The 60,948-nt window shown below is 52.3% G+C and overlaps 3 protein-coding genes across 8 annotated transcripts; all 3 read left to right on the top strand.

Moving 5' to 3' along the window:
- The first annotated feature begins 374 nt into the window (after nt 1-374).
- ZDHHC4 (zinc finger DHHC-type containing 4) lies at nt 375-13,241 on the top strand. 5 transcript variants are annotated; one of them, XM_010367748.1, is made up of 8 exons: nt 375-451; nt 1,489-1,642; nt 3,830-3,953; nt 4,885-4,958; nt 6,024-6,202; nt 7,270-7,395; nt 8,988-9,232; nt 12,879-13,241. In XM_010367748.1, the coding sequence occupies exons 3-8, from the start codon at nt 3,837-3,839 to the stop codon at nt 13,170-13,172; spliced, it is 1,035 nt and encodes a 344-aa protein (XP_010366050.1). In that variant the 5' UTR covers nt 375-451; nt 1,489-1,642; nt 3,830-3,836; the 3' UTR covers nt 13,173-13,241. The 5 variants fall into 5 exon arrangements, with proteins under 5 accessions (XP_010366050.1, XP_010366053.1, XP_010366051.1 ...); XM_010367749.2 differs by having other exon boundaries at nt 407-451; nt 1,489-1,668; XM_010367751.2 differs by lacking the exon at nt 3,830-3,953 and having other exon boundaries at nt 389-451.
- Nucleotides 13,242-13,809: 568 nt separating this feature from the next.
- Nucleotides 13,810-37,850, top strand: C6H7orf26 (chromosome 6 C7orf26 homolog). Its single transcript, XM_010367754.2, has 6 exons — nt 13,810-14,748; nt 15,892-16,113; nt 19,005-19,170; nt 26,738-27,265; nt 31,032-31,071; nt 37,089-37,850. Exons 1-6 carry the CDS (start codon nt 14,557-14,559, stop codon nt 37,288-37,290), a joined length of 1,350 nt encoding a protein of 449 aa, XP_010366056.2. The 5' UTR covers nt 13,810-14,556; the 3' UTR covers nt 37,291-37,850.
- Nucleotides 37,851-45,640: 7,790 nt separating this feature from the next.
- On the top strand, nt 45,641-55,514 carry ZNF853 (zinc finger protein 853). Of its 2 annotated transcripts, none has more exons than XM_030932208.1 (3): nt 45,641-46,207; nt 47,185-47,302; nt 52,263-55,514. In XM_030932208.1, exons 1-3 carry the CDS (start codon nt 46,196-46,198, stop codon nt 54,185-54,187), a joined length of 2,055 nt encoding a protein of 684 aa, XP_030788068.1. In that variant the 5' UTR covers nt 45,641-46,195; the 3' UTR covers nt 54,188-55,514. The 2 variants fall into 2 exon arrangements, with proteins under 2 accessions (XP_030788068.1, XP_030788069.1); XM_030932209.1 differs by having other exon boundaries at nt 45,644-46,207; nt 47,180-47,302.
- Nucleotides 55,515-60,948: the final 5,434 nt, after the last annotated feature.

Raw genomic sequence — 60,948 nt, 5'->3', positions numbered from 1 at the left:
GACAGAGTGAGGCTGTTTCTGAATCTCGAAGGAATACATAAGCAAATAAGAAAAAATATGATACAATACAATACAATTTCTGAATGAATGAATACAGAAGCAAATAAGAAAAAATACAATGCAATGCAATGCAATGCAATGCAATACAATACAATACAATACAATACAATACAATACAATACAATACAATACAATACAATACAATACAATACAATACAATACAATACAATACAATACAATCACACTTCCCAGCGGTTACACCCGGCCACGGAGGTCCCCAGGCTGGCTGCGAGGGCGCCGGGGAGGTCACTGTTAGTCCAGCCCTGCAACCAGCAGAGGCCCTCGCACACTTCCGCCGGAAGTCAGCCCCGCAGGGGCGTCGCGCTGATGTCACTAGCCCGCAGGAAGTCTTGTGTCGCGCCCGGGAGGCGCCAGAGCCCAGCGGCGGGGGGTAAGGCCGCCTCCGCGGGGCTGTGGGAAGCTTGGGCTGTCCCAGGACCGTCAGTCTCCTCCTCTGACCCTCCCTTACCCCTTGTGTGTGGGGCCGCCGTCCCACCGCCACCTCGCCCAAGTCCGGGGTCGCCCCGGTGTCCCCTCAGAGCCTGCTGCACTCCACGTCCCCCTACCAGGGCTCCAGCCCCCAGGGAAAGCTCCGGCCAGGTGCCTTGGATGCGGGTAGCTTCGGGAGGCCCTAATGGGGAGGGGCAGGGAGAGACCCGAGGCTACCGACTTGGCTTATTTCTTCTCAACTAGCTGTTTCTCTCAAAGTCTTTATTATTATTATATTTTGAGAAGGCTTTTGGCTCTTGTTTCCCAGGCTGGACACTGCAACCTCCGCCTCCCGGATTCAAGCAATTCTGCCTCAGCCTCCCTGGTAGCTGGGATTTTAGGCATGCGCCATCACGCCTGGCTAATTATTTTGGTATTTAGTACAGACGGAGTTCACCATGTTGGTCAGGCTGGTCTCGAACTCCTGACCTCAGGTGTTCCACCCGCCTCGGCCTCCCAAAGTGCTGAGATTACATGCATGAGCCACAGCGCCTAGCCTGTTTTATTATTTTTAGAGATGGGGTCCAGCTTTGTGGTGGCCTAGGCTGGAGGGTAGTGGCACGATAACAGCTCACTGTCAACCTTGACCTCTTGGGCTCAAGCGATCCTTCCACCTCAGCCTCCCAAGTAGCTGGGACCACAGGTGCGTGCCACCACGTCCCGCTGATTTTTAAATTTTTATGTAGAGACAGTGGTCTCACTATGTTGCCCAGGCTGGTCTCGAACTCTTAGCCTCAAGGGATCCTCCTGCCTTGGCCTCCCAAAGATTTGGGAGCCGGCCTGAGCAACTTAGTCTGGACCATTTCTCCCAAAGTCTTACCCATTTGTTCTGGGGGTGCTGAAAATCCCCTGCTTCCAAATCCTTTTCCACAACGTATTCTGCCTTTGACTGGTACTGTTGTTTTATTATGTGGGTGTCCGATTGATCTGTCCCTGCAGTCACATCCAGGCTCCTGGAAGAACAATGTCCAGCAGCTGCCGGTCGTGCCAGGCGCACACTGCACCCAAGAGGAAATGCTGTTTGAATTATCTGTGAATGTTGGGAGGAGGAATGCCAGAGCTGCCAACTGAAAATTATCCAACCAAAAGAAATGTAGGCTGGGCACCCTGAACCACCCTGTGAGAACTGCTGCTGTTTGTTTGCTCTCACCTATCATGTCATGAATAGTTTCTTGTTTATCTCACTTGGAATTCCAGCCCAGAATCATATCTGCTAAGGTCAAAAGTAACCAGTTCGGGTATCTTTTTGTGTGTGTTTTTGAGACAGGGCCTCATGCTGTCGCCCAAGCTTGAACTCCTGTCCTCAAGCAATCCTCCCACCTCAGCATCCTAAGTATTGTGGACCACAGTCATGTGCAACCACACCTGTCTAATTTTTGTATTTTTTGTAGAGATGGGGGTCTCGCTTTGTTGCCCAGGCTGGTCTTGAACTCCTGGGTTCAAGTGATCCTCCCGCCTCAGCCTTCCAAAGTGCTGGGATTGCAGGCATGAGCCCCTATGGCCGGCCAATTCCAGTACCTTTTTTTTTTTTTCTATTTTTTTTTTTAAACCACTACACTATGGAAAATAATTCCAGTATCCCCAGGCGCAGTGGCTCACGCCTGTAATCCCAGCACTTTGGGAGTCCGAGGCAGGAGGATCACAAGGTCAGGACATCGAGAACATCCTGGCCAACTCGGTGAAACCCCGTCTCTACTAAAAATACAAAAATTAGCCAGGTGTGGTGGCATGCGCCTGTAATCCCAGCTACTCGGGAGGCCGAGGCAGGAGAATCGCTTGAACCCGGGAGTCGGAGGTTGCAGTGAGCCAGGATTGCCACTACACCCCAGCCTGGTGACAGAACGAGACCCCATCTCAAAAAAAAAAAAAAAAAAAAAAAAAGAATTCTAGTATCCAGTGTCTCAGTGTCTTTCTTTTTCTTTTCCCTTTTTTTTTTTTTTTTTTTTGAGACAGAGTCTCACTCTGTCGCCCAAGCTGGAGTACAGTGGCATGATCTCAGCTCACTGCAACCTCCGCCTCCTGGGTTCAAGTGTTCAAGCGATTCTCCTGCCTCAGCCCCCTGAGTAGCTGGGATTACAGGCATGTGCCACATGCCTGGTTAATTTTTGTGTTTTTAGTATAGACGGGGGTTTCACCATGTTGGTGGCTGAAACCACCAGGCTGGTCTCAAACTCCTGACCTCATGATCCACCTGCCTTGGCCTCTGAAAGTGTTGGGATTACAGGTGTGAGCCACCATGCTCGGCCACAGTATCCAGTATTTTAACACAGGCCTGTGTGTTGACTCTGGTTCCAGAGGGTGATTCCTGAGAGCTGTGGCCAGTGTCCTGGAGGGATGCTTCTTAGGACAGGATGCCTGATTCTGGGTGCAGGGCTCCTGACTGCCTCTAGGAGATGCTTGTTCTCCAGGCATTGTCAGCAGATTCTTGGGGGGAAAATCCTGTATCTTTGTGAATATTTAAGGAAGTAAAAGAATGATTCGTGCCTGGGGGCAAGGAAGGTGGATGCAATTTCTTTCTTAGTTTATTTTGCATTTGCAGGTTGGAGATGCTTCAAAGGCAGGCCACAGTGTTAGAGTGTTAGATTCAAAATTTTTCTCTTGGGCCGGTGCAGTGGCTCACTCCTGTACTCCCAGCACTGTGGGAGGCTGAGGCAGGCGGATCACCTGAGGTCAGGAGTTCGAGACCAGCCTGGCCAACATGGTGAAACCTCGTCTCTACTAAAAATACAAAAATTAGCCAGGTATGGGGCACGTGCCTGTAATACCCCCTCTAGGGAGGCTGAGACAGGAGAATTGCTTGAACCCGGGAGGCGGAGGTTGCGGTGATCCAAGATTGCGCCACTGCACTCCAACCTGGGTAACAAGAGCCAAACTCCGTCTCCAGAAAAAAAAAAAATTTTTTTTAATTGAGGCAGGGTCTCACTATGTTGCCCAGGCTGGTCTCGAACTCTTGCGCTCAAGTGATCTGCCCACCTCTGCCTCCCAAAGTGCTGGGATTACAGGCACGGGCCACCACACCTGGCCCAGAATTTTTATCTTGATGGAGGGAGCTCAGGACCATTTGGGAGGCCCCAGTGAGAGGCAGCAGGCCTCTGTTGTGTGTGCCTGAGGATTGGTGAATTCTGCTTTGTTTGTTGGTTTTTCTGGTTTTTGCTTTGAGACGTCATTAAAGTCTAGATGAATTCTGTTTTGGTGGCCATTTGGGAGTTTATTTCTGAGAATGTGTGCCATGGAAGAAATCTCAGTAGCAGATAGTCACACTCTTCCTGTTCCTTTGTAGCCCCAGGATGGACTTTCTGGTCCTCTTCTTGTTCTACCTGGCTTCGGTGGTGATAGGTCTTGTTCTTATCTGCGTCTGCTCGAAAACCCATAGCTTGAAAGGCCTGGCCAGGGGAGGAGCACAGGTAAGGATGATCCTTGAATAGCACTGGAATTTGAATACTGTGCTAGTCTAAGAGACTCACCGGTTTTGCTACAGGACAAAAAGGAGATGCCAGGCCGGATGCAGTGGCTCACACCTGTAATCCCAGCTACTCAGAAGGCTGAGGCAGGAGGATCCCTTGAGCCAGGAGTTTGAAGTTGCAGTGAGCTATGATCACACCACTGCACTCCAGCCTGGACTACAGAGTGAAACCCTGTCTCAACAACCACAAAAAAGATGCCACTCAACGTCATTGATGGATTGATTTCACTGACGGCAGTTGTGGGACATTCCATAGCCTCTGTCTGTGTGTGTTTTTTGTTCCTGCTGAAAGTCCTCTTGCGGTGGTGCTTTGAGAGAAGAGGTTGCTGTTTTCCTCTGGATTAGATGCCTGTGATTGGGCATGGATGTGAGCAGGGTCCACCTGGGGGACTTGATGGGTGACTCTGGGGGATGTATGAGCAGAAAGCTCAGCATTGACTGGCCCCCCTCCTTCAGGGATCAAAGTGAGCAAAACGGGGCAAGCAGCCTATGGAAAGGCATTGACTTGGGAGGGACCTGGGCCAAGCCCAGTGATCTGGGTGTGGACGCTGGAACCTGGGATTGAATCCAGGCCGGGGAAGCAGCGGCCTTCACATTAACATTCCGCGACCCATCCCCTCTGCTCACCTCGCTTTCCCTGAAGACCCTGACAGGTGCCTTCTTCAGAGTCAGACTAGAAATGGAACTGGCCTGAAAGGAAGACCAGTAGAAATAATTCCCCTCTTTATTCTCTGCTAAATCACTTCTTTACCCATATATGGAAACCAAACTTCCTCTCACGCAGATTGCCAGCTGTATGTGGAGTGTCTGATTTGTTTGGGAGTGGAGAAGTGAGAAGTGAAATGGAGTCTTTCCCTTTCCTTTTGTTTCAGATATTTTGCTGTATAATTCCAGAATGTCTTCAGAGAGCCATGCACAGATTGCTTCACTACCTTTTCCACACGAGGTATTTCTATTTCAGAGTTTAAATATTCTCCTCTTTTCTGCTTTGATTATTAATTGTTGAGATCCTCCAGCTTCAGGAAGCTCCTCGTGGTTTCCAGCATGGTGAGGGAAAGAAGGCCAGAAAGAATCATGAGTCCTGAGTTGGGAGCCTCTACTCATAGTTCTGCCATTTGAGACAGAGGTTTTAACTTGTCTACTTTTTTTTTTTTTTTTTTTTTTTTTGAGACGAAGTCTTGCTCTGTGCCCCAGGCTTGAGTGTAGTGGTGCGATCTTGGCTCACTGCAAGCTCCGCTCCCCCCGTCCCCCGCCCCGGGTTCACGCCATTCTCCTGCCTCAGCCTCCCGAGTAGCTGGGACTACAGGCGCCCGCCACCATGCCCGGCTAATTTTCTTGTATTTTTAGTAGAGACGGGGTTTCACTGTGTTAGCCAGGATGGTCTTGATCTCCTGACCTCGTGATCCGCCCGTCTTGGCCTCCCAAAGTGCTGGGATTACAGGCTTGAGCCACCGCGCCCGGCCACTTGTCTACTTTTAAATAGTGATATTTAAAGATTGGGAAAATTGGCCGGGCACGGTGGCTCAAGCCTGTAATCCCAGCACTTTGGGAGGCCGAGACGGGTGGATCACGAGGTCAGGAGATCCAGACCATCCTGGCTAACACGGTGAAACCCCGTCTTTACTAAAAAAATACAAAAAAACTAGCCGGGCGATGTGGCGGGTGCCTGTAGTCCCAGTTACTCGGGAGGCTGAGGCAGGAGAATGGCGTAAACCCGGGAGGTGGAGCTTGCAGTGAGCTGAGATCGGCCACTGCCCTCCAGCCTGGGCGACAGAGCGAGACTCGTCTCAAAAAAAAAAAAAGAAAAAGAAGAAAAAAAAAAGATTGAGAAAATACTGACATGTATTTCTGTTAAATACATGCAGAATGTTTCACAGAGTTTTCTATGTAATTCTTATGATTATCTTCAAGCCCAAAGGAAGTGGTTGGCCCTTAGTTACTTTCTTTAGTGTCATACAATTTCTTCAAGGAGAAGCCCCCACGAACAAGCCACGTGCCTGTTTTCTTTCAGAAACCACACCTTCATTGTCCTGCACCTGGTCTTGCAAGGGATGGTTTATACTGAGTACACCTGGGAAGTATTTGGCTACTGTCAAGAGCTGGAGTTCTCCTTGTATTACCTTCTTCTGCCCTATCTGCTGCTACTTGTAAACCTGTTTTCTTTCACCCTGACTTGTGTAACCAATCCTGGTAAGTTGAGGCTCTTAGCATACAGCATGGTGACAGCTCCACTGTCTTACTAATAGCGCTGCAAACAGGGAGAGCCCCCCCCCCCCGCCCCGCCACGAGGACTTTGTAAAAGATTTGATGTGTAGCGTTTTCCTTATCTTTCAGTTTTGAGTGTTTTCTAATTTTTTTTCTTCTTCGACCCACAGGTTATTTAGAACCGCTTAAAATTTTTAGTTTATCTTTTTAATACTTTCACTTCATTTTGTCATATATAGAGCACGTGATTGGTATGATATTGTTCCTTTTTTTGTTTTTTAAGATGGAGTCATGCTTTGTCGCCCAGGCTGGAGTGTAGTGGCGCGATCTCGGCTTGCTGCAACCTCCGCCTCCCGGGTTCAAGCAATTCTTCTGCCTCAGACTCCCAAGTAGCTGGGACTACAGGTGTGCGCCACCTCACCTGGCCAATTTTTGTATTTTTAGTAGCGATGGGGTTTCACCATGTTGTCCAGGCTGGTCTCAAACTCCTGACCTCGTGATCCACCCACCTCAGCCTCCCAAAGTGCTGGGATTACAGGCCTAAGCCACCGCACTGGCGGAATTGTACACTTTAAATGGGCGAATTAGGTTTGTGAGTTATATCTCAATACAGCCATTATTAAAAATGAAGTGCACGGCTGGGCGTGATGGCTCATGCCTGTAATCCTAGCCTCTTTGGGAGGCCTAGGCGGGAGGATCACCTGAGGTCGGGAGTTCCAGACCAGCCTGGCCAAAATGGTGAAACCCCATCTGTATTAACAAATAAAAAACAAAAAATTAGCCAGGCATGCGTTAGCACATCTGTAATCCCAGCTACTACTTGGGAGGCTTATGTGGGAGAATCACCTGAACCTGGGAGTCAGAGGTTGCAGTGAGCCAAGATTGTGCCACTGCACTCCATCCTGGACGACAAACTGTCTCAAAAAAAAAAAAAAAAGAATTGCTTAAGATATTAAAGATAGTAGTTTCGGTTGTGTTTTATCAGGACGGGTTTTGTGACCATCCAGTCCACCATATTGCACGAAACTGACATATGCCCTTACTTTTCCCAGGCATTATAACAAAAGCAAATGAATTATTATTTCTTCATGTTTATGAATTTGATGAAGTGATGTTTCCAAAGAACGTGAGGTGCTCTACTTGTGATTTAAGGAAACCAGCTCGATCCAAGCACTGCAGTGAGTGTGGCTCTCGTGACTCCAGCGGCACCCCCAACAGCACATGTGTGGGCTTTGTCTGTGAGGGATTGTTTCCTGAATCTAAAAGCAGAGCTAGTTCACCCCCAGACGTGGTGTGGCCACTACTTGTAGAGTTAAGATAATGGTTTCTTTCAGATGAGTGAGGGTCAGGTCTTGTGTTCCTATGTAGTAGACAGTCCTCATCCCCGGGCATAACAGCCCTTCCCTCGCCACATGGGAGGACATGCTCCCCACAAGGTGTTTCCGTGGATGTTGTATTTGCAGATTTCAGTCCTGCAAAGCCTAGTCTTCTGGGGAGGGCCCAAGATTCTAGACCAGTGCTGTCTAACAAAAATAGAATGTGGCTGGGTGCAGCGGTTCATGCTAGGAATTCCAGTACTTTGGGAGGCAGGCAGATGTCTTGAACCTAGGAGGTCAAGACCAGCCTGGGTACCATGGGGAAACCCCACCTCTACAAAAAATACAAAAGTTGTAGTCCTGGCTTACTCAGGAGGCTGAGGCGGTAGGATCACTTGAGCCCAGGAGATCGAGGCTGTAGTAAGCTATGGTTAAACCACCACACTCCAGCCTCAGCAACACAGCAAGACCCTGTCTCAAAAAAAAAAAAAAAAAAGCCCTAAATAGAAATAGTTTTTTAAAATGTTTTCCAAAATGTAACTGTGCTTGGAGACAGTTTTAATCAGGATGTTATTTAACCTAACATATGTAAAATATCATTTTAACATGTAATCAATGTAAAAAATTCTTCATGAGGTAGTTTATATTCTCTTTTTCATACTAAGCCTTTGAAATTTGGTGTGTATTTTACATTTACAGCACATCTTGATTTGGACACTAAATTTTCATGTGGAAATATTTGTGTATTTAGATTTAATAAAATGTACAGTTGAAAAAGTAGACTCACAGGTGCAAGTTATATCCATACATTCTTAAAAGTTTTCCAATATCTGAAATTGGTACCAAAAAAATCATTTTCCTTTACCATCCATGTCTACGTTGACATAATGATTCATCTTAATCAGAAGAATTGACTTGACTTTAAAGCAGGAACATCAGTTTTAAAACATGTCTATCCCAGTCAAGTAAATTAACACCAACTCTTCTGTTGCCTCCATATTCACACTGAATTCAAAGGAGTATTGTAGTAAAAAACAACTGTAAATTTGTCAATATTGACAAAATGTCCTTTCCATTTTTTGGTTTGGTTTTTGAGATGGGGTCTCACTCTGTTAACCCAAGCTGGAGTGCTGTGGTGCGATCATAGCTCACTCTAGCCTTGACCTCCTGTGCTCAAATGATCCTCCCGCCTAGCCTCTGAGTAGCCGGGATCCCGGGTCCATGCCACCACCTCAGATTTTTCTATTAGCCAGATTGCAAGTGCTCAATACCCACATTTGGCTGGCAGCTCCTGTACTGGACACTGCACTTCCAAAAGCTTAGTTTGGAACTAAGCAGTGCCATTTCCCTCTGATTATGCATCCAGTGGTCAGACTGTGAAAATCTCAGCAGGTGTGCGGTGTCCTTGTCTCATCAAGCACCATCTCAGCACATGCCCCCTCGTTTCTGTGCAGGTGTGTGTAACTGGTGTGTGCACCGTTTCGACCATCACTGTGTTTGGGTGAACAACTGCATCGGGGCCTGGAACATCAGGTACTTCCTCATCTACCTCTTGACCTTGACGGCCTCGGCTGCCACTGTCGCCATTGTGAGCACCACTTTTCTGATCCACTTGGTGGTGATGTCAGATCTATACCAGGAGACTTACGTTGATGACCTCGGACACCTCCATGTTATGGACACAGTCTTCCTTATTCAGGTAATTATGCTGTAGGTTTCTGACTTCAAGTTTCAGAATTGCAAAAAGGACATTTATTTCCCCAGTAAAAGCATAAAGTTAGGTGGGGCGCGGTGGCTCACGCCTGTAATCCCAGCACTTTTGGAGGCCGAGGTGGGAGGATCGCATGAGGCCAGGAGTTCAGGACCAGCCTGGGCAACATCTAAATGTCCATCAACAGATGATTGAATAACTGGTCTCCTGTAGAGACCTTGTCTGTACAAAAAATACAAAAATGAGCCGGGGCCGGTGCAGTGGTTCATGCCTGTAATACTACCACTTTGAGAGGCCAGGGCAAGCAGATTGCCTGAGCTCAGGAGTTTGAGACCAGCCTGGATAACATGATGAAACCCCATCTCTACTAAAATACAAACAATTAGCTGGGTGTGGTGGCACATGCCCATAGTTCCAGCTACTCGGGAGGCTAAGGCACAAGAATCACTTGAACCCGGGAGGGAGAGGTTGCAGTGAGCCGAGATTGCACCACTGCACCCCAGCAAGACCCTGTCTCAGAAACTAACAAATGTGAAGTTTTTCCTTTTTCTAAACTGATATAAAATTCACATATTGGGCCAGCCACAGTGGCTCACAGCTGAAATCCCAGCACTTTGAGAGGCCAAGGTGGGCAGATCACCTGAGGTCAGGAGTTCAAGACCAGCCTGGCCAGCATGGTGAAACCTCGTCTCTACTAAAAATGCAAAAAAGTTAGCCGGGCATGGTGGCCACCACCTGTAATCCCAGCTACTCGGGAGGCTGAGGCAGGAGAATCACTTGAACCCAGGAGGCGGAGGTTGCAGTGAGCCGAGATCGCACCACTGTACTCCAGCCTGGCCAACAAGAGTGAAAGAGCGAAACTCCATCTCAAAAAAAAAAAAAAATTACCATATCATAAAATTCACCCTTTAAAGTATACCACAGTGGTATGAGTGTATTCACAGACCTGTGCAACCCTCACCACTGTCTAATTTCAGAACTTTTCATCATCCCCATTCCCTCCTGCACTAGACCCAGGTAATCACTAATCTACTTTCTGTCTTTTGGGATAGGCCTTTTCTGGACACTTCATGTAAATGGAATCGTGCAATATATGGTCTTTTCCCCGGCTTCTTTCTTGTGGCACAAGGTTTTCAGGGTTAATTCACGTAGCACGAATCTACTTTATTCCTTTTGTTTGTTTGGGACGGAGTCTCGCTCTTGTTGCCCAGACTAGAGTGCAATGGTGCGATCTCGGCTCACTGCAACCTCTACCTCTTGGATTGAAGAATTCTCCTGCCTCAGTCTCCTAAATAGCTGGGATTACAGGCACGAGCCACCACACCTGCCTAATTTTTGTATTTTTAGCAGAGAAGGGGTTTTACCACGTTGGCCAGGCTGGTCTTGAACTCCTGACCTTAAGCGATCCACCAACCTCAGCCTCCCAAAGTGCTGGGATTATAGGCGTGAGCCTCCATGCCCGGCCTTACTTCATTCTTTTTTATGGCTGAATAGTATTCCATTGTTTGGATAGACTGAATTTTAATTATTTGTTCATCAGTTCATGGACATTTCGGTGTTTTCACTTTTTGGCTGTTTTTGAATAATACTGCTGTGAACATTCATGTACAAGTTTTTTGTGTGGACATATGTTTTTATGTTTATAAAACATGTTTTATGTTTATGTTTTTATGTTTTATGTTTAAAAACATATGTTTTATGTTTATATTTCTCTTGGGTAAATTCCACCTAGAAGTGGAACTGCTGGGTCGTATAGTAACTTTTTTTTTTTTTTTTTTTTGAGACAGAGTCTCACTCTGTCACCTAGGCTGGAGTACAGTGGTACCAGCACAGCTCACTATGATCTGAAACTCCTGGGCTCAAGTGCTCCCACCTTGGCCTCCCAAAGTGCTGGGATTACAGGTGTGAGCCACCATGACTGGCCCAGAATAACTCTTGATTTGAGGCCTTTATATGATAATGACAGTTAATCTTTTGTTATACTGGTTTTTTGTTTGTGGATCTTTTGGATCTTGGGAATGGGGTTTTGGGTGTTTTTGGGTTTTTTGGTATAGAAAAGTTCAGACATTCTTTCTCATCACATCTCTTTTCTTTGTAACTTCAACTAGAAAGTCTCCTCCATCAGGAGTTTTGTTAAATGTTCTCTTTGCTTGTGACCTTCAAAAATATTAAACTTTCTAAATTCTTCATTTTGCTTATTACAAAAATAACTTACAAAACTTGAAGCAGCGCAGTTCCTATGGTCATACACCATTTACGGAGTCAGTTTCGTTTTTACCCAAACAAGATCACAGTGTAATCCTTGCATCTTGTCTTTCTCATTAGTCAATATATTAAATCTTTTCACAATCAGTACATAGAAATTGACATCATTTTTAATGGCTCCTTGTTTTCCCATTGTGTGACCATCCCAGAGTTTACCCTTCCTGATGGATGGACAGTTAACTTGTTTCTTGGCTGGGTGCAGTGGCTCACACCTGTAGTCCCAACAATTTGGAAGGCCAAGGCAGGAGGATCACTCAAGGCCAGGAGTTTGAAAGCAGCCTGGGCAACATAGCAAGACCCTGTTTCTATTGATTTTTTCTTTTTTCTTTTTATTTTTTGAGACGGAGTCTCACTCTGTTGCCCAGGCTGGAGTGCAGTGGCACTATCTCGGCTCACTGCAAGCTCCACTTCCCGGGTTCATGCCATTCTCCTGCCTCCGCCTCCCGAGTAGCTGGGACTATAGGTGCCCACCACCACCCCTGGCTATTTTTTTGTATTTTTAGTAGCGACAGGGTTTCACCATGTTGGCCAGGATGGTCTCCATCTCTTGACCTTGTGATCCACCTGCCTCGGCCTCCCAAAGTGCTGGGATTACAGGCGTGAGCCACCACACCCGGCCTTTTTATTTTTATTTTTTGAGATGGAGTCTTGCTCTGTCGCCTAGGCTGCAGTGCAGTAGCAAAATCTCAGCTCATTGCAACCTTCACCGCCTAGGTTCAAGCAATTCTTCTGCCTCAGCCTCCTGAGTAGCTGGGATTACAGGCATGCGCCACCACACCCGGCTAATTTTTGTATTTTTAGTAGAGAAGGGTTTCACCATGTTGGCCAGACTGGTGTCAAACTCCTGACCTCAAGTGATCTGCCCACCTTGGCCTCACAAAATGCTGGGATTGTAGGCATGAGCCACTGTGCCTGGCCCCTGTTTCTATTTATTAAGAAAAAGAAAAAAACTTTGGAAGAGGGGTTGATAAAATCAATGATACAATGAATATCCTTGTACATCTATTTTTGGGGTTGTATTGTTTTAAGAAAGACATTGATCTCTTTTGTCCATCCGGATTTTATTTTGATGAATGAAGTCTGCATTTATTTTATAAATAGCTAACTGGAATAGCTCATTTTCCTGGGTAAACTTTCCCTTTTCCTTCAGTGTGAACACTTCCTTCATCCCACAGGAAACTTGTATGTATGGGATTATTCCTGGGCTGCTTCTCAGTGCTGTTTATGTTCAGTTTGTCACTTTTGGACACAGGTAGGTGGACTGAGGAAGCAGCGCTGGTGGCTGTGGCAGGCCCAGGGTTGGCCGGTTTTCACTCTCTCGGATGTCACAGTCCAGCTGCCTAAATCACTGCCTTTTCTCTGCCCCTAGTACCTGTTCCTGACTTTTCCACGGATTGTCTTCATGCTGGGCTTTGTCGTGGTCCTGAGCTTCCTCCTGGGTGGCTACCTGTGCTTTGCCCTGTACCTGGCGGCCACCAACCAGACTACTAATGAGTGGTACAGAGGTGACTGGGCCTGGTGCCAGCGTTGTCCCCTTGTGGCCCGGCCTCCATCAGCAGAGCCCCAAGTCCACCGGAACATTCACTCCCACGGGCTTCGGAGCAACCTTCAAGAGATCTTTCTACCTGCCTTTCCATGTCATGGGAGGAAGAAACAAGAATGACAAGTGTGTGACTGCCTTTGAGCTGTAGTTCCCGTTTATTTACACATGTGGATCCTCGTTTTCCACGCATGGCTTGTTTGTTTTGATTTCTACTGTGTTTATAAATCACTACCAGTGGGCAAGGGAGAGAGGGGAAAATGGGTGTTGACTGAGGAATCCCCTTGCTTATCTTCTTTTGAAACCGGGCATCTCTGAAGTTTTGGTGTCAAGGGAATCAAGAGATGACTTCTCAGAGATTCCAGGTGACGTTGAGACATTGGTGCCTCTAAACTCTGTGCATGTGGACAGGAGGGGCTTGCAGCTGTGTCTCTGACCTGCCTGATGTGCAGGAGGGTCTCGACTCGGCGCCTGCACGTTGTGCCTGGCTGTGCTTTCTTTTATGCCCCCTCTATTCTCCTCTCTCCCCCAGGGGATTTTCATCTCAACAACAGTGTCCTCACCCAGGCCTGCCTTCTGGCCAGTATGGGCTTGTACACCAGGCACATTCCTGCATGCGAGGCCTCCGGCCAGCCCTCATCTGTCCACATTCAAGTCTTTTCTGACTAGTTTAAATATTGTGAAAGTGAACTGCCACCTATTTCAGAGGAGAGATGACTGCCAGAAATGAGGTCTTGGTGCGGAAGGTCTTTGGAGTGGGAGGGTTCTCAAGTGCAGGTGGCAGGTGTTCTGTACCTTGCTAGGCCAAGGAGTCCGCAGCCAGAAGAGGCGGGGAAATGGGAATCAGGGGCAGGGCTCCTTCCAGGCATCTTCCTCCGTAGCTCCCCAGCTGAGAACAGATGGAAACGTGAAGATTGGTAGCTGGGGCGGCCAGGGAACCCAAGTCCGCTGGCCCAAGCCAAAGCCTGGCACCACCCCCCCATCCTTGCTGGTGGAAAGCACGGTGAAATCAACCAGCGGCAGCTCTGAACGCAACGCAGAGTCCGCGAGGGAGCCTGGGCAAGTACAGAGCGGGCCCGCTCTGGCGGTTGGGCGGGCTCTGGGGGCGGGGCCGGGGGCGGGGTCCACCTGGGACCGCGGCACGCCCCTCACCGCTCGCGCCGCCAGGGGGCGCCCTCCCGAGAGCGCCCCTGGGCCGAGGCCTGCGTTTGGCCCCTGCGGGCCGCCGTCTCCGTGCCAGGCATTCGGCCGCCGTTCGGCTGCGCGGCGGCGGCGGCTCCCGCAGCTCTTAGCGGTGCCGCAGTCGGACTTTCGGGGGCCCGCTGGCCGGCGGCAGCGGCCATGGCACCCTGAGCAGGCAGGGAACAGGCAGCGGCAGGCGGGCAAGCGGGCTGGTGCCGCAGCCCAGGCCCGTGTCGCGCCTCTTTGTCTCCACGGGCAGCGGCTCAGCCCCGGGCCCCGGGCGGAAGTGAGAGGCGCTCGGCGTGGGGGCCGCGGCGGCCGCACCATGAACGACATCCGCCACTCGCTGCTGCGCCGCGACGCGCTCAGCGCCGCCAAGGAGGTGTTGTACCACCTGGACATCTACTTCAGCAGCCAGCTGCAGAGCGCGCCGCTGCCCATCGTGGATAAGGGCTCCGTGGAGCTGCTGGAGGAGTTCGTGTTCCAAGTGCCCAAGGAGCGCAGCGCGCAGCCCAAGGTGCGGCCCGAGACGGTCGGGTGCCCGGGCGCCGCAGGCAGGCAGGCGGGCCTTTTCCCCAGCGATGCAGGGCTGTGTCAAGCCGCGGGCGCCCCACGTCCAGGTGCCCCGCGCTCGGGCTTGGCCTCGCTCCTGCAGCAGCCCGCAAACCCCTCTTCGGGTCCTGCAGTGTTGCTCAGCTGCCTGTCTAGTCTGCGGGGCGTGTGACAGCCGAGTCTTGGTGTTAAAGGGACAAACTGGCGACTGCCCGCTCCCTAGAAGTCTGTTGGGCTGTTACCAAGAGGCTCATCCTGAGCCCTCCAGGAGGATGTATAATGATCTGTATAGCTTTCCTCTTACATCTTTTTCTTTTTTCTCTCTCTCCTTTTTTTTCTCTCTCTCTCTCCTTTTTATTTTATTTTATTTTATTTTGCTGGAGTGCAGTGGTGCAATCACAGCTCACTACAACCTTGAATTCCTGGGCTCAAGTAATCCTCCCGCCTTATCCTTCTCAGTAGCTGGGACTACAGGCATGCACCACCATGCACAGCTAATTTTTGAATGTTTTGTAGAGATGGGGCCTCCCTGTGTTACCCAGGCTGGTCTCAAACTCCTGGGCTCAAGATTCTCTCCTTGGCCTCCAAAGTGTTGGAATTACAGGTGTGAGCCACAACGCCTGGCCTATATGACTTTTTTCTAAGAGTAACAGCAAAGATCTCCCTGAGACCTGAGCTTTACAAAGGGCGAAAAGTTCTATGAGGAAAAACCTTTTTTCCTGCTTTCCTTTTTTTTTTTTTTTTTTTCTGGAGACGAGTCTCTGTCACCCGGCTGGAGTGCAGTGGTACAATCTCGGCTCACTGCAACCTCCACCTCCCGGGTTCAAGCGAGTCTCCTGCCTAAGCTTCCCGAGTAGCTGGGATTACAGGTGCACACCCACCATGCCCGGCCAATTTTTGTATTTTTAGTAGAGACGAGGTTTCATCACGTTGGCCAGGCTGGTGTCGAACTCTTGATGTTGTGATTCGTCCGCCTCGGCCTCCCAAAGTGCTGGGATTACAGGCGTGAGCCACCGCACCCAGTCTTATTTCCTGTTTTTTTAACGTATGAGTTAATAAGTACGTTACAGCCACATTTCTTAACGCTTTTCCTGGATTTCTTTTGCAGAGACTGAATTCACTTCAGGAGCTTCAACTTCTTGAAATCATGTGCAATTATTTCCAGGAGCAAACCAAGGACTCTGTTCGGCAGATTATTTTTTCATCCCTTTTCAGCCCTCAAGGGAACAAAGCCGATGACAGCCGGATGAGCTTGTTGGGAAAACTGGTCTCCATGGCGGTGGCTGTGTGTCGAATCCCGGTGTTGGAGTGTGCTGCCTCCTGGCTTCAGGTACTGCTCAAGAGAGACCCTCGGCCGGGTGCAGTGGCTCATGCCTGTAATCCCAGCACTTTGGGAAGCTGAGGTGGGCGAATCACTTGAGGTCAGGGGTTCGAGACCAGCTTGACCAACATGGTGAAATAGTGTCTCTACTAAAAATGAAAAATTAGCCTGGCATGGTGGTGCATTCCTGTAACCCCAGCTACTCAGGAGGCTGAGGCACGAGAATCGCATGAACTCAGGAGGCAGAGGTTGCAGTGAGCTGAGATGGTGCCATTGCACTCCAGCCTGGGTGACAGAGCAAGACTCTGTCTCAAAAAAAAAAAAAAAAAAGGGTCTCACCCTGAGAGTCTCTGAAGAGGAGTTGAGGAGTTTGCTGTTCGGAATTCTTGTTTAATTGGATTTCTGGAATTTTTGTTTGTTTGTTTGTTTCTTTAAATTATTCTTTTAGGCCGTGCTTAGTGGTTCACACCTGTAATCCCAGCACTTTGGGAGGCCGAGGAGGGGCAGATCACTTGAGGTCAGGAGTTTGAGACCAGCCTGGCCACCATGGTGAAACCCTGTGTCTACTGAAAATACAGAAATTAGCCAGGCGTGGTGGCACACGCCTGTGGTCCCAGCTATTTGGGAGGCTGAAGCAGGAGAGTCATGTGAACATGGGAGACGGAGGTTGCCGTGAGCTGAGATCACGTCACTGCACTCCAGCCTGGGTGACAGAGTGAGACTCAGTCTCAAAAAAAATTTTTTTTTAATTAGGGCGTGTTTTTTTTTTTTTTTCTTGTTTCTTTTTTTTTTTTCTTGTTTCTTTTCTTTTTTGCGACAAGGTTTCAGTCTGTCCCCCAGGGTGGAGTGCAATGGTGCAATCTTAGCTCACTACAACCTCTTCCTCCTGGGCTCAAGTGATCCTCCTACCTCAGCCTACCAAGTAGCTGGGACCACAGGCACACATCACTATGCCTGGCTAATTTTTGTATTTTTTGTAGAGACAGGGTTTCACCGTGTTGCCCAGACTGGTCATGAACTCCTGAGGTCAAGTGATGCTCCTGCCTCAGCCTCCCAAAGTGCCGGGATTATAGGCATGAGCCACTGTGCCCGGCCTAAGAATAGGATTTTGAGAGAAATTCAGCAAGTACTGCTGTAAACAAACCTTTTCATCATGTGACGGTTCACAGACTTTCCTGAATCTCTTCAATGCAATAGCAGCTGTTAATTTTTACCTGTGGCATCCCACCTGGGATCCTTTAGGGTTACAAAAGTTGTCATTTCCTCACCTGAAGGCAGAAATGATGTTTCTTAAGTAAACTGTAAAACAAGAGCCGGCAGATGTTGTAGTGAAGGGCGAGATAGTGAACTGTCTTAGGCTTTGCAGGTCCTGTAGTCTCTTTCACAGCTACTCTGTCCTTCTAGTGCAAGAACAGCTTTAGGCAGTAGGCAAACAAGCATGATCACGTCTCAGTGAAATATTGTTTACAGAAACGGGTGGTGGGACAAATTTGGTCTGTGGGGTGGTTTTTTTGTTTTGTCTTGTTTTTTGAGAGAGTGTTGCTCTGTCGCCCAGACTGGAGTGCAGTGGTGTGATCTCGGCTCACCGCCAGCTCCGCCTCCCGGGTTCACGCTATTCTGCCTCAGCCTCCCAAGTAGCGGGGACTACAGGCGCCCACCATCAGTGGTGCCTGGCTAATTTTTTTGTATTTTTAGTACAGATGGAGTTTCACCGTGTTAGCCAGGATGGTCTCATGATCTGCCTGCCTCGTCCTCCCAAAATGCTGGGATTACAGGCGTGAGCCACCCTACCCAGTCAGGTGTTGTTTGTTTTTTTTTTTTTTTTTTTTGAGACGATCTTGCTCTGTTGCTTATGCTGGAGTGCAGTGGGTGACCACAGGGCTCACTGTAGCCTCAATCTTCCCAGGCTCAAGCCATTCTCCTGCCTTGGCCTCCCAAGCAGCTGGGATTACAGGTGTGTGCCACCACACCCGCCTAATTTTTTCAGTTTTTTTTTCTAGTTGGAGTCTCGCTCTGTCACCCAGGCTGGAGTGCAGTGGTGCGATCTCTGCTCACTGCAAGCTCCGTCCCCTAGATTCACGCCATTCTCCTGCCCCAGCCTCCCGAGTAGCTGGGACTACAGGCGTCTGCCACCATGCCTGGCTAATTTTGTGTGTGTGTGTATTTTTAGTAGAGACGGGGTTTCACCGTGTTCACCAGGATGGTCTCGATCTCCTGACCTCGTGATCTGCCCACCTTGGCCTCCCAAAGTGCTGGAATTACAGGCGTGAGCCACCGCACCTGGCCCGTTTTTTCTATTTTTTATAGAAATGGGTTCTTGCTGTTACCCAGGCTCGTCTGGAACTCCTGGGCTCAAGTGATCCTCCCACCTTAGTCTCCCAAAGTGTTGGGATGACAGGCACGAGCCACCATGCCCAGCCTGGTCAGTGGGCTTTAGACTGCCCACCCCTGCTTCAGTGTAAGCCTTTAACTTTTTTTTTTTTTTTTTTTTTGAGACGAAGTTTTGCTCTTGTTGCCCAAGCTGGAGTGCAGTGGTGCGATCTTGGCTCACCGCAACCTCTGCCTCCCAGTTTCAAGTGATTCTCCTGCCTCAGCCTCCCGAGTAGCTGGGATTACAGGAGTGCCCCACCACGCCCAGCTAATTTTCGTATTCTTAGTAGAGATGGGGTTTCACCATATTGGCCGGGCTGGTCTCGAACTGCTGACCTCAGGTGATCCACCTGCCTCGGCCTCTCAAAGTGCTGGGATTACAGACGCGAGCCACCACACCCTGCCCCATCAGCATCTTTTTTTCATCTTGGAAGTGGTTCTGCCAGTTCTGATGGTGTTCACCGTGTGTGCGTAGTTGCTGGTCTACTCACGACATCTGTAGTTACATGGACTGTGTGGCTTCTTTCCAGCGGACGCCCGTGGTCTACTGTGTGAGGTTAGCCAAGGCCCTCGTGGATGACTACTGCTGTTTGGTGCCGGGATCCATTCAGACGCTGAAGCAGATATTCAGTGCCAGCCCGAGATTCTGCTGCCAGTTCATCACCTCCGTTACCGCGCTCTATGACCTGTCGTCAGGTAAACTTGAAACAGGTTATTTCTATGAAAGAAGCTTACATTAGACCGGGCGCGGTGGCTCAAGCCTGTAATCCCAGCACTTTGGGAGGCCGAGACGGGCGGATCACGAGGTCAGGAGATCGAGACCATGCTGGCTAACGGTGAAACCCCGTCTCTACTAAAAATACAAAAAACTAGCCGGGCGAGGTGGCGGGCGCCTGTAGTCCCAGCCACTCAGGAGGCTGAGGCAGGAGAATGGTGTAAAACCCGGGAGGCGGAGCTTGCAGTGAGCTAAGATCCGGCCACTGCACTCTAGCCCGGGCGACAGAGCAAGACTCTGTCTCAAAAAAAAAAAAAAAAAAAAAAGGAAGCTTACATCAATGACTAGTTTTATTTTCCACTGAATACCCAGGTGAAGTGTCCAGTGAATGCTTTGGCCATTTTGTCTCTGAAATGTATATTTTTATTTTTATTATTTTTTGAGATGGAGCCAGTTGCCCAGGCTGGAGTGCAGTGGCGTGATCTCTGCTCACTGCGCCCTCCCCCTCCCGGGTTCAAGCAGTTCTCCTGCCTCAGCCTCCCGAGTAGCTAGGACTACAGCCAGCATGCGCCACCACTCACGGCTAATTTTTTTTGTGTTTTTAGTAGAGATGGTGTTTTGTTTTGTTTTGTTTTGTTTTGTTTTGTTTTTTTTGAGACAGAGTCTTGCTCTGTCGCCCGGGCTGGAGTGCAGTGGCTGGATCTCAGCTCACTGCAAGCTCCGCCTCCCGGGTTTTACGCCATTCTCCTGCCTCAGCCTCCGGGGAGTAGCTAGGACTACAGACGCCCGCCACCTCGCCCGGCTAGGTTTTTTTTTTTTTGTATTTTTAGTAGAGACGGGGTTTCACCGTGTTAGCCAGGATGGTCTCGATCTCCTGACCTCGTGATGCGCCCGTCTCGGCCTCCCAAAGTGCTGGGATTATAGGCTTGAGCCACCGCGCCCGGCCAGAGATGGTGTTTTAACTGTGTTCCAGGCTGATCTCAAACCCCTGACCTCAAGTGATCCACCCACCTTGGCCTCCCAAACTGCTGAGATTACAGGCATGTGCCACCATGCCCAGCTGAGTTTTTAGTTTTTATTTTTTGAGACGGTTTCACTCTTGTCACCCTGGTTGGAGTGCAGAGGTGTGATCCCAGCTCACTGCAGTCTCTGCCCCCAAGGCTCAAGTGTTCTCCCCCCGCACTCAGCCTCCTGAGTAGTTGGGACTACAGGTGCATGCCACCACGCCTGGCTAATTTTTGTATTTTTTGTAGAGATGGGGTTTCGCCATATTGTCCAGGCTGGTCTTGAACCCTGAGCTCAAGCAGTTCTCCTCCATCAGCCTCCTGAGTAGTCGGGACCACAGGTTTGCACCACCATGCCTGGCTAATTTTTTATATTTTTTTGTAGAGATGGAGTTTCACTGTGTTGCCCAGGGTGGTTTCGAACTCCTGGACTCAAGCAATCCTCCCAACTCAGCCTCCTAAAGTGTTGGCGTTACAGGTGTGAGCCATTGCACCCGGCCTGAAATCTGTGTTTTTAATTTAGGCTAAAAGCTAAAGGTGTAGGCCACCTGAACGTGTGCAATTTGCTAAGAGGGAGCTATTCTTAGTGATCCCCATTTGCCTGAGTGGTCCAAGTGGCAGGCAGCCCAGAAAGCGAGGGTCTGCCGTCTGGTGAGATGTGACCCACTGCCCGGACATATGACTTGATTTTTTATTTTCCCCCTACTTTCTTTATTTTACTTTTTTGGATAGCGAATCTTGCTCTGTTGCGCAGGCTGCTGTAATACGGTGGTGCAGTCATAGCTCATTGTAGCCTCAAAACTCCTGGGCTCAAGTGGTCCTCCCACCACAGCCTCCCAGGTCGCTGGGACTGTAGGCACACACCACCAGGCCTGGCTGACAAAACCTGCTTTTCTGTTCCTCCTTCTCTGCCCTTGGCTGTTGCTGCTCACAAGGCTGACAAATAGTCTCTCTCTCTTCCTGGGTTGATAGCCAAACCAGCAGTTTGAAAGCCTTTAACGGCATCTGTCATTTTTTTTTTGAGACGGAGTCTCGCTCTGTCGCCCGGGCTGGAGTGCAGTGGCTGGATCTCAGCCCATTGCAAGCTCCGCCTCCTGGGTTCACACCATTCTTCTGCCTCAGCCTCCCTAGTAGCTGGGACTACAGGCGCCCGCTACTTCGCCCGGCTAGTTTTTTGTAGTTTTTAGTAGAGACGGGGTTTCACCATGTTAGCCAGGATAGTATCGATCTCCTGACCTCGTGATCCGCCCGCCTCGGCCTCCCAAAGTGCTGGGATTACAGGCTTGAGCCACCGCGCCCGGCCCAGCATCTGTCATTTTTATTCAGTCCAGTATTGGTCTCCCACCAGCATGCTGACTTTTTTTTTTCTTTTTTGTTTTTTTTTTTTTTGAAACAGAGTTTCACTCTTGTTGCCCAGGCTGGAGTGCAATGGGGTGATCTCGGCTCACGCAACCTCCACCTCCCGGGTCCTGGTTCAAGCAGTTCTCCTGCCTCAGCCTCCTGAGTAGCTGGGATGACAGGCATGTGCCACCACGCCCAGCTAATTTTTGTATTTTTAGTAGAGATGGGGTTTCACCATGTTGGCCAGGCTGGTCTCGAACTCCTGACCTCGTGATCCACCCGCCTCAGCCTCCCAGAGTGCTGGGATTATAGGCGTGAGCCACCGCACCCAGCCTTCCTGACTATTTTTGAGACTTCTTTTTTTTTTTTTTTTTAAGATGGAGGTTCCCTCTGTTGCCCAGGCTAGAGTGCAGTGGCATGATCTCAGCTCACTGCAACCTCCACCACCTGGGTTCAAGCGATTCTCCTGCCTCAGCCTCCTGAGTAGCTGGGATGACAGGCATGTGCCACCACGCCCAGCTAATTTTTGTAATTTTAGTAGAGATGAAGTTTCACCATATTGGCCAGGCTGGTCTCGAACTCCTGACCTCGTGATCCACCTGCCTCAGCCTCCCAAAGTGCTGGGATTACAGGCGTGAGCCACCGACCCAGCCGAGCCTTCTTTTATCTGTCACCTTTTTTTTTTTTTGGGGGGGAGACAGAATCTCATTCTGTTGCTCGGGCTGGAGTGTAGTGGCATGATCTTGGCTCACTGCAACCTCTGCCTCCTGGGTTCTAGTGATTCTCCTGCCTCAGCCTCCCGAGTAGCTGGGATTATAGGTGTGTGCCACCACACCTGCCTACTTTTTGTGTTTTTAGTAGAGACGGTGTTTCACCATGTTGGCGAGGTGGTCTTGAACTCCTGACCTCAGGTGATTCACCCGGCTCGGCCTCCCAAAGTACTGAGATTACAGGTGTGAGCCACTGTGCCCGGCCACCTTTTTTCTTGTTGTTAAACTTTTTTTTTTTTTTTTGAGACGGAGTCCCGCTTTGTCGCCCAGGCTGGAGTGTAGTGGCCGGATCTCAGCTCACTGCAAGGTCCGCCTCCCGGGTTTACGCCATTCTCCTGCCTCAGCCTCCTGAGCAGCTGGGACCACAGGCGCCCGCCACCTCGCCCGGCTACTTTTTTGTATATATTTTAGTAGAGACGGGGTTTCACCGTGTTAGCCAGGATGGTCTCGATCTCCTGACCTCGCGATCCGCCCATCTCGGCCTCCCAAAGTGCTGGGATTACAGGCTTGAGTCACCGCGCCCGGCCTTCTTGTTGTTAAACTTTTTAGCTCTCTTGAGAAAGTTTGTGTGGAAATATTGTGAACATATAAGCGCGTGCCATATTCATATGCTAATTTCTTTTTTGTTGTTTTTGTTTTTTGAGACGGAGTCTTGCTCTGTCGCCCAGGCTGGAGTGCAGTGGCGCCATCTCGACACACTGCAAGCTCCACCTCCCAGGTTCAAGGGATTCTCCTGCCTCAGCCTCTCACCTGGCTACTTTTTTGTATTTTTGGTGGAGACGGGGTTTCAGTGTTAGCCAGGCTGGTCTCAATCTCCCAACCTCATGATCCACCCACCTCGACCTCACAAAGTGCTGGGATTACAGGCGTGAGCCACCGCGCCCACCCGCAGATGCTAATTTCATACTCTCCTTTTCCTAGCAGTTTGCCTGTGGAATGGGAGGCAGGTTGTGGGGAGCAGGGCCATGCCGCTGCAGTGGGATTTCCCCTAGCTCTCTCCTCCAAAGGCTTCCTAAGAGCTGTTAACATCTGGGAGCGGTATTCAGGCCTTTCATCTTCCAATAAGAAAGATTTCACTGAACTCAGCTATGGTATCATAGTTGCCTTTTCGTTTTTGTTTTTGTTTTTTTTTTTTTGAGATGGAGTCTCACTCTTGTCACCTAGGCTGGAGTGCAGTGGTGTGATCTCCCCTCACTGCAACCTCCACTTCCTGGGTTTAAGCGAGTCTCCTGCCTCAGCCTCCTGAGTAGCTTGGGCTGTAGGTGTGCACCACCATGCCTGGCTAATTTTTGTATTTTTAGTGGAGTCAGGGTTTCACCCTGTTGGCCAGGCTGGTCTCGAACTCCTGACCTCAAGTGATCTCCCTGCCTCAGCCTCCCAAAGTGCTGGGATTACAGGCATTAGCTACCGCACCCGACCTACCTTTTATGTCATCGGTTATTCTAGGCCAATGAGTACAGAAATTGGCCTTGCCATTGGGAAGGGATGAGTTAGCATATGGAACAGGAAAGAATATTCAGGGAATGCCACTGACACAGCAGAGCAGTTCTGAAACACAGTGTTTTTCTCTTAAGCCAGCAAGTCCATTGAGATGTTGATGATTTCTCAAGTCACTGCCACACAGCGGTGGCCCTGGAAGTCACCATCCGGATGGTGATTGAAGCTGATCTTGGGCACTTCTGGTAACAGGAGAGCATTCTTGGGGAGGCTGTGTCTTCAAAGCATAAAAAGGAAGATACCCACATAATAATATCCCCCCTTTCGTGAATGGTGCTGAGAACGCGGGACTCTAGAGACCGTAACTGGGATCCTAAATACTGAGGACTCACGAAGTGCACACGCCAACATGTATGCTGAGGGCACACCTGCACAAGTGTGTGTGCACACACACACGCATTACCTACAGGCTGTTGGAGATGCCTCAGCTCAGATCTGAGGGGGCAGGGATACACTGGAGAGGTGGATATGACCCTGGCATTGCCCAGACAGAAACATCTCTGTGGAATCAAGAGGCTGCACACATGGCCAGTTGCAGTGGCTCACTCCTGTAATCCCAGCACTTTGGGAGGCGGAAGTGGGTGGATCACCTGTAGTCAGGAGTTCAAGACCAGCCTGGTCAACATGGTGAAATCCCATCTCTACTAAAAATACAAAAATGAGCCAGTGTGGTGGCAGGCGCCTATACTCCCAGCTACTCAGGATGCTGAGGCAGGAGAATTGCATGAACCCGGGAGGCGGAGGTTGCAGTGAGCCAAGATCACTGCAGCCTGGGCGACAAGAGTGAGACTCTGTGTCAAAAAAAAAAAAAAAGGTGGCACACAAGACAGCAGCTGCTCCCGCTGTGGCCATTGTCTCACCACAGTAGGTGGGCAGGGCTGTCCATACTCCAACAGTTGGCAGGAATCATCTCAGATGGTGGGCACAGCCCCAGAGAGAGGGGCCTGAGGACCCACTCCTGTGAACACAGCCAGCCTGAGGGCATTGCACACCAAGCCCCGCATGTGCAGTACAGCCTCCCGATTTAAAGCCAGGCTGCTGAAGTCAGATCTGGGCCATACGCTTTTGTGTGTGTATGTATGTTTGTTTTCCTGAGACAGGATTTCACTCTGTTGCTCAGGCTGTTGTACAGTGGGACAACCACAGCTGACTGCAACCTTGACCTCCCAGGCTCAAGTGATCCTCCTACCTCAGCCTCCTGAATAGCTGGGAATATAGGTGTGCACCACCACTTCCTACTATTTTTTTTGTTTTAAGACGGAGTCTAGCTCTATCGCCCAGGCTGGAGTGCAGTGGCGTGACCTTGGCTCACTGCAAGCTCCACCTCCCGAGTTCACGCCATTCTTCTGCCTCAGCCTCCTGAGTAGCTGGGACTACAAGCACCTGTCACCATGCCCGGCTAATTTTTTTGTATTTGTATTTTTATTTTTTATATTTTATTTTATTTTTTTTTGAGACGGAGTCTCGCTCTGTCGCCCAATCTGGAGTGCAGTGGCCGGATCTCAGCTCACTGCAAGCTCCGCCTCCCGGGTTCACGTCATTCTCCTGCCTCAGCCTCCCGAGTAGCTGGGACTACAGGCTCCCGCCACCTCGCCCGGCTAGTTTTTTGTATTTTTTAGTAGAGATGGGGTTTCACCGTGTTAGCCAGGATGGTCTTGATCTCCTGACCTCATGATCCGCCTGTCTCGGCCTCCCGAAGTGCTGGGATTACAGGCTTGAGCCACCGCACCCAGCCTTTTGTATTTTTGGTAGAGATAGGGTTTCACCGTGTTAGCCACGATGGCCTTGACCTCCTGACCTCGTGATCCACCTGCCTCTTCCTCGCAAAGTGCTGGGATTACAGGCTTGAGCCACTGCACCTGGCCACTCCTGGCTAATTTTTAAGAATTTTCGTAGAGATTGGGTCTCACTCTGTTTCCAGGGCTGGTTTCGAACTCTTGAACTCAAGTGATCCTCCCACTTTGGCCTCCCAAAGTGCTGGGATTGCAGGTGTGAACCTGGGCCACATACTTTCAATGAATCCTGTGGAAATCACTTGACATAACTGTGCCTCAGTTTCCTTGTCCTTTGTATGAGACTAACCGCTGGGGTAGAGGGAGGATTAAACACGTTCATCTGTGTAAAGCGTTGAGACCTGTGCGGGGTGAGGCGTGTTCGTCTGTGTAGAGCGTTGAGATCTGTGCCGGGTTAGGCGCGTTCGTCTGTGTAGAGCGTTGAGACCTGTGCCGGGTTAGACGCGTTCGTCTGTGTAGAGTGTTGAGACCTGTGCTGGGTTAGATGTGTTCGTCTGCGCCGGGTTAGACGCGTTCATCTGTGTAGAGCGTTGAGACCTGTGCTGGGCTCGTAGGAAGCCCAGAATAAGTGTCACCATCTGTTCTTCTCTGTCTAGGCCACAGAGCCTGCCAGGTCTCAGGGATCATATCTCCTAGGGTTGCTTAGATGAGGGTTCCAGGTTTGGGGTTGGGGCGGCCCTTGGCAGCTGCCGGATGACTGACGGGATTCTGAGCTGGTCCCCGAAGGCCACCATTGCTGTCCCTGCCCCATACAGGAGACACTGAGCACAGGGAGGACACATACTCAGGAGGGAAGGGGGTGACGTGTGGCAGTGTGGGATAGAAAAAGCGTGGAATTTTATCTAAACATGCAGGAAGACATTTCTCCAAAGCATGATGGAGTTCCAGGGAATTGTAGACTTAGGTATTTCTGCAGCCTCTCCCTTGCTCCAGGGTCCTGGGCACTGGGATGTGACAGTGACTGAGATGAGAGTCCCAGTCCCCCTGGAGTGGACATTCTAGGAAAGGAGACAGAAGATAGCTAAGCCAGGAGGCGTGATCCGAACCATCAGGTGGGCAGTGCCGTGGGCCCTGGGGTCATGCTCCCTCTCTCCCTGTCCTCGAGGCCAAGAGCACTCCTGACCTAATGGTCTTTATTTGCAGATGACCTCATCCCACCTATGGACTTGCTTGAAATGATTGTCACCTGGATTTTTGAGGACACAAGGTTGATTCTCATCACTTTTTTAAATACTCCGATTGCGGCCAATCTGCCAATAGGATTCTTAGAGCTCACCCCGCTGGTTGGATTGATCCGCTGGTGCGTGAAGGCCCCCCTGGCTTACAAAAGGAGAAAGAAGCCCCCCTTATCCAATGGCCACGTCAGCAACAAGGTCACGAAGGAGCCGGGCGTGGGGATGGACAGAGACTCCCACCTCTTATACTCGAAACTCCACCTCAGCGTCCTACAGGTCCTCATGACGCTGCAGCTGCACCTGACCGAGAAGAATCTGTACGGGCGCCTGGGGCTGGTCCTCTTCGACCACATGGTCCCGCTGGTGGAGGAGATCAACAGGTTGACGGATGAACTGAACCCCCTCAACGCCTCCCAGGAGATCGAGCTCTCGCTGGACCGGCTGGCGCAGGCTCTGCAGGTGGCCATGGCCTCAGGGGCTCTACTGTGCACGAGAGGTGGGTGCCTCCCTGGCCCAGGCCTCCTGGTGCGGGGACACCACCGCCCTGCAGAAGGAAAGGGGCTCCTCGACAGACACTGTTTTTGCTTCATTTAGGACTTCTTTTCCTCCTAGTGAACACAGGGGAGGAAGGTACCCCAGCCGCGCCCCCTGCACTCCACCCTTCCTGCTCACCCCGTCAAGGTCCTAATATCCCACAGATGGGAGGTCTTAGTGTCGCCCAGGACTGGAGACTCTTCAAGAGCCTAGATAGCTTTCCTTTCGAGGAACCCGTTTTCTTTTTTATCTTTTTTTTTTTTTTTTTTTTTTGAGACGGAGTCTCTCTGTTGCCCAGGCTGGAGTGCGGTGATGCGATCTCGGCTCACTGCAAGCTCCGCCTCCCGGGTTTACGTTATTCTCCTGCCTCAGCCTCCCGAGTAGCTGGGACTACAGGCGCCTACCACCACGCCCGGCTAATTTTTTGTATTTTTTTTTTAGTAGAGACGGGGTTTCACCATGTTAGCCAGGATGGTCTCGATCTCCTGACCTCGTGATCCGCCTGTCTCGGCCTCCCACAGTGCTGTGATTACAGGCTTGAGCCACCACACCCGGCCTATTTTATCTTATTTTTATTTATTTATTTATTGCGATGGAGTCCCCCACTATTGCCCAGGCTGGAGTGCAGTGGTGCCATCTCGGCTCATTGCAACCTCCATCTCCTGGGTTTAAGCAATTATCCTGCCTCAGCCTCCTGAATAGCTGGGACTACAGGCATGCGCCATCACAGCTGGCTAATTTTTGTATTTTTAGTACAGACAGTTGCACTATGTTGGCCAGGATGGTCTTGAACTCTTGGCCTTGTGATCCACCCACCTTGGCCATCCAAAGTGCTGGGATTACAGGCGTGAGCCACCGTACCCGGCCCCCTTTTTTTCTGTGTCTTTTTTATTTCTATTTCTTTTTATTTTTATGAGATGGGGACTCTCGCTCTGTTGCCCAAGCTGGAGTGCAGTGGCAATCATAGCTCACCACAGCCTGCAACTCCTGGGCTCAAGCGATCCTCCTGCCTCAGCCACAGAGTAGCTGGGACTACAAGTGTGTACCACCACACCCAGCTAATTTTTAAAAAATATTTTTGGAGGGCGGGCGCGGTGGCTCAAGCCTGTAATCCCAGCACTTTGGAGGCCGAGACGGGCGGATCACGAGGTCAGGAGATCGAGACCATCCTGGCGAACACGGTGAAACCCCGTCTCTACTAAAAAATACAAAAAAAAAAACTAGCCGGGCGAGGTGGCGGGCGCCTGTAGTCCCAGCTACTTGGGAGGCTGAGGCAGGAGAATGGCGTAAACCCGGGAGGCGGAGCTTGCAGTGAGCTGAGATCCGGCCACTGCACTCCAGCCTGGGCGACAGAGCGAGACTCTGTCTCAAAAAAAAAAAAAAAAAAATATTTTTGGGCTGGGTACGGTGGGTCACACCTGTAATCCCAACACTTTGGGAGGCCGAGGCGGGTGGATCACGAGGTCAGGAGATCAAGACCATCCTGGCTAACACGGTGAAACCCCGTTTCTACTAAAAATACAAAAAAAAAATTAGCTGGGCGTGGTGGCAAGTGCCTATAGTCCCAGCTACTGGGGAGTCTGAGGCAGGAGAATGGCATGAACCCGGGAGGCAGAGCTTGCAGTAAGCCGAGATCGCGCCACTGCACTCCAGCCTGGGCTACAGAGCGAGACTCCGTCTCAAAAAAAAAAAAATGTGTAGAGTCAAGGTCTCACCATCTTTCTTGTCCAGGCTGGTTTCAAACTCTGGGGCTCAAGTGATCCTCCTGCCTCAGCCTTCCAAAGTGCTAGGATTACAGGCGTGAGCCTCTGCACCTGTCCTTGTCCTTTTTTATTGAGGCATATTTTTTTTTTTTTGAGATGGAGTCTCGGTTCTTTGCCCAGGCTGGAGTGCAGTGGCACGATCTCGGCTCGCTGCAACCTCTGCCTCCCGGGTTCTAGCGATTCTACTGCCTCAGCCTCCCAAGTAGCTGGGATTAGAGGTATGTGCCAGCATGTCTGGCTAATTTTTGTATTTTTAGTAGAGACGGGGTTTTACCATGTTGGCCAGGATGGTCTCAGACTCCTGACCTCAAGTGATCCTCCCACCTCAGCCTCCCAAAGTGCTGGGATTACAGGTGTGAGCTACTGCGCCTGGCCTAGAGGCAAAATTTATACACAATACAATGACGTGGGTTAAGGGCAGGATCTGATGAGTTTTGACTAATGGTTACACTCATGTGACCACTTCCCCGTTGGTAACACACAACATTCCCACTCCTTGTGGGTTTTTTGATCTTTGTTTGTTTTGAAGATGGAGGTCTTACTCTGTCACCCAGGCTAGAGGGCAGTGGCACGATCATAGCTCACTGCAGCCTCGACCTCCTGGGCTCAAGTGATCCTCCCACCTCAGTCTCCTGAGTAGCTAAGACTACAGGTGTGTATCACCACACCTGGCTCATTTTTAAATTTTTTGTAAAAATGAAGTCTCGCTATGTTGCTCAGGCTGGTCTCAAACTCCTGGGCTCAAGCGATCCTCCTGCCTTGGCCTCCCAAAGTGCTGACATTACAGGCACGAGCCACTGTGCCAGCCTCATGGCCTGTTCTGAGGTTCCTTCATTCTCCTGCATTTCAGTCCTTGGACTCTCCCTGGAGAATCATATGGTGCTTGGGTTTGCCTTTTGGCAACTGCCTCACTCAAAAGGTTGCCTGTGGTGCCAGGGATGGCCGTGGGTTTCCCGTCTTACTGCTGCTCTTAGATGGCCTTGGGTGCCTGATTGCCCAGGGAGAGCCCAGCCTCTGGGCTTTTTCCAGCCATCTGACAAATTGCCAGCAGGGCTGCCTCCTTTCCTAATTGCCGTCTTTTGTTTGGGGATGGGTTTTTTAAAAGCAAAAATTGAAGACGAGAACTCAGATTTTTTTTTTTTTTTTTTTTTTTTTTTTTTTTTCTCTGAGATGGAGTCTCACTCTGTCACCCAGGCTATAGTGCGGTGCCACAATCTCGCCTCACTGCAACCTCCCCCTCCTGAGTTCCAGCAGTTCTCCTGCCTCAGCCTCCCAGGTTGCTGGGATTACAGGCATGCACCACCACACCCGGCTGATTCTGTATTTTTAGTAGAGATGGGGTTCCTCCGTGTTGGTCAGGCTGATCTCAAACTCCTGACCTGAGGTGATCCGCCCACCTTGGCCTCCCAAAGTGCTGGGATTACAGGCATGAGCCATTGTGACCGGCCAGGGGATGGATTTTTTAAAGCAAAAATTGAATACAAGTAGAACTCAGAGTCTTCTTTTTTTTTCTTCTGGTTTTTTTTTTTTTTTTTTTTTTGAGACGGGGTCTCACTCTGTCACCCAGTCTGGAGTGCAGTGGTGTGATCTTGGCTCACTGCAGCCTCCCTCTCCCAGGTTCAAGCAATTCTCCTGCCTCAGCCTCCCGAGTAGCTGGGATTACAGGTGCCCATCACCACTCCTGGCTAATTTTTATTTTTTAGTAGCGATGGGATTTCACCATGTTGGTCAGGCTGTTCTCAAACTCCTGACCTTGGGTGATCCGCCCGCCTCGGCCTCCCAAAGTGCTGGGATTACAGGCATGAGCCACCGTGCCCGGCTAGAACTCAGTTTCTAAATGACGCTAGGGAAATGTAGTATGAGGCACTCTTGCTGTCTTGCTAGCATCCTTACAAAGAATACCAGTGTGTATTTACCCATGTTATCTCCAGTATGTTCGTTAATCTTATATGTCCTTAATTGCAGATGACCTGAGAACCTTGTGCTCCAGGCTACCCCATAATAAGTAAGTATCCTCAAGATTCCCAGCTGGGACATCTTGCTCAGGCAGGGTGGAGGGAGGCAAGACAGGGCGAACCCCTTTGTCCTGGGTTCTTTGAGGAGAGTCCGGTAAGGACATGATGAGAAGTGGGGCACGTGAACAGAACTCAAGTAGAAAGTAAACCTGAAAAATGGTCATCATGCTGGAAGTCCGTGAAAGGCCAGTCCCTAGTGAGCATGCACCTGTTGAGTTGTTGAGTGGTGGGTGTGGCGCAGGGGGCCCTCTGTTGGTGACACTGTGAACTGCACAACCATTTGGGAAGTCTGGCTGAGCCACAGCCCTAGAGCACACTGCCAGTGCTTGGCCATCGGGCGGCACGGACCTGGGTTCTGAGCGTGGCCCTGTCTGGGATTGGCTGTGATGCTTGGGAAGTCTCTTGACCTGTCTCTGTGCCTCAGCTTACCCCCTTGTAAAATGGGGGTGATACTGTTCCCTGACTCACAGGGTGGTAGTGAGGATGAGACGCAGTAGTGTTTGTGAATTTCTCATCCTACTCCTTGCCATGTGGAGACCTCCGCAAATGCAGTCGTCAGGTGACAAGTGGGAACTGTGATCAGATACTGGAGAGAATCCGGGCCTTGCCACTTCCAAAAGTCCGTATGTCCTTGGGCAGCTTCCCTGGCTTCTGCCTGAAGTCCTCATCTGTAACATCAAGAAAACCATGGGACCTGCCTCATGTTCCTCTTGCTTCCCCCAGCTTCTCACTGTAAGATTTTTGTGAGGAGTAAATGAGTAAAAACAGGCCAGGGCCTGGGCGTGGTAGCTCATGCCTGTAATCCCAGCACTTTGGGAAGCTGAGATGGGTGGATCACCTGAGGTCAGGAGTTCGAGACCAGCCTGGCCAATGTGGTGAAACCCCATCTCTACTTAAAATACAAAAATTAGCCGGGCGTGGTCGTGCGCATCTGTAATCCCCGCTACTCAGGAGGCTGAGGTGGGAGAATCGCTTGAACCCGGGAGGTGGAGGTTGCAGTGAGCTAAGAGCGTGACACTGCACTCCAGCTTGGTCAATAACTCTGTCTAAAAAATAAAAATAAAAACGCCGGATGTGGTGGCTCATACCTGTGATCCCAGCACTTTGGGAGAATGAGGCAGGTGGATCACTTGTGGTCAGGAGTTTGAGACCAGCCTGGCCAACATGGTGAAACCCCATCTCTACTAAAAATACAAAATTAGCCAGGCATGGTGGTATACACCTGTAATCCCAGCTATTTGGGAGGCTGAGGCTGGAGAATCACTTGAACCTAGGAGGCGGAGATTGCAGTGAGCTGAGATTGTGCTACTGCACTCCAACCTGGGTGACAGAGCCAGACTCAAAAAAAAAAACAAAAAGGTTGGGCATGGTGGCTCACAACTGTAATCACAGCACTTTGGGAGGCCAAGGTGGGCAGATCACCTGAGGTCAGGAGTTTGAGACCAGCTTGGCCAACATGGTGAAACCCCATCTCTACTAAAAACACAAAAGTTAGCCAGGTGGCAGGCGCCTGTAATTCCAGCTACTTGGGAGGCTGAGGCAGGACAATTGCTTGAACCCAGGAAGCAGAGGTTGCAGTAAGTCGAGACTGCACCATTGCACTCCAGCCTGGGCAATAAGAGCAAACCTCCATCTCAAAAAAAATAAAAATTGGCCAAATATGGTGGCATGCATCTGTAATACCAGCTATTTGAGTGGCGGAGACAAGGATTGTTTGAGCCCAGGAGTTTGAGATTGCACTGAGCTGTGATCACCACCGTACTACCTGGGCAACAGAGGAAGACCCTGTCTCTTAAAAGAAAAAAAAAAGTGAAAACACAGAATGCACTTAAACTAGTACATGGCCTGTAGTGAATATCTAGTAAGTGTCAGCTGCTTTTTTTTTTCTTTTTGAGACAGAGTCTTGCTTTGTTGCAGAGGCTGGAGTGCAGTGGCATGATCTTGGCTCACTGCAAGCCTCTGCATACTGGGCTCAAGCCATCCTCCCACCTCAGGCTTCCAAGTAGCTGAGACTACAGGTGTGTACCACCACAGCAGACTGATTTTTGTATGCACAAAAAATGTTTCATACAGATGCAGTTACTAACTAGCAAAGAACTGGAAACAGCCTGTCCTACAGCGTGGTGATACTTAAGTAAATGAGTTGTGATACATCAGGAGGATGGAACATTATGCATCTGCTAAAAATAGTAACTGACAGCCAGGCGTGGTGGCTCAAGCCTGTAATCCCAGCACTTTGGGAGGCCGAGACGGGTGGATCACAAGGTCAGGAGATCGAGACCATCCTGGCTAACACAGTGAAACCCCGTCTCTACTAAAAAATAAAATCTAGCCGGGCGAGGTGTTGGGCGCCTATAGTCCCAGCGACTCGGGAGGCTGAGGCAGGAGAATGGCGTAAACCCGGGAGGCAGAGCTTGCAGTGAGCTGAGATCCGGCCACTGCACTCCTGCCCGGGCGACAGAGCGAGACTCTGTCTCAAAAAAAAAAAAAAAAAAAAAAAAGTAACTGACTGCTGGGAAGCAGTGTGGATAGTGGAAAGCAGAACTCCTGTGCACATGGACAGGGTTAATAGAAATGACAAAGTGAGCTTGGTGGGGTTAGTAATGTTCTTCCTTTGGAGCCCTCACACTGGTCTTTAGCAAGGAGAAGCAGGCTTCCAGGGGCAGGTGTTGATGAGCAGTGTGGACAGGGGCAGCAAGCGGCTCGGCAGCCCTGGGGGTGCACGTCGCCTTGGCCTGGCCGGCTGGCTCTGTCAAGTCCAGCGGCAGAGCGCTGGGTAGCGCTCGCAGGCTGAGACAGACATGTATAACTCGAGTCCGAAGTTCAGCCGGATGCTGGTCCACAGCTTGCAGAGGAATCGCATCTTTGTGTGAGGGTTGGGGACTGCCATCCGTGCCACACTCACTCTGCCAGATTCTGCAAGGGAGGAGCTGGGGCAGCTGTCTGGGTGGGTACAAAGCCTGAGGGGGCAGAAGGGAACAGTCTCTGGGATGAGACTGTCCTGCCTGAGGTGTCATAACAGCAGCACAGAGAGATCACAGGGCCACCTGTCCCAGGGGCCCACACTCTTTCTCTCCTCTTTTTTCTTTTTCTTTTTTTTTTTTTTTGAGACAGAGTCTCGTTGTGTCACCCAGGCTAGAGTGCAGTGGTGTGATCTTGGCTCACTGCAACCTCTGTGTCCTGGATTCAAGTGATTCTCCTGCCTCAACCTCCTGAGTAGCTGGGACTACAGGTGCCCTCCACCATGCCTCATTTTTGTATTTTTAGTAGAGACGGGGTTTCGCCATGTTGGCCAGGCTGGTCTGGAACTCCTGACCTCAAGTGATCTGCCTGTCTCAGCCTCCCAAAGTGCTGGGATTACAGGCGTGAGCCACTGTGCCTGGCCTCTTTTTCCTGTTTTTGGTCTGGGTTCTAGAAGTTCCCACAGCATCGGAGGACATTGCTGGTATCAGCTGGCACCTTTCCCCTTCTGCAGGAATCCCTTTGTGATAGTTCCCTTCTTTGTCCACCGCTTTTATTTACATTTTAGTGTTTTCTTCAGGGAATTTAAAAGACAGCAGGATACAAATCCTTTGTATTGTCCGAGTCTTTTAACTCGGGGTCTACATTAGAGCCCCCTGGAACTTCTCAGCAGTCCCCTGCCGGTCCTGTTCCAGAGCCTCTGACTCCATTCCTTCCGAGGAGCTGGTGGCTGCCTCTCCTGACACAGATCTGGGGAGCCCTGACCTCCCAGGGGCAGGCCGGGCATGGCTGTTGGGGAAGGACAAGAGGTTGCCTGGAATACCTCTTAGATTTCTTTTCTTTTTCTTTTTTTTCCTGAGACAGAGCCTCACTCTGTCACCCAGGCTGGAGTGCAGTGGTGTGATCTTGGCTCACTGCAACCTCCACCTCCCGGATTCAAGCGATTCTCCTGCCTCAGCCTCCCGGATAGCTGGGATTACAGACACCCGCCACCACACCCAGCTAATTTTTGTATTTTTAGTAGAGACGGGTTTTCGCCATGTTGGCCAGGCTGGTCTCGAACTCCTGACCTTAGGTATCTGCCTGCCTCGGCCTCTCAAAGTGCTGGGATTACAGGTGTGAGCCACCATGCCTGGCCTACCTCTTAGATTTCCGACAGTCTCTGTGTTCATCGTCTTTCCAAATAGACTGGAAACTTCTTGAAGTGCTTTTTATCTCTGGCAGGTTGTGTATGTGTTCAAATCATCACATGACCACAATTTGGCCTCTGCAGTACCTCCTCCTTGGGTTCGTTAATCTCTTGCTAAATTACTTACCCAGAGTTATTTAGTAGTAGTAACAGAAAGAAAAGGGGCTCAGAAGAGCTTTGGGCACTGAATGCACCAGCCCTCCACATACCTTCTGTTTACTGCCTGAGCCCCTCCTGGGGTCCCTGGGTCCAAGCCTTTGTACTGGGGAGCTTGGGGGTTCAGTCTGTGACAGACCAGCCCCTTGACAGAGCACGGGGGAGTAGGAAGAGAGCAGGCAGGGCTGTCAGAAGGGTGAAGTGGCTGGGAAAACGGGCTACTGTGGGACCCAATTAGGACAATGTGCAGGAACAGAGAGCCTTGGCTGAGTGACGGGATGTGAGTAGAACCTGGCAGGCAGGCCTTGGTATTAGGAGAGACCAGCGCAGGTGCTGCAGACACAGGACCCAGCTGGAGCGAGATCCTGGGGCAGGTCAGGAGAGGGGTGAGCAGAGCCGGTCTGTCTGCAGCAGAAGCTTCCAACGGGGAAGCAAGGGGAAGGCAGGGTAGGGAGGAGGCCTAGGACCTGAAGCTGGGAGGGCCCCAGAGGGCCTTTTTTTTTTTTCTTTGAGACAGGGTCTCGCTGTCTCCCAGGCTGGAGTGCAGTGGCACAATCATGGCTCATGACTCACTGCAGTCTTGAACTCCTGAACTCAAGCAATCCTCCTGCCTCAGCCTCCTGAGTGGCTGGGACTAAAGGTGTGCGTCACCACGCCCAGCTAATTTTTAGTTTATTTTCTGTAGAGATGGGGTCTCACTGTATTCTGTCTGGTCTTGAACTCCTGGCCTCAAGCAGTCAGCCTCCAAAAGTGCTGGGCTTATAGGCGTGAGCCACCAGACCTGGCCAAGAGAGGTTCTGATTAGGGAGGACTCATGGGGAGTTGGTCCTCTCCGGCTGACACAGGACGGGGCAGGCCTCACCTTGGTTGGGGAAGCTGGGGGTGATGAGCCAAGCCGGGGGTTCTAGGGGGTTGGGGGATAATCCTGGGGAGGGGGAGGTTAGAAGGCAAGGGCCGTGAGAAACTCGGGAGTCTGGAAAGCCAGGTTGAATTTGCGGGGAGGAGGATTCCAGGAAGTGGGGGCCGTGGTGTGCTGTACCACCAGGATGGGAGGTCCAGGCCTCTGGGGCTCAGGGGTCTTGGTGGGAGCGCGGTGGCGGATGGGGAGAGCGTGCGTGCAGCTATTCTCAGAGCCCCGGTGCTGGGTGCTGGGCGGGATGGGGGTGTCTGAAGCTGAAGCTGCACGGGGCTGGGTGGGAGGTGGGGGGGTCCCGGAGGTCCTGGATCCAAACCTGGGCCATCCCCGAGGGGGCCGCACCAGACTCATTCTGAATTACAGGACTCCGAATTTCGGAGTCATTTGCAAGACCAACTTCCTGGGGCTTCTGCTTGGAAGTCAGGTAGGGCGCGGTCATTCACGGCTCTGAGGAGACTGTGGCCGCCTGTCCTGTGTGTCCCAGCGCAGCAGAGAGCTGTAAAGGCTGACATGGAGGCCGCCTGTGTGGGCTGTGCGCCCGGGAGTGCTGTGGCCAGAGCTCCGTGGGCCGTAGGCCCCGTGCAGAGCCCGCTCCCACGCATCCTCGCCTGTGGGGTCCTGGCTTTGCCGCTGCTGCTCCGCGTCCACCGCCTGAACCTCTGGGTGGTCGGTGCCTGTGTCGGTGCCTCTCCCCGGTGGGGTGCGGGGTTCGAGGTCAGCCAGCCGTGCGCACCTGCGGAGTCCCCGGAGTCCGCCTGCCCTGACGCTTGTCCTTGTGTTCGCAGCCTCCTCCAGCTGGTGATCTCGGGTCCCGTGCAGCAGTCGCCTCACGCCGCGCTCCCCCCAGGGTTCTACCCCCACATCCACACGCCCCCGCTGGGCTACGGGGCCGTCCCGGCCCACCCCGCCGCCCACCCCGCCCTGCCCACGCACCCCGGGCACACCTTCATCTCGGGCGTGACGTTTCCCTTCAGGCCCATCCGCTAGGCCGGCCCGCGTGTGCCTTATGTGCCCTCGCTGGACGAAGCCTTCCGAGAAGGAAGGGGTGGCCGGTGCCCCAGAAGAGAACCTCGGGGAAGTGGCCGGGTGGCTCCTCCCCGCCGGCAGAACCGTCTCGGTGCCACGGAGTCCAGGTGCTTCCCACCTGGTCGCATTCTTCGACATCCAGATTGGATGGTGAAGGGAAGAGTCCAGCCTCTGCTGAGAGCCTGCTGCGGGCGTTTTTAAAACATGCCGGACCTGGGAGCCTCTGTTCTCTACGCATTTCAGACACAGCCTGTGTGGCGAGGAGTGTGACGGGAGGAACCACAGGTGCAGGCCTATACGTCTGGCCTCTTTGCTTGTGAAGACGATGTGTCCCCGCCAGAAAAAGTGGGCTCTTTCTGCAGCCCCGTGAGCTGAGCCCAGGCTGTGTAGTGACCACAAGCTTGTGTGCAGCACCGCTCAGGGAAGCTGTCAGGAATTCCCCTCACCTCGGAAAGGAACTTCTCAGTTTTATTGGGGGTGTCAAAATTTTCCTTTCATATGTTCAAATAAATTTTTCTAAAGTCATGGAATGTATTTTTAACAGCTTCATAAATGTTGCTTCCAACTGCAGGCATTTTCTTCCCAGTCTTTTGTTTTTTTTTTTTTTTTTGGAGACGGAGTCTGACTCTGTCGCCCAGGCTGGAGTGCAGTGGCGGGATTTTGGCTCACTGCAACCTCTGCCTCCTGGGTTCAATCGATTCTGGCGCCTCAGCCTCCCGAGTAGCTGGGACTACAAGTGCGCACCACAACACCCTGCTAATTTTTTGTATTTTTTTTTTACAGAGATGGGGTCTTGCTAGGTTGCCCAGGCTGACTTTGAACACTTGACCTCAAGCTATCTGCCCACCTTGGCCTCCCAAAGTGCTGGGGTTACAGGCCTAACCTACTGCACCTGGCCTCCTTCCCAATCTCTTATGATCGTGTTAGTTTTTAGTCATTTCTTTTGATGGAAACAGCTTGGACACCCATGTCCCCAGCTAAGCCAGGCAGCTGAGGTCAGCGGGCATAGAGCACTCCAGATCTTTTTTTTTTTTTTTTTTTTTTTTTTTTTTTAGGCGGAGTTTCTGTCACTCAGGCTGGAGTGCAGTGGCACAATCTCAGCTCACTGCAAGCTCCACCCCGCAGGGTCACGCCATTCTCCTGCCTCAGCCTCCTGAGTAGCTGGGACTACAGGCGCCCGCCACCACGCCCGGCTAATTTTTCTTGTATTTTTAGTAGAGACGGGGTTTCACTGTGGTCTCGATCTCCTGACCTTGTGATCCACCCACCCCGGCCTCCCAAAGTGCTGGGATTACAGGTGTGAGCCACCGCGCCCCACCTTTTTTTTTTTAGACAGAGTCTCACTCTGTCACAGGCTGGAGTGCAGTGGTGTGATCTCAGCTCACTGCAACCTCTGCCTCCCAGTTCAAGCGATTCTCCTGCCTCAGCCTCCCAAGTAGCTGGGATTACAGGCGCCCACCATCACGCCCGGCCAATTTTTGTGTTTTTGGTAGAGACAGGGTTTTGCCATGTTGGCCAGGCTGGTCTCAAACTCCCGACCTCAGGTGATCCACCCGCCTCAGCCTCCCAAAGTGTTGGGATTACAGGCGTGAGCCACTGCACCCAGCCTGCTTCCGGTCTATTTGCTTTGGGTCACGTTTCTTCCCTCAGGTACAAAACAGCCCTCAGGGATCTTTTTCCTACTGAAAAGGGAAAGTGTCTGCTTGGAGTTCTCCCTTAACGGACTGCAGGAGGAAGGAAAGATCAGGAACTATGTCACTGGCTCTCCTAGCCTGAAGTGAGAGATGGAAACTGCAAACATGGAGCATTAAAAGATGGAGCTTACCTTGCAGGGATAAAATTTAACCTCCTGGGGCTGGGCACAGTGGCTCACGCTTGTAATCCCAGCACTTTGGGAGGCCAAGGTGGGCGGATCACTTGAGGCCAGTAGTTCGAGACCAGCCTGAGCAACATGAAATTCCATCTCTACTAAAAATACAAAATTTAGCTGGACGTGGTGGTGGGCGCCTGCAAAATCCCAGCTACTCGGGAGACTGGGGCAGGAGAATCACTTGAACCCAGGAAGTGGAGGCTGCAGTGAGCCAAGGTTGTAGCACTGCATGCTAGCCTGGGTGACAGTGAAATTCTGTCTCAGAAAACAAAAAAAGAGAAAATTGGCTGGGCGTGGTGGCTCATGCCTGTAATCCCAGCACTGTGGGAGGCCAAGGTGGGCAGATCACCTGAGGTCAGGAGTTTAAGACCAGCCTGGCCAACATGGTGAAACCCTGTCTCTACTGAAAATACAAAAATTAGCCAGGTGTGGTGGTGTGCACCTGTAATCCCAGCTACTTAGGAGGCTGAGGCAGGAGAAATGCTTGAACCCCAATTGCTTGTTCTGACACAGAGTCTCACTCTGTCGCCAGGCTGGAGTGCAATGGTGTGATCTAGGCCCACTGCAACCTCCACCTTCCGGGTTCAAGTGATTCTCCTGCCTCAGCCTACCAAGTAGCTGGGACTACAGGTGCCTGCCACCACGTCAAGCTAATTTTTGTATTTTTAGTAGAGACGGGGTTTCACCATGTTGGCCAGGATGGTCTCGATCTCTTGACCTCAGACTGAGATGATCCGCCCACCTCGGCCTCCCAAAGTGCTGGGATTACAGGCGTGAGCCACCAGGCCCGGCTGATTATTTTCATGCAACATACTTCCCTGTCCTGGAACATTTGATGGCATTTATTAGGTGTTTGACCTGAAGAGTGACACCCAACATTTGCACACTAGGCCACTGCCAATGCATGCTTCCGTTTTTTTAAATTTTATTATTTTTATTTTCCTGTTTGTTCTATTCAGAGAATGCAAGTATTTCTAGGGAAGGACACTTGAGAATATGCTCCATCAAAATGAAGGGCAGCATCATCGATGCTCACTGCAGCATTAATCTCGGTGTTTCTCCCTAGTCTGCTGCTCCTCCCCAGAACAGAATCCAAACCTTTTCCATCATCTCCAGGAGGAGACAAACTTCCTGCCACCCGACAGCTGCCATCTGGGAGCAGCTCAGTCTGTCTTACTCCACTCCTTTTCAAGGCACCTGCTCCTGGCCCACCAGCTTTTCCTCTCAGGCTCAAAGGATCAAGAATCAAAATGGCACTGGACTTCTCCACTAGCAACTCTGGAAGCTAAAAGACAAACTGTTTGTTTGTTTGTTTGTTTGTTTGTTTGTTTGTTGTTTGTTTGAGACGGAGTCTCGCTCTGTCGCCGGGGCTGGAGTACAGTGGCCGGATCTCAGCTCACTGCAAGTTCCGCCTCCCGGGTTTACGCCATTCTCCTGCCTCAGCCTCCGGAGTACCTGGGACTACAGGCGCCCTCCACCGCGCCCGGCTAATTTTTTTTTGTATTTTTAGTAGAGACGGGGTTTCACCGTGTTAGCCAGGAGGGTCTCGATCTCCTGACCTCGTGATCCGCCCGTCTCGGCCTCCCAAAGTGCTGGGATTACAGGCTTGAGCCACCGCGCCCGGCCGACAAACTGTTAATCGCACCATGGCACTCCAGCCTAGGAGATAGAGTGAGACTCTATCTCAGAAAAAAGAAAAAAACGCAAAAAAAATTGTCTTTAACATTCTGAGGGGAAACAATTGCCAATCTATAATCCATAGCCAATCTAATGTGAGAATAAAGACTTTGGCCAAGTGCCATGGCTCACACCTGTAATTCCAGCACTTTGAAAAGCTGAGACAGGGCTGGGCGCGATGGCTCACACCTGTAATCCCAGCACTTTGGGAGGCCAAGGCAGGCGTATCACAGGGTCAGGAGTTCAAGACCAGCCTGGTCAATGTGGCAAAATCCCATCTCTACTAAAAATACAAAAATTAGCTGGGTGTGGTGGCAGGCACCTGTAATCCCAGCTATGCAGGAAGGTGAGGCAGGAGAATCACTTGAACCTGGGAGGTGGAGGTTGCAGTGAGCTGAGATTGTGCCACTGCACTCCAGCCTGGGCAATAGAGCAAGACTGTGTCTCAAAAAAAAAAAAAAAAAAAAAAGTGCTGAGACAGGAAGATCACTTGAGCCCAGGAGTTCGAGGCTGCAATGAGCCATGGTGGCACCACTGCACTCCAGCCTGGGTAACAGAGCAAGACCCTGACTCAAAAAATAAAATATAATAAGAAAGAGACAGAGACATGGTGTGAGAACAGGGATTAGTGTGAGGCTAACAAAGGCAAATCCTGGAAAGATGGTGATGGGGGGGTCCCAGGTTGACAGCCAGCAGCAGCCTCGACAGCATCCTGCCCAGTGTGGATGTGCAGGGAGGAAACCCCTGAAGAAAAGCCCTAAGGAAACAGTGAAGCAAATACCTTCCTGACCAGACTGACTAGGTGGAAAGTTGAGTTGGGAGGTATTTATAGCTCCAAAGGAAGATGTGGGAAGGCTTACTAAAAGATTCTAGGCCGGGCGCGGTGGCTCAAGCCTGTAATCCCAGCACTTTGGGAGGCCGAGACGGGCGGATCACGAGGTCAGGAGATTGGGACCATCCTGGCTAACATGGTGAAACCCCGTCTCTACTAAAAAATACAAAAAAAACTAGCCGGGCGAGGGGGTGGGCGCCTGTAGTCCCAGCTACTCGGGAGGCTGAGGCAGGAGAATGGCATAAATCTGGGAGGCGGAGTTTGCAGTGAGCCGAGATCCAGCCACTGCACTCCAGCCTGGGCGACAGACTCTGTCTCAAAAAAAAAAAATATTCTAGCTGGGGCCGGGCATGCTGGCTCATGCCTATAATTCCTGCTCTTTGGGAGGCCGAGGAGGGTGGATCACTTGAGGTCAGGAGTTTGAGACCAGCCTGGCCAACATGGTGAAACCCTGTCTCTACTAAAAATACAAGTTAGCCAGGTGTGATGGCACACGCCTGTAGTCCCAGCTACCCGGGAGGCTAAGGGAGGAGAATCACTTGAACCTGGGAGGCAGAGGTTACAGTGAGCTGAGATCATCCCACTGCACTCCAGCCTGGGTGACAGAGCAAAACTCCATCTCTAAATCAATCAATCAATCAATCAATAAAATAGCCAGGTGCAGTAGCTCATGCTTGTTAATCCTGGCACTTTGGGAGGCTGAGGTGGGAGGATTGCTTGAGGCCAGGAGTTCGAGACAAAGCTGGGCAACATAGGGAGACCTCATCTCAACAAAAGAATAAATTAGCCAGGTGTGGTGGTGCATCCCTGTAGTCCTAGCTACTTGGGAGGCTGAGGTGGGAGGATCACCTGAGCCTGGGAAGTTGAGGCTGCAGTGAGCTGTGATTGTGCCACTGCACTCCAGCCTGGGCAATGGGAGTGAGACCCTATCTCAAAAACAAACAACAACAAAAAGCTCAGTGGGAGGAACTGTGTGTGGACACAGTGGGACCCCTCTCTGGTGCACAGGTGAGCAACGAGCCTGGGGGAGGGGAGCAGAGCCTGCAAGGTGTCAGAGAAGGGGCCAAGAGGAAGGGGAACCAAGGTGTTTCTCCCTGGACAGCATGGCTGAAGTGTCCAATGCTGCCCAGAGGCCAAACATGATGAGGGTTTAGTGACATGGACGTTGCTGGTGATATCATGGGAAGTTGCCTGGCTGCAGTGAGGCCAGGTCAGAGAGGAGAAGGAGAGATGGGCAGATGGGGATACGGCAAAGGAAGGTTGACTGTCAAGGGCAGGAGGGAGAAGTGGGTAGCTCTTTTATATTTTACATAGTCTATTTTTTTTTTTTTGAGATGGAGTCTCACAGTGTCACCAGGCTGGAGCGCGGAGTATGATCTCGGCTCACTGCAACCTCCGCCTTCTGGGCTCAAGTGATTCTCCTGCCTCAGCCTCCCGAGTAGCTGGGACTACAGGCATGCACCACCACACCCAACTGTGTGTGTGTGTATCTATGTATATATGTGTGTGTGTGTGTATATATGTATATATATAGTATTTTTATTAGAAACAGGGTTTCACCATGTTGACCAGGATGGTCTCTATCTCTGGACCTCATGATCTGCCCACGTTGGCCTCCCAAAATGCTGGGATTACAGGCGTGAGCCACCGTGCCTGGCCAGTAGAGTCTTGCTCTGTTGCCCAGGCTGGAGTGCAGTGGCGTGATCATCCCTCACTGCAGCCTCCAAAGCCAGAGCTCACATGATCCTCCTGACTTGGCTTCCTGAAGTGCCACTGCATAAGCATAAGCCACTGCGCCTGGCCAGGGTAGCATGTTTTTAAGATAGGAGAGCCCTGAGGATGTGTCAATCCTATCAGAAAGAAGCCAGCTTAAAGACCTGAGTGGGGAGGGGCCCCTCAGGGCATGAGGTCTTGCAGGAGGCTAGAGGAGGCAGGTACATACCTGCTCTGATCTTATACTCCTGGCCATATCCTCCTCACCCTATCTGCTCGTCCTTATCCTGCCTAGCAGGCTGCCATCTCAACTTCACAGATGCAAGGCAGTCATTTACTGCAGTTACCCGGCTGCAAAAAGGTCCCATGACCCTAGATGACTCTGTCTCCAAAGCCAGGTTCTTGCTGCACTTTTTCTAGCCTGGGGCGGAAGCCACCAGAGTGCAGCCTTTTCAAGCAAGGGCCAGAGGGGAAGCCTCAAACTCCAGTGCCTGCGGGGGCCACAGAGATTCCAAAAACAGGACAAGGTGGCCACCTGTGCCACAGCAGTGTGAGCCCAGGAACAGGAGGAAGGGAGGGGGCTGTGCACCCTGAGGGCTCTTGTCCCCCGCCAGGGGGGCATTCCTGCTGCACCCCAGGAGCAATCTTTGTCACCAGATCTTTCGTTTTTTTTTGTTTTTGTTTTTGTTTGCTTGTTTTTGGTTTTTGAGATGGAGTTGCACTCTTGTTGCCCAGGCTGGAGTGCAGTGGCGTGATCTAGGCTCACCGCAACCTCCACTTCCCAGACTCAAGCAATTCTCCTGCCTCAGCCTCCCGAGTAGCTGGGGTTACAGGCATGTGCCACCACACTCGGCTAATTTTGTATCTTTAGTACAGATGGAGTTTCTCCATGTTGGTCAGGCTGGTCTCCAACTCCCGACCTCAGGTGATCCACCTGCCTCGGCCTCCCAAAGTGCTGGGATTACAGGCATGAGCCACCACACCCAGCATGTTTGCTTGTTTTTAGATGGAGACAGGGTCTCGCTCTGTCACCCAGGCTAGGGTGCAGTGGAGCGATCATAGCTCACTGCAGCCTTGACCTCCTCCTGGGCTCAAGTGATCCACCCACCTTGGCCTCCCAAGTAGTTGGGATTACAGGCTACTTTTTAGTAGCCGAGCTAATTTAAAAAAACAAAAACAAAACATTTTATGTAGAGATGGGGTCTTGCTGTGTTGACCAGGCTGGTGTCAAACTACCAGCCTCAAGTGATACTTCCGAAGTAGTGGGTTTACAGGCGTGAACTACCATGCCCTGCCCCCCAGGTCTTTGGGTTTTTCTAAAGAATTTAAGTATCCCAATTTGAATGTGAATTCTCCAGGTTAGAGAGGTTTGTGCCCCGAGAACAGGAAAGTTAGGTGGTGGAACATTAAGACAGGGTCAGGGAAGGCCTCCCTTGGAGAAGACCCCTGACCCAGGCAGGAATCCGCTTGCCAAGTCCGGAAAGACGAGACGAGAGGGTGGGGGAGGTAGGAGGCCTGACCACCAACCAGCCTTGTGGTCAGTGAAAGACCGCAGGGGCACTGGGAGGGAGGATTCCAGCTCTGCCAGTTCTCCACGGTGGCCTCATTTGATCTATGCGGGTCACAGTCCCTGAACAGGGGGAGGGAGGCACACACTCCCTACTGGCCTGCCCTCCCCAGCCCAGGGGTCCAGGAGGAGGGCTCCACGGTGCGGACCAGGGTGGCCTCTCCAGGGCCTGCTAGGGCCGGGCCCGGATGGCGACTATTCCCTCTTCGAGTGCCATCGAATTGAGTGCTCATTAGCCACAATTTACACCCCGGCAGGGGCTCCCCTAGGCCACGCCTGCCCTCTAAGGGGTGGCAGGGATCGGGCTGGGTACCCCCCACCCAGACACCCAGGCAGTGACAGTTGCCAACCGTGGCGCGCGGACACGCGCAGCAGGGATGCGGCACAGCGCGCGCTGCGCTGGGCACCGGCCGGCCCGGGACGCCCCAGGGGCCGCCGCATCGTGTCCCCTGGGCCGGGTGAGTGGCCGGGCCGGGAAGGGTTAAGCCCACCGAGCTGCGGCTGCCTAGAGCGGCGGCGGCGGCGGCGGCGGCGGCGGCGGCGGCGGCGGGGGCCGGGGCGCGGGGGCGCGGCGGGCGGGCAGGGGCGGGGGACAGGATGCGGATGCCGGGGGGACTTCCTGTGCCAGCCCCCGCGCCCCCGCCCCCGGCCCGGCCAGCGGCCCGAACGGACGCACTCCCGGGCGGGCGGGCGAGCCCAGGGGGACCCGGCCCGGCCGCGGCGCCCGCCCCGCCCCCGCCCCGGCCACCGCGCGGCCCGGCCCAGGCCGCCCGCAGGCTCCGGGCACCTGTAGCCCCCGAGGACCCGCGTCGCCTGGCCGCCGCCGACCCCAGGCGGGGCCACCCCGTGGTGCCGACCCCGGGCGCCGGCCTGGATCCCGCTGCTCGCGATGGTCCCGGGGGGCCGGCCCTGAGCCCCGCGCGGGATTCGGGGCGCTGCCTCCCGCCCCGACCACTGCCGGAGAGTCTCCACCAACTTCTGCTCGGCCGCTCCTCTCGGCCCCTTCCCTTGGCCCAGGGCGACCTCGGCAGCCCAGACGGCGTGGACGCTCCGGAGTGCCCAGAAAGTCCCCGGGGTGGCCCTGCGCGTCCCGGCTCTTTCTGGATGGAGGTGCCTCCGGAATGAGCCGGCTGCACGCCGTGGCCTTCACCTCGCAGCCTCTGCTGACCACACCTCCCTAGCGCAGAGGCTGCCCCGGGAGCAGGAAATGCTCCACCAGGTGAGGCCCAGGGGGTCGTTGGCGCTGGACCACCAGGGACGCGTCCCCTGAGAGAGTTTGGACTGGATGGCGCAAGTCGGCCTATTTAGGGGAGAGGGGCCAGCTCTGCACTGGCCAGGGTGGACCCTCAGGGGCGCCTGGGCACAGGGCCAGGCCGTGGGTGACAGTGCTCTGGACACCTGCCTTGCCTGGGAGCTGGGGTAGCAGCTGACACACGTGGCCTGCTGGTGGCCTTCTCAGAGCAGGCCAGGAAGGCAATAGAATGGAAGGGGCTAGGCGCAGTGGCTCACTCAACCAACACTTTGGGAGGCCTAGACAGGAAGATCACCTGAGGCCAGGAGTTCGAGACCAGCCTTGGGCAACATCGTCCACAATATTTAAAAAACCATAAAAATTAGCTGGGCGTGATGGCGCGCACCTGTAGCCCCAGCTACTTGGTAGGCTGAGGCAGGAGAATCGCCTGAACCAGGGAGACGGAGGTTGCAGTGAGCCAAGATCGCTGCACTCCAGCCTGGGTGACAGAGTGAGACTGTCTTAAAAAAAAAAAAAAAGTATTAAAAAAGAGGCAGGAAGGATGTTGATGGACAGTCACTCTTTGGCCCCAGAGTTCCCCACCCTAAATGTCCCTTTGGTGAGTCTAGCTTTTCTCCCTTGTGAAGGGCTGATACCCACAGTTGTGTCTCAGTGGGGCTACCCCACTCTCTATCCCCCTGTGAAAAGTCAGGAGAGGCAGCTCTGCCTCTGTGCAGGTGACAGCCTCCAGTGCTGGCTGCCACCTCCCCAGCCCTGAGCCTCCAGGCTGCCGGCACTCCCGGTTCCCCACTGCGGCCTGGAAAGTCCTATAGTTGCAGCAGGGGTGGAACTGACCACTCTAGGTGGCCTGAGGCAGAGGTGCAGGGCCTTTGGGGGCCTGTGGCACCTGGCAGGAGCTCAAAGCACTCCCGCCCTTCTAAATCACTTCCTTCCTTTCAGCACAGCCGACTCCCGGGAATCCGGGTCTGACCGCCAGGATGGAGGTGGGGCCAGCCACCGAGACCTTCGTGCTGGAACTTCGATGTCTTGAAGATGGGGGCCCAGGGCCTGACACCCTCTCAGGTGAGGGCCTGGGGGAATCCCTTGACAGAGCCCCATACCTGCCTGCCATGGCAGAAAGAGGCCCAAGAGTGGTAGGCAGCCTGCACAGACTCACACTAGCCAACCTCAGCTGCACTGAGTAACACCAGCAGTTCTGCCTTGAGATTTTCCAAGGTGGCCGTGTCAGGCAGGCTGAGGCCAGGCTGGTGAGGGGCTCCCCAGTCCCCACATGGGTGCTGACTGGACTCACACTCACAGGTGCGTGCTGGCTGGAACTCATTGCTGTGTTTCCTGGCAGCCAGGGGGCCTCCACCATCCTCCCCATACCTGGCTCAAGCGCTTGAGTCAATTTCCACTCAATTTCCCAGATCCCATTCAGGTACTGATAGGCTCTCTTCCTCTGCCCCTCCTGCCCTCAATGTTGGCTCTGTGGCTTCCTTCCAAGATCTCTTCTTCTGGGACCCACTCTCAACAAACCTTTTCCTCTGGGACCCACTCTCGGCAAACCTTCTCTGGTGGCCACACTCATGAGAGCCAGTTTCCGTTCTGTGCTTTAAGGGTGTTGAGTGAGGGCCTGGGGCAGGGCGGGACAGAGCTTGAAAAGGACCAAGGGAATTGAAGGGGTGGGATGGGGACGTGTGGAGTCAAAAAGGACCCTTCTGACCAGGCATGATGGTTCATTCCTGTAATCTCAGCACTTTGGGAGGCCGAGGTGGGCAGATCACTTGAAGCCAGGAATTTTTTTTTTTTTTTTTTTTTTTTTTTTTTTGAGACGGAGTCTCGCTCTGTCGCCCGGGCTGGAGGGCTGGAGTGCAGTGGCTGGATCTCAGCTCACTGCAAGCTCCGCCTCCCAGGTTTACGCCATTCTCCTGCCTCAGCCTCCTGAATAGCTGGGACTACAGGCGCCCGCCACCTCGCCCGGCTAGCTTTTTTTTTGTATTTTTTAGTAGAGACGGGGTTTCACCGTGTTAGCCAGGATGGTCTCGAACTCCTGACCTCGTGATCCCCCCGTCTCGGCCTCCCAAAGTGCTGGGATTACAGGCTTGAGCCACCGCACCCGGCCGAAGCCAGGAATTTGAGACCAGCCTGGCCAACATGGTGAAACACCGTCTCTACTACAAATTAGCTGAGTGTGGCGGGCGCCTGTAATCCCAGCTACTCAGGAGGCTGAGGCAGAAGAATCACTTGAACCCAGGAGGCAGAGGTTGCAGTGAGCCAGGATCGTGCCACTGCACTCCAGCCTGGGCGACAGAGTAAGAGTCCATCTCAAAAAAAACAAAAAAAAAAAAAAAGAAGAAGAAAGGAAGACCCTTCTGACTTGTACATTTAGCTGACAAAACTTTGGGAAGGTATACGTGTCAGACAACATTGAACTAGATGTTCACTAAAATGCCTTTGTTAAAAATGCTGAGGTCAGGCACAATGGCTCATGCCTGTAATCCCAGCACTTTGGGAAGCCGAGGCAGGTAGATCGCTTGAGGTCAGGAGTTCGAGACCAGCCTGTGCAACATTGCAAAACCCCATCTCTACAAAAAATTTTAAAAATTAGCTAGGCATGGTGGTGTATGCCTGTAGTCCCAGCCACTTGGGAGGCTGAGATGGGACGATCGCTTGAGTTTGGGAGGTTGAAGCTACAGTGAGCTGAGATTGTGCCACTGCACTCCAGCCTGGGTGACAAGAGTGAGAACCTGTCTCCAAAGAAAAAAAAACCTGAAATTGCTACCCCAGGGAGTCAGAGTGCCTCTTCTCCCACCAGTGGACTTGCTGGAGGGACAGTTTTCACCCTGTCTTCTCCTATCATGTGCTTCCCCCCAGCTGATGTGAGTGTCTATGAAAAGCACACTCACAGATCCATTAGCCTAACCAAAGGTTATTAGGAATATTTTACTAGAGGAAATTATATGCATGCAGATTTCCCTTGGTGGAATTTTTTATTTTTATTATTATTATTATTTTTTTTTTTTTTTTTTTTGAGGCGAAGTCTCGCTCTGTCGCCCAGGCTGGAGTGCAGTGGCCGGATCTCAGCTCACTGCAAGTTCCGCCTCCCAGGTTCATGCCATTCTCCTGCCTCAGCCTCCCGAGTAGCTGGGACTACAGGTGCCCGCCACCTCGCCCGGCTAGTTTTTTGTATTTTTTAGTAGAGACAGGGTTTCACCGTGTTAGCCAGGACGGTCTCGATCTCCTGACCTCGTGATCCGCCCTCCTCAGCCTCCCAAAGTGCTGGGATTACAGGCTTGAGCCACTGCGCCCAGCTATTTTTATTTTTATTTTTTTGAGACAGAGTCTTGCTCTGTCGCCCAAGTTGGAGGAGTGTGGTGGCTCGATCTCGACTCACTGCAACCTCCACCTCCTGGGTTCAAGCAGTTCAGTTCTCCTGCTGCAGCCTCCCGAGTAGCTGGGACTATAGGTGCATGCCACCATGCCCGGCTAATTTTTGTATTTTTAGTAGAGACAAGGGTTTCACCATGTCCCTCGGTTTTTTTTGTTTGTTTGTTTTTGTTTTTTGTTTGTTGTTTTTGAGACAGAGTCTCGCTCTGTCGCCGGGCTGGAGTGCAGTGGCATTATCTCAGCTCACTGCAACCTCCGCCTTTCAGGTTCAAGTGATTCCCCGGCCCCAGCCTCCCAAGTAGCTGGGACTACCGCCCACGCCACCACACCCGGAATTTTTTTTTTTTTTTTTTTTTTTTTTTTGAGACGGAGTCTCGCTTTGTCGCCCAGGCTGGAATGCAGTGGCACCATCTCGGATCACTGCAAGCTCCGCCTCCCGGGTTCACGCCATTCTCCTGCCTCAGCCTTGGGACTACAGGCACGCGCCACCACGCCCGGCTAATTTTTTGTATTTTTAGTAGAGATGGGGTTTCACCGTGTTAGTCAGGATGGTCTTGATCTCCTGACCTCGTATTCTGCCTGCCTCGGCCTCCCAAAGTGCTGGGATTACAGGTGTGAGCCACCGCGCCCGGCCACACCCGGATTTTTTGCATTTTATTAGAGATGGGGTTTCACCATGTTGGCCAGGATGGTCTCGATCTCCTGACCTTGTGATCCACTTGCCTCAACCTCCCAAAGTGCTAGGATTACACGCACGAGCCACCGCGCCCGGCCATCCCTTGATTTTATTAAATCAACATATTCCTGGAAAAGTGGCCAGAAAGCAAACTTTTATAAATCAAAACATTGCCTTCCATTACAAAATGGAAAACATATGATGTTATAGGAAGAAGAGATGTTGATACCAGATTTGGGAATGGAGAAAGCCTCCTCAGGTCACATGTAGAAAGAAGAATTGGGATTTTCCAATAGCACAATAGTAATACTCAAAATGAGAAACTCATGGTGGACATGGTGTGGAAAGAGAAGCGTAGTAACGGAGCGGTGCTGTTTATGCAGGGCCTCTTAGGTTTATGCCTCCCAAAGTGTTGGGATTATAGCATGAGCCATCACGCCCAGCTGAGTTAGTCCTTTGTATTCAGGAATGACAATCTCAAACACTCCCAGTCTCCTTGGTATTTTTTGTTACTTTGCAAACCAATCCTAACCTGCAGAGAGAGGAAATTTTCAAGCACCTACCAGGTTCCAGGGACTATGCCAGGGCTCTCTTTGTTGTACTGTTTAAGCAGATGGTGTGGGTATCACTGATCTATTTTATAGACAGGGCTGTGAGCCTGCAGGAGGTTGTACACCTGCCGACTGGTAGAGTTAGGTTCTGAACTGAGGACTTCCCGCCTGAAACCTAGTGGTCTCTCTGACACTTTGGTGGTATTGGGAAACTACTTGCGGTAACAATTCCAGGCAGCTTTATATAAATTATTTATTATTTACAGAGAAGGAGAGTTTTATTTATTTAAGGTGTGGCTGTAACTGAGGTCGGAGTTCAGCATGGGGTTGGTGGCTTGGCCATTGGAACCAACCCCATGCTGAACTGGTTCAGTGGTTTCTACTGGAGGGTGATTAAGCACAAGAGACTTCTCAGGATGGTCAGGGAGCCCCTGGCACCCCTGCTGGTGTCAGTGCCGAGATCAGAGCATGGGGCCTGTGTAAAGGGAAGCTCCAAGGAGGGATCAGGGAGCTGGGGTCCAGAGGGAGGTCACCAGCAGTCCCTGGGCCTCCTTCCTTCCTTCCTTCCTCCCTCCCTTCCTTCCTTGTTTCCTTCGCACTTTCTCTCTTTCTTTCTTTTTTTTTTTTTTTTTTTTTTTTTTTTTTTTTTTGAGAGGGAGTCTCGCTCTGTCACCCAGGCTGGAGTGCAGTGGCCAGATCTCAGCTCACTGCAAACTCCGCCTCCTGGGTTTACGCCATTCTCCTGCCTCAGCCTCCCGAGTAGCTGGGACTACAGGCGCCCGCCACCTCGCCCGGCTAGTTTTTTGTATTTTTTTAGTAGAGACGGGGTTTCACCGTGTTAGCCAGGATGGTCTCGATCTCCTGACCTCGTGATCCGCCCGCCTCGGCCTCCCAAAGTGCTGGGATTACAGGCTTGAGCCACTGCACCCGGCCCTCTCTTTCTTTCTTTTGACATGGCCCAGGCTGGAGCACAGTGGTATGATCTCGGCTCACTGCAACCTCCACCTCCTGAGTTCAGGTGATTCTCCTGCCTCAGCCTCCTGAGTAGCTGGGACTACAGGCACTGGGCACCACACCTGGCTAATTTTTTGTATTTTTAGTAGAGTCGGGCTTTCACCATGTTGCCCAGGCTGGTTTCGAACTTCTGAGCGCAGGCAATCTGCCCACCTCGGCCTCTCAAAGTGCTGGGATTACAGGCATGAGCCGCCGTGCCCAGCCACCTGGGCACATTTCCAAGCCACCCCCAGCCCCTGCAGCATTTCAGTTTCTGCTGGGCTGCTATTGTTACTTGATCCAGCACTTTCGGGCTCCTGCTAAGAGTGTGTTAGTGTATCTTTGAGGGCAGGTAAGGGGCAGGTCCTGGGGTCTGGACCAGAGAGCTTCCTGTAGATCTTTCTCTCTTGGCTTCCTGCCATTTCTTCCACAGGTGGCAGTGGTGGGAGTGAGAGTCAGGAGGAGGAAGAGCCTCAGGAGGGGAGCAGCAGTCCACAGCGGCCAGCAGTCTTGGCCCCAGTGGGGGCCAGTGAAATCGCTGAGGAAACCCAGCCGGGACAACAGGAGTTGCAACTGCAGCAGTTAGAACAGCAGCCAAAACCGCAGCAACAGCCACAGCAGGAGCAACTGCAACAGCTGCAGCCACACCTAGAACTGCAACAACAGCCGCAGCAAGATGGGCAACAACAGCTATCTCAACTACAGCAGGAAAAACACCAATCCATGCACCATCAGGAACTGAAACCTGAACTGCAGCTAATGCACCAGCAGCAACAGGTACAGCCACAGCAAGTGCAAGAGCAACAGCTGTTGCAGCAGCAGCAGGAGCAGTTACAGCCACAGCAGGAGCAGTTACAGCCGCAGCAGGAGCCGTTACAGCCACAGCAGGAGCCACCACAGCCGCAGCAAGCACAAGAGCAACAGCTGTTGCAGCAGCAGGAACAGCTACAGCAGCAAGTGCAAGAGCAACAGCTGTTACAGCAACAGCAGGAACAGTTACAACAGCAGCAGCTGCTACAACAGCAGGAACAATTACAGCAGCAACAGTTTCAACAGCAGCAGGAACAGCTACAGCAGCAGCAGCAGCTACTTTTGCTGCAGCAGCAGGAACAGCTACAGCAGCAACTGTTGCAGCAGCAGCAGGCACAGTTACAACAGCAACTGCTGGAACAGCAGCAAGCACAGTTACAGCAGCAGCTACTGCTGCAGCAGCAGGAACAATTAAAGCAGCAGCAGCAACAGCAGCTGTTGCAACAGCAGCAGGAACAATTGCAACAGCAACAACTGCAGCCTCCTCCCCTGGAGCCGGAGGAGGAGGAAGAGGTGGAGCTGGAGCTCATGCCGGTGGACCTGGGGTCGGAGCAGGAGCTGGAGCAACAGCGGCAGGAGTTGGAGCGGCAGCAGGAGCTGGAACGGCAGCAGGAGCAGCGGCAGCTGCAGCTCAAACTGCAGGAGCAGCTGCAGCAGCTGGAGCAACAGCTGGAGCAGCAGCAGCAGCTAGAGCAGCAGCAGCTGGAGCAGCAGGAGGTGCAGCTGGAGCTGACCCCGGTGGAGCTGGGCGCCCAGCAGCAGGAGGTGCAGCTGGAGCTGACCCCGGTGCAACCAGAGCTGCAGCTAGAACTGGTGCCAGCCGCAGGGGGTGGCGGAGCGGCAGTCCCCGGGGCTCCAGCCGCGGTCGTGGTGGCTCCCCCGGGCTACGTGGTGCTGCAGGAGCTCATGGTGCTGCCAGCCGTGGCAGCACCGGCTGTGGTGGCCATCCCGGGCCCGGCAGGCAGCGCGGCGTTGACTCCCGCACGGCAGCGGCGGCGACGGCGCGCCCGGGACCGGCCGACCATCTGCGGGGAGTGCGGCAAGGGCTTCAGCCGCAGCACGGACCTGGTGCGCCACCAGGCCACGCACACGGGTGAGCGGCCACACCGTTGCGGCGAGTGCGGCAAGGGCTTCTCGCAGCACTCGAACCTGGTAACGCACCAGCGCATCCACACGGGTGAGAAACCCTACGCCTGCTCCTACTGCGCTAAGCGCTTCAGTGAGAGCTCGGCGCTCGTGCAGCACCAGCGCACGCACACCGGGGAGCGACCCTACGCCTGCGGGGACTGCGGCAAGCGCTTCAGCGTCTCCTCCAATCTGCTGCGCCACCGGCGCACGCACTCGGGCGAGCGGCCCTACGTGTGCGAGGACTGCGGCGAGCGCTTCCGACACAAGGTGCAGATCCGCCGCCACGAGCGCCAGCTGCACGGCGCGGGCCGCTCCAGGGGCCTCGGCCTGTTGCGCGCCTCGCGGCCCGCAGCCCTTGGTGGCCCAGCCCGTGCAGAGCAGGGCGCCACGGCCACTGCGCCCGCAGACAAGGCGCTTTGAGAGCCGCGATCGGGGCTGCCTGGCTAGGAGGGGATCCCCTACCCGCCTCCACCTGAAAAGCTCCTTGACCCGGGTTCATGGGCGCTGGAGGCATCCTGGAATATCCCTGGAGTAAAAGGCTTCCACCATCATCATCATCATCATCATCATCTCCTGGATTCCCTGAGAAAATACCAGGTTCACAGACTTCACCGCCAGAAAAAAAACCATCCGCCAAAACAGAAGTGGACTGGGACTGAAATAGCACGCGGGACACGTTTGTCTGCCCTTGGAGGGGCCTGCCAAAAATTTTCGCTCCGGGAAAACTGGACTTACTACGAACAAGGAAAAACTCCCAGTGGCGAGACGGTTAATGATACTGGCCGAGGACTGGATACCCACCAGGGGATCAAAGACGTGGTGAGACACACATGGAAAAGCTTCGATCCTGGTGAAAATGATCCCAAGGAAAAATTCGGGGAGGAAGCAAACTTGTTTGCACTATGTAGAAACTGAGCAAGGCATTGAATCGTCCTCAGTGGTGTTTGCCTTGAAAATACTTTCCAAGATGAAAATTCATCAGGGTGGGTATAATTCTGATGAAAACGCCTGTGTTCATCAACACAGGGTCAGAGCGCTCACGCGATCAATGTGCAAATCTAAGCCAGGGGGTCCTGCTCCGGGTGGAAGGTAAAACCTTCCCTCCAGGGAACCAGGGGCTCCGGCGGGCGTCGGAGGCAAGTTCTTGGCCTCTGCTGCCAGGTCCCCCAGTCCCCCAGCCCGCATTAATGTCCTCTGGAATAAGAGCCTGTGGCTGAAGCAGAGGGCCTTCTGCTAGAGCTCTCCAAGGTCTGGAAGGAGGGTCCTCCAGAAGGAGCTCCGGGGTAGCCCCACTGTGGCCCCCCTGGACTCCACCAGCTTCATGCTTCTCAGATGCTACCCAGGGGCCGGCACTGGGAGTCCGGGGCAGATTTCTCCTGCACCAGGCTATGGGGGTTTGGAGGGCTGCCTGAGCAGACCCTGCGCCATGGCTGGGGCTGGGGGAAGAATGTCTGAGACAAGGTTTGGGAGCAATGCTCTTTACTACGTTTACCAAATCGTCTGGGGCAGGGGCTGTGAGCCACAGCAGTTGCTGGTGCCTTGTGGGAAGGTGGGGCAGGGAGGAGGCTGCCCGCCACCTCTGTCCCCAGTCACTTCCTGCTTGACCTGACTCTTCACATGTGGCTGCTTAATTCCTGCCCCTCTCTCCCCAGCTGCTTCTCCTTTACTAACACACCTGCTACATTTTACACATGTGTTGGTAAGTGAGAAACAGAAACGAAAAATAAATTAAAATGCAGAAATACAATGTCATTGTCTTGGTGTTTTCACCTCTGGGTTTTGTGTCTTCCCTAGGGCTTCCTTTCTTTTCTTTCTTTCTTTCTTTTTTCCTTCTCTTCCCTTCCCTTCCTTTCCCCTGTCCCCCTTTTCTCCTTTCTTTCCTCTTTCCCCTTCCCTTCCTTTCCTTTTTTCTTTCTTTTCTTCTTCCTTTTTTTTTTTTTTTTAAATGTTGTCTGGGCTGGTCTCAAACTCCTGAGCTCAACTGATCCTCCCAACTCGGCCTCCCAAAGCACTGGGATTACAGGCATGAGCCACCACATCTGGGTAATTTTTAATTTTTTTTTCTTTTTTCCTGTAGGGACAGGGTCTCACTCTTCCCCAGGCTGGTCTCAAACTCCCAGTCTCAAGCAGTCCTTCCACCTCAGCCTCCCAAAATGCAGGGAGTACAGGTGTGAGCCACTGTGCCTGGCCAAAGGATCATTTCTTTCTTTCTTTTTTTTGAGAGAGGGTCTTGCTCTATTGCCCAGGCTGGAGTGCAGTGGTTTGATCACTGCAGCCTCAAACTCCTGGGCTCAAGCAATTCTCCTACCTCAGCCTCCTGAGTAGCTGGGACTACAGGTACATGCCACAATGTCTGGCTACCTTTTATTTTCTTTTTTGAGATGGAGTCTCGCACCATTGCCCAGGCTGGAATGCAGTGGCACGATCTCTGCTCACTGCAATCTTTGCCACCCGGGTTCAAGCGATTCTCCTGCCTCAGCCTCCTGAGTAGCTGAGATTACAGGCGCCCACCACCACGTCTGGCTAATTTTTTTAATTTTTAGTAGAGATGGGGTTTCACTGTGTTGGCCAGGCTGGTCTGGAACTCCTGACCTTGTGATCTGCCCATCTTGGCCTCCCAAAGTCCTGGGATTACAGGCGTGAGCCCCTGCGCCCAGCCATGTCTGGCTAAGTTTTAATTTTGTTTTTAGAGATGGAGTCTCACTGTGTCACTCAGGCTGTTGGGGTTCATTTCAAGGAAAATGTTCCTGGTTGCTCTCCGGCAAGGAACTTACTATTCAGGCCCATTACCCAATCCTGCTCACCCCAAACCAGACTTCCAGCCTGAGGCCCGTGGCTGGGTAATGGACTTACTCAGTGAGACCCTCATGGGAGGGTCAGGGACCCGAGGGTGGATGCTTGAGAAGGCCAGCTTTGGGATCCCAACTTAGTAGTGGCTCACACCTGTAATCCCAGCACTTTGGGAGTCTGAGGTGGGGGGATCACTAGAGGCCAGGAGCTTGAGACCAGCCTGGACAACATAGCAAGACTCCATCTCTACTAAAAACGGTACCACTGCACTTCGGTCTGGGAAACAGCAAGACCCTTTCCCCCTTCTCCCCCACAAAATTCAGCCCAGCTGCAGTCTGGAGTGATGGTGCTGAGCTCGCCTTGCTGCACAGCCACTTGGAGCGTCATGAGGCCTGGAGTCTCCTCCCAGCCCTGAGAGTCCTTAATTCTTTTCTGTCTGTATTTATTTAGAGACTCTAGTCTCTCTGTGTTGACCAGGCTGGAGTGCAGTGGCACGATCTCAGCTCACTGCGACCTCTGCCTCCCAGGTTCAAGCGATTCTCCTGCCTCAGTCTCCCCAGTAGCTGGGATTACAGGCACGCACCACCACACCTGGCTAATTTTTGTATTTTTTTAGTAGAGACGGGGCTTTTGCCATGTTGGCCAGGATGGTGTCGAATGCCTGACCTCAACTAATCCGCCCACCTCGGCCTCCCAAAGTGCTGGGGTTACAGGCATGAGCCACCTTGCCCGGCCTTGCTGCCTGGAGCCCGTTGATGCAACTGTGTGGGGAGCTGGATGCACCTGAGAATTACCTTCCCCAGGATGGCCCTGGATCCATTAAGACAGGCACAGGGCCGGGCGCGGTGGCTCAAGCCTGTAATCCCAGCACTTTGGGAGGCCGAGACGGGCGGATCACGAGGTTAGGAGATCGAGACCATCCTGGCTAACATGCTGAAACCCCGTCTCTACTAAAAAATACAAAAAACTAGCCGGGCGAGGTGGCAGGCGCCTGTAGTCCCAGCTACTCGGGAGGCTGAGGCAGGAGAATGGCGTAAACCTGGGAGGTGGAGCTTGCAGTGAGCTGAGATCCGGCCATTGCACTCCAGCCTGGGCGACAGAGCGAGACTCCATCTCAAAAAAAAAAAAAAAGACAGGCAAAGGAGGAGAGCGCAGCCTGAGCTCTCCTGTTTTTGTTCAGGGCGGCTCCGAGTTGTGACTCACGCTCCAGTTTGCCTGTGGGATCCAATCAAAGCATCCCTTGCACACACACATATATATATGTATATATAATATATATATATATTTTAAGACACAATCTCGCTCTGTTGCCCAGGCTAGAGTACAATGGCATGATCACGGCTCACTGCAGCCTTGATCTCCTAGGCTCTAGCAATCCTGCCTCAGCTTCCTGAGTAGCTGGGACTATAGGTGTGTCACTACACCTGGCTAATTTTTTTCTTTTCTTTTCTTTTTTTTTTTTTGAGATGGAGTCTAACTCTGTCCCTAGGCTGGAGTGCAGTGGCGCAATCTTGGCTCACTGCAACCTCTGCCTCCCAGGTTCGTGATTCTCCTGCCTCAGCCTCCTGAGTAGCTGGGATTACAGGCAGGTGCCACTGCGCCCAGCTAATTTTTGTATTTTTAGTAGAGACGGGGTTTCACCATGTTGCCCAGGCTGGTCTTGAACTCCTGACCTCAGGTGATCCACCCGCCTCGGCCTCCCAAAGAACTGGGATTAGAGGCATGAACCACCATGACCGGCCTCACAGGATTTTGCTGGAGGCTGCATCTCTACTTGGCTTCCTCTCCTTCCTTGACCCGCTTCTCTTACTCCAGCACCCTCTGGGATGATGGCCTTAATGCATCACTCACTCAGAAATTCGTGTGTTGAGGTCTGCTGCCCAGCAGCCTGCCCTGAGACCCATGGTGTAGTTCTGGCAAGTAGAGTCTGGGCTGGGGCCACTCCCCCATCAGGTAGCAACAGGGACCTGTTTGTAGGGGGTGAGTGGTGGTTACCTTTGGCTGCCTTTTTTTGCCTTTTTTTTTTCTTTTTTTTTTTTTCCTCGAGACAGGGTCTCACTCTGTTGCCCAGGTTGGAGTGCAGGTACAATCATAGCTCACTGCAGCCTCCAACTCCTGGGCTCGAGGAATCCTCCCATCTCAGCCTCCTGAGCAGCTCAGACTACAGGCACACACCACCATGCCTGGCTTATTTTTATTATTTTTTTGTAGAGACAGGGCCTTGTCATGTTGTCCAGGCTGATCTCGAACTCCTGGGCTGAAGCGATTCTCCCACCTCAGCCTCCCAGAGTGCTGGGATTACAGGTGCCAGCCACCGCCCCTGGGCTGATGCCCCTTTTTGACATGATGGGTGGGGTTCGAGATACAATAAGTTCTGCCAATCGCCTGCCTCCCCACGGGGCACCCGGCGGGCTGGAAACACAAGGAACATCAGACAAAGGAACCCAACCCTACTTCATCAAAAACTCAAAACAAGGGCCAGGCGCGGTGGCTCAAGCCTGTAATCCCAGTACTTTGGGAGGCCGAGACGGGCGGATCACGGGGTCAGGAGATCGAGACCATCCTGGCTAACATGGTGAAACTTCGTCTCTACTAAAAAATACAAAAAACTAGCTGGGTGAGGTGGCGGGCGCCTGTAGTCCCAGCTACACGGGAGGCTGAGGCAGGAGAATGGTGTAAAACCTGGGAGGCGGAGCTTGCAGTGAGCTGAGATCCGGCCACTGCACTCCAGCCTGGGCGACAGAGCAAGACTCCGTCTCAAAAAAAAAAAAAGAAAAACTCAAAACAGGCCGGGTGCAGTGGCTCATGCCCGTAATCCCAACACTTTGGGAGGGTGAGGTGGAAGGACCATTTGAGGTCAGGAGTTGGAGACCAGCCTGGCCAACATGGCAAAACCCCATCTCTACTAAAAATAAAAAAAATTAGCCGGGTGTGATGGCAGGCACCTGTAATCCCAGCTACTTTGGAGGCTGAGGCAAGAGAATTGCTTGGACCCAGGAGGCAGAGGTTACAATGAGCCAAGATTGCACCACTGCACTCCAGCCTGGACGACAGAGCGAGACTCCATCTCAAAAACAAACAGAGACAATAGGGAAAAGAGACCTCAGTATAGAACTGGGTTCAATTCTGGCCCGGCGTGGTGGCTCATGCCTGTAACCCCAGCACTTTGTGAGGCCGAGGCAGGCAGATCACCAGGTCAGGAGATTGAGACCATCCTGGCCAACATGGTGAAACTCCGTCTCTACTAAAATACAAAAAGAATTAGCCAGGCGTGGTGGCGGGCGCCTGTAGTCCCAGCTGCTTGGGGGGCTGAGGCAGAGGAATCGCTTGAACCCAAGAGGTGGAGGTTGCAGTGAGCTGAGATCGCGCCACAGCACTCCAGCCTGGCGACAGAGCAAGACTCTGTCTCAAAACAAACAAATGAAACAAAACCCTGAAAGCAGAGGATGCCCCCACACCTCCCCAGGAAGGGCTCCCAGCCTGCCAACAGGAGGTGGCCTAGAGAAAGAGGGAGGATAAGCGGGCCTATGTCAGCGGCTGGTCCACCTGCCACCCTGCTGCTTATGTGAGCAGGAGGAAAGAGGAGGGAGGTGATTGGCAGCCTGCCCCAGGGACATGGCCTGCCTGGGCCTGTGCACCCCGAGAGAGCAGGAAACGGCAAGAATAAGAAAAACAGATACCCACATGGATGTTGCTGCTCGGCCCAGTCAGTGACTGGCCTGTTAGTGGGCAGCTTTCCCTCCCTGGAGGGCACTGGAGGGTGGCTAACAGAGGTGGGCAGGAGCACCAGGAAGGCACTCCCTCACTTTAGCCTCAGCTTGAGCTCCTACACCATGCCACTGGCTATCATGGCAGCCAGGGCCTTCAGCTCATGGTATCAGGCCTGGAGTAGGGCAAAGACCCCTGCCAAGTCCCAACCATGAGGTGCAGCCTGAGAGTCACAGACTGGGAATTGAGGGATGACAGAAAGAGGAGTTCCCTGGCCTGCATGGGGACAGGTCGTATTTCAGCCCAGCCTGAAAGGTGGCCAGAGAGGGGGATGCAGTGGTGGTAGGGGACGTCTGTCTTGAGCAAGAGCCTGAGGTGGGAGCTGGGGGTAAATCCAGGGGTCTGAGTGGTCCTGTGGCTGGAACTTCTTGCCCCTCTGGGGGGTCCGTGGTGGCTATGAAAGGCGTCAGGCGGTGGGGAAGGTTATGACTTGCCAAAGTGTTTGAGGGTGTGGCACGCGGTCCCGATGGACAGCAGGAAGCCATCCAAAGGCTGTTTAGGGGAACCAGGTGAGAGATGACAAGACTTCAAGGTGACAGAGTTAAGCTCTGGTAACTGGAATTTTTTTTTTTTTTTTTGAGACAGGGTCTTACTCTCTGTTGCCCAGGCTGGAGTGCAGTGGT

The sequence above is a fragment of the Rhinopithecus roxellana genome, chromosome 6, assembly GCF_007565055.1.
Source record: "Rhinopithecus roxellana isolate Shanxi Qingling chromosome 6, ASM756505v1, whole genome shotgun sequence".
NCBI lineage: Eukaryota > Metazoa > Chordata > Mammalia > Primates > Cercopithecidae > Rhinopithecus > Rhinopithecus roxellana.
This window is presented reverse-complemented; position numbering and strand designations above follow the sequence as displayed.

What these genes read in the sequence shown, in the direction of transcription:
- ZDHHC4 (XM_010367748.1), top strand. Translation starts at nt 3,837, where the DNA reads ATGGACTTTCTGGTCCTCTTCTTGTTCTACCTGGCTTCGGTGGTGATA. An exon ending in TGGCCAGGGGAGGAGCACAG is followed by an intron (nt 3,954 to 4,884) that starts GTAAGGATGATC and finishes CTTTTGTTTCAG; the next exon opens with ATATTTTGCTGTATAATTCC. An exon ending in GACTTGTGTAACCAATCCTG is followed by an intron (nt 6,203 to 7,269) that starts GTAAGTTGAGGC and finishes TACTTTTCCCAG; the next exon opens with GCATTATAACAAAAGCAAAT.
- C6H7orf26 (XM_010367754.2), top strand. Translation starts at nt 14,557, where the DNA reads ATGAACGACATCCGCCACTCGCTGCTGCGCCGCGACGCGCTCAGCGCC. An exon ending in GCTCTATGACCTGTCGTCAG is followed by an intron (nt 19,171 to 26,737) that starts GTAAACTTGAAA and finishes CTTTATTTGCAG; the next exon opens with ATGACCTCATCCCACCTATG. An exon ending in GGCTCTACTGTGCACGAGAG is followed by an intron (nt 27,266 to 31,031) that starts GTGGGTGCCTCC and finishes CCTTAATTGCAG; the next exon opens with ATGACCTGAGAACCTTGTGC.
- ZNF853 (XM_030932208.1), top strand. An exon ending in AGGGCCTGACACCCTCTCAG is followed by an intron (nt 47,303 to 52,262) that starts GTGAGGGCCTGG and finishes TTTCTTCCACAG; the next exon opens with GTGGCAGTGGTGGGAGTGAG.